Source organism: Centruroides sculpturatus, unplaced genomic scaffold (assembly GCF_000671375.1).
Source record: "Centruroides sculpturatus isolate CEXI.00-Female unplaced genomic scaffold, Cexi_2.0 scaffold54, whole genome shotgun sequence".
Classification (NCBI taxonomy): domain Eukaryota; kingdom Metazoa; phylum Arthropoda; class Arachnida; order Scorpiones; family Buthidae; genus Centruroides; species Centruroides sculpturatus.
Window position 1 is genome coordinate 591,727 of NW_019384340.1, and position 72,089 is coordinate 663,815.

Below are 72,089 nucleotides of genomic sequence, written 5' to 3' on the forward strand. Positions count from 1 at the left end.
ATTTCTTTTAATATCAATATTTAAATAATATAACCACGCTTTCAAAATAAATTCAGTATTCTAATCAATAAAATATTAACTGAAAATGTTGATTCAAGATTCTAAACTGTATAAAATATAAATCTATTTAGATTACATATTTATTTCATTTCTAACATTCAATTAATTACAATGAAATTATATTTTTCTCTTGTTTCTGTTTTAATTGTAAAATAATTTTGTAACATCTCTTGTTTTATTATTTCCCAATCAAATATAATAAAATTGCTGATTTATTTCCTTTGCTAAAAATATATAATAAAAGTTATATTTGAATTTATTTTAAAAGTAATTTTTTTTTTCATTAAAATCGAATACAATTAAATTAAATTTGAGTATTGGAAGAATCACGTTATATCTGTCACGTTAAGTATTTAGAATGTTTCTTTATTAATAAAAAGTAGTGTTAAATATTTTATTTTCTGTTTAAAAAAAATTACATTAATTTTATAGGAACCACCATGCGCCACTTTAGAGAGAGAGAGAGGAGGGAGATGAGGAAAAACTCCCTCCTCTCTACAGTCCTAGTGATGATTCACGCATGTTTAATTAATCATAAACAATCAATTCATCTATAAATATGTGAGAAAACGATTTCCTCATTAAATCCATTGAATAAATAGTTAAGTTAGCGACATCCTGATTTTGATAATAGCCGCGTAAAAACCGTGACGTAGAAGTTGATACCAGAAATATTTAAATAGATGATGAAAAGTGCTGGGGAAATTTTCAAAAGTCCGTTCATATTAGAAACTAATTTATACAAAAAAAAATAAATAAATAAAATAAAATTTTAAATTTAAAATATAATAAAATAAATAAGACCGTCTAGCGAAAAAATTTCATTGTTAAACGAACGCATAAAACGGAAATGACGTCACAAATTAAAATGCGGGGTATTAAGTGCGTGACGCGTTTCCGTCGAAAGAGTAATCGCTTGTTCGGTTTCTGTAGAGAAGGTGAACATGGTCAATCTCGGAGACGAATTTCCTAACTTTTCAGCTCATACGACGATCGGAATCATCGATTTTCATAAATGGATCGAAGATTCGTAAGTAATCCGCTTAGAAATAGCAATTTTTATAACATTGATTCTTTGGAAAATTTATTATTTTTTTAAATTTTTTTAGGAAGAGAAATATAAATATACATAAAAATCAGGATATTTCCCGCGATAATTACTTTATATTATTAATATATTGATTCGAGCTGCGCTATTTTAGGCGTACTCGAATTAGAACACGTGTTCGAACTGAAATGTACATTTTTTTTTATTGCTCTTCTATTTAAATAAGGGAATTCCTTAAAACGTGCTTATTTTTTGAATTTTGTAATCATACAGATTTGTTAGGAAACCTCTAAATTTCCTTTCACGTGTGTTAATAAATTTCCGTATTTCAACAAAAATTTTTAAAATTAGATGAAGATACAAGACTGTTGTAGCCTATATCCTATGACAAAAGTTGCTACAGTATTATAAATTTTGATTAAATTTCAGATGCGTATACTGACATGGCGGCACTTCATACTATAGTTATTGATAGGTGTGTTCAAGAACTATCGTGAATCAATAACTATTGACGTTTGGCACAAGGCGGCCTGCCGGCGGCTTACCTCCGGGAAGAATCAGTCGGGATCTCCGCCATGACAGTATACGCATCTGAAATTTAACCTAAAATTTACAAACGAAGTAATTTAATAATACTAAAACGAAATATTATACTGATGATGATAAAACTTTGTTGCAAAATGTATTTTTCAGTTACTTTTATTTATTGTATGTTTTTAAAAAAGTTGTTTAATATGTTTTTCTATTACCTTTGATGTAAATTTATGCTAATGGAAATCTGCATTACTAAATTAAAGTTGCAATGGCATTTCCAATGCGAGAAGTTACGAAGAATCGTTTAAAAAATAAATGTAATGTGATGGAGAGTTATTAGAATGAACCCGATGTATTTTTTCGGTGATTATTTTTTCCTCGTAATTAAAATGCAGTGGTTTGATTTAAATAAATAATATGTATAATAAATAAATCTTTGCATAAAATTTAAGATTCTCTTTATAATTTTTATTAAGTGGAAAAACATATCAATTAATTGAAGGAATTAATTAAAGGGAATGAATTAAAATTTAACAGAAGTAAAGCAATTTTACATTATCACAACCTACCTGTTTAATCACCTCTTGGCTTCAGGACCAGCTCTCCACTAAGAAAGGGGAAATGAATCTCCCTTTTGTAATCTTATGAGTTAGTCTAGTTCCTGCAGTCTGTTAATATTCCCTACACAAAGCATTTGCAATCTCAGACTATATATTTCATTTATAAATTTGTACTTTATTGTGCATCTTATTTGAAGGATTTGATGACTGAAATATTAATCTGAATGCCTTTTTTTTTATAAATGAACTTTTACATCATTTTTTTATAATTTTTACTGATTGTATTTTTATATTCTGTAATATGTATGAGATGCCAAATTGATAACTTTGTTTTAATTTACATTTCCTTTTAGACCTTTTCTTTATCTAGAATAAATAATGATTAAGCTCCTCATTTAACAACCAATTTGCTTCACAACCTAATCATAGGAATGGAACTTGGTTAAGTGAGGAGTAACTTTATTTAAAAGTTTGTTGTTTTATTAATATAAAGGAAAACTTTTTATATTCTGAAGTAATCTGAGATGAAAGTCAGAGCTGTCAAGTGTCCTTTTGGGTGAATAAGTGAGATTCCTTAGTTAGAAAGAATGAAGATTTTTGTGAAAAAGTGAGACCACTGATTTTATACAAATACAAAATTAAGTTCACAAATCATTTGATTGCACTTGGTCAAAATATAATGTGGTGGATTTTTTAAAAATTAAATTTACTTAAGAATATGTTTTATCACATACATTTTTATCTTGCAAATTAACTATACAATTCAGGATTTAATATCTTCAGTATGTTCCTTATTACAACTACATTGCTTTCTTTGGTCTTTTAATTATGCCAACTGGAGACTCAAATGGCATGATTCAGCTAAAGCTAGTGTTGATACTTCAGAAAAATGATATATATCAGTCTTTTGTGGGGAAAACTAATTAATATTTACTAATTCTTTTAATAAAAAAAATTGACTAAAACATATCTTCATTTAATCATATATTTTATGAATATGCCCATATTATTTTGTAGTTTATTATATCATTTTACCTGTATAAATATTTATTTGCACAGAATGTTTCACGTATCTTAATTGGGTGATGCTTGGTACTCGATGGCCGCTCTGGATGTTTTATAAAGTTTGAGTCGTCATTTTAGTAATGCACAGTGACCTTGTCAAAGATTTGTCAACAATTCATTCCCTTCATTACATAACTAGTTTGTTACTGTGCATTTTTCATAGACTGGCTAGGTTCGTGAAATGAGCTGTATCTAAGTTTTCTAAGATAGTAAAATTAAGTTAGGTTAAAATAAAAGAATAAATTAAAAGATGCTCCACTAAGCTATCTAAATTATTTTGATATATAGACTCAAGCAGTGGAACTTGTTGCGTGAAAGAACTTTGAGATCATAATTCACTCTCTCAATGCAGTTTATGCAGAAGAGGGAAATGGAGTTCTCACAAGAGAAATACACCAGTTACTGTGTCCTTGAAAGTTCAATCTGTTGAACATTTTCTTATATTTTTTATCTCCTCCTGAGTAATTCAGCATGCACAATAGTTTGGAAGCTTTGCTCCTATGCAGTGACAACAATAAAATGGAGACTATGGAGCATGCTAGCAATTGGTCAAATGTGAAGAAAATAACTTAAGCTGCAGGAAAAAAAAGCATGGAAGCCAATATAATGAATAAAAGAAAGGAGATGTTAACAGTAGTTTTGTTTATTTTTCTTTAAATTTATTTTGTTGTAAAATTTATTTTCCTTTTCCTTCCCACTTTTGCATGAATGCAACAAGAGGAAAATAACAAGAGTACTCCTGTAGGCATGTTATCTTGGTTCATTTGGTTTTTCCCCCCTTCTGTTTTTCTCCCTTGCATTTCTCATATCTGCATAAACATAGCATAAGGCTGTTTTATCAAATTTTCCTGCTATTTTTGCCTCTGGGAGAATGGACATCAAGGTGCAGTATCATAGGAAGGACTGGCTACAACAGACTGGGTTCTCAGGAGGATCATTAAATGCCACTAGTGGACATGTGGAAGATGCTGGCACCTGCACATCAAATTGAACCTGCTGAACAGTTTGTCACAACTAGATAAGTAGTTAGCAGCTTTTAAGTACTTTCAACATCTTGTCCCTTTTGTCTAGGGATGGGCAACCTTTTTTTATTATAAAGGCTGCATTTCAAGACTTTTGAACTGACACGGGCTGCATACAAGAAAAAAGAGGGGGAAAAATGTCTGTAAATCACAATTATTTATTCATATGCAATTATAAATTAGCATGGATATACTTAATTTAGCTTCTGGAACTTATGTAAACCTAATATATTGGAAATATTTGGTTAAATGTTAGTCACTGCTAGTTTTAAATTAGTTTTGATGTGTTTGAAGTCATTTTAGAAAGATTGTAGCAGATTTTCTAGTTTGTTATAATTATTTCATTACTTTTCTTAAATCATAAAATTGAGTGATAATTAAATAAGAATGTACTGTATATTTTCAAATGTTTATTAAAAAAATTTCATCAGCCCCTCTATACTTACTAAGATAATTGGTAAAAATTGAATAAATTAAATTATTTATCTAATACACTTGTTTTACCACAACCAAAAGTTTTTATTTTCTTTATCAGAAAGGTTAGGAATTTATTCTGTAATAAAAGATAATCATTCTATTTCAAAAGCATAATCATATTTTCAGAATATCTTTGTAAACATTCTTAAAGATAAACTTATCTCTTCTGTGAATATCAGTAATCGATTTTATTTACTTATTTTTTTGTTAGTATTTTATCTTTTATATTATTATATTTTATTAAATTACCAAAACTATATTCCATAAATAGTAAAATAGTCTTCTTTTGTATTTTCTCAATATTTATGCATTTGAAAGATACATTTATCTTTTAATAACTAGGATTTAAAATTTAATTTTGTTTCAAAAAACAGTAGGATGAGACATCTTGTCATCAGAGATGTGATAGCATCTGGTGAAGAAACATTCTCAGTCAGATGGATTGAGTGAGGGGGGACCAATGGGAGTTAGAAGTGAGGAAGACAGGCTATTGAGCCTGTCTTCCTCACTTCTAACTCCCATGGACTTTTTTGTGAAGTTACATTAAAAACAATGCTGTTTCATCATTGCCAAGAATGATAATGGAACTGAAGATAAGAATCACGGTAGCCTTCATCAATGTCAACAAGGATTTGCTGCATAATATATAGTGAAAAATAAATATTGTTTAGGCAAATGTCAGGCAACAGAAGGTGTCCATGTTGAATTGGACTAAGTATGAAACATGCTTTGGAAAACTTTTAGTTTCTCTATTCTGAGATCTATAAACAACTTATATAACAATGATCCTACATTTAGTTTTTAAGTAATACATCGTCATAATCAGTAAAATCATTTGTAATCACACTACATATATAAATATACTCACTGACAAAAGTTATGCACCAAATTAGGTGATGTTGGAATTGAACAAAATTTTTACTTTGAATGTAATGATGATAAGTTTATTATAATATCATAACAAAGGGACAATATTTTTGGTAATTCAAAAAATTAAATGTAACACAACATAAAACAATGAAAATATGGGTACTTTTCTGTTAATGTGATGCCAGTTGTTGTAATTGTAATCCAATGCACAATGCCGTCATCTTATTAACATAACAGAAGGTAAGAGAATAAGAAAAGTCAAATAGATTAATAAAACAAAATAATTAAAACTTGAAAAAATCACAATGTTTTTGGTAATGTTAAATGAAATCTGCAGCTTTATGCCTCCATGTAATGTGGAGAATACCATTTATAAGTTTTTAATTTGTTAATTTCTGTACTTTTCCATGTTTCTTGAATGCACTTTATACGTAATAAAATAGCCATTTCTTTACATGGTGCTGTTTATATCAACTGGCATCCTGTTAACAGAAAAGTACTGAAAATATTAACAAAAAAACATAAAGTAAATAAAATTGATTACTGATATTCACAGAAGAGATAAACTTATCTTTAGAAATCTTTGTAAACATTCTTAAACAACTTGTGTAGAGAAATTAATATGTTGTTCCAAATGATATGTAATTCAATTATCAAAACAATTACATATCTAATTACTTTCTACAAGGACAGATGAGTTGTACTCATAAAATAATTGAGAAAATTAACATATTAGAATACATAAGAATTTATTTTTATACTTTAGTATGTTTTTATGTATTTTTAATTACAATTTTAAAACTTGCAATTTGATAGTGATTAAAAATATATGAATTCTGTTATAGTTTAAATAAGTTTTTATAAAATAAATTGTATGGTGCATTAATATGAAATTAACAATAGCAATGTATTATGTTAATGTATATACATTAATTTAATAATTATAAAATATAAAAATTAAGTAATTTACAATATTCTTATTATGGTACAAAGAAATTATGAAAATTAAATATGTAATTTGATAATTATGTGAAATTTTTTTTAAATTGTTTGGTTTTTTTTTTAGTTGGGCTATTCTATTTTCTCATCCTGCTGATTTTACTCCTGTATGTACAACAGAACTTGGACGGGTAGCAAAATTAGTTCCTGAATTTAATAAACGTGGTGTGAAATTAATAGCTCTTTCCTGTGATAATGTTGATAGCCACAAGGGATGGATTAAAGTAAGTTTTTTTTAATAATTAAATAAATTTAACTAAAGAAATAAATTATGTATTATATTTTAGGACATATGTTCTTTTTCTGAACTTAATAGTGAAGAATTTCCATATCCTATTATATCAGATGAAGGACGAGATTTGGCAGTTCAACTAGGCATGATTGATCCTAAAGAAAAGGATGAGAAGGGTTTACCACTAACATGTCGTGCTGTATGTAAAAATAAATTTTAAAATAGAATGAAAATTAATATTGAAATTTTTTGAATTTATTTTATAGGTTTTTATAATTGGACCAGACAAGAAATTGAAATTATCAATTTTATATCCTGCAACTACTGGTAGAAATTTTGAGTAAGTACATAATGTTTAACTTTATATATACTTTATTTCATACTTCTAACCCTTTTTATTATATATTATATTACTGTACAGTGGAACCTCTATATTTATCATTAATCTATTACTAAGAACCTAATGAATATGGAATATGACAAATATAGAAACAATTTTTCTCATAATAAATAACTGATATTCAATTAGTCCGTTACCATCCTAAAAAAAGGTACAAGAATAAAAATTACGTTGTTTGTAAAACTTTATTTTTATTGTACTAAAGAAATACAGTATAGTGTTAGAAGCAGAAGAATAGTAAGGTTATTATGATTATGGAGTCTGTTTTGCCAACGATTCAGTGGCACTTGATTTAATAAAGAACTTGTCCAGTATTGTCTGCTTTTTAAAACCTTTCTGAAGTAGGCAATAATAATTTTTTTTCCTACCTCTATTGTTGTTTTACCAGCTTTCCTTTTTTTTGCTGTTTTTCTTCAGTGTGCCTTGTTGGAGCCATTGGAACATGAGTTTTTGAAAATAATCAACGTGAGAAACCAAGAACACACACGACTGATCAAAGCAGATTAACTACAGTTAGCTAACACTGCTAGCTGATTGGTGCAGGCATGTGGTTGTAGTGCCACTGCCAGTGTTGGGAACGACAATGAATACAGAAAGTACTGATGAATATGGAGGGGAAAAAGTTGTAAAAATGTGGTGAATATTATGAATATAGAGGTTGACAAATATAGCTGTTCAACTGTATTTGATTTACTATAACTTTGAAGGTTATTTTATGTAAGGGTTTATCACACCATTGTTATGATAAACCTGTAAGATAACCTTCTTCATAATTATTTATGTAAATAAAATAATATACTTTATATATGTTAATGTACAAAAATTTTGCATAACAGTAACGACTTGAGCAGTTATAATTAATGAATAACAAAATGCAATGGTTTGATGTAAAAACTGATATTAAATTAGTAATTCCAAAAGAACTATGGAAGTATTTTTATAGTTAACATTAATTTCAATGATAGTTTCATACAAATGTGTTCATCAGCATTAAATTCATTTTTCTTATATAGTTTGCTATTTCTTCAAAATGTTTTTAGTAAATACTTAATGTAATAAAAGAGAACTTTAAACATATCCTGTTTGTTGTTTCATTATCTCTTTCCTTAGCAGTTTTGTAAAATTCAAGCTTTTCTCCTGTATAGTCAATGGGGAATATATATATCAAATAAATTTCATAAAAACAGTTTTTTTAAGAAATTGGTATGTAGAGTCCAAATAGCGTTTTTACATTCATATGTTTTTGGATCATGAAGTTTTTTAAATTATATCTTAATTGGTTTGATGTCATATGAAACTGCTCACAATAACATAAGACAATGTTTGAAATATTTTTGGTAACTTATTAAAATATTTTTTAATTAAAAAGCTTTGTAATATTTCTTCAAACTACTGTCTCAAATCAAACATATTTACTCAATTTTTGAATAGTGATCATTTTGATCTCATAAATTCAAATATTGTAACTAAATTGCATTGATATTGTTCAGTTATATATTGTTTCAGTTGAAATTTGTTAATCTGGCATCAAATAATCTTGAATGGCTGGTAATCCAAAATCCTCTGAAAAGTAGTCTATTGTGAGATCCGGAAAGGGGGAAGGCAATTTTAAAGAAAAATTAGTGAGAAAATAATATTTTAAACTTTGACGAAATTAGTCAGAAAAACGGAGGTTAGGAACTTTTGTTTTTAGAAAGGAAGTTGATTTCCTTTCGTACGGCCAATTAACGAGATGAGTCAAAAATGCGGCCTTTGCACATGTTACTTGGCTGTCAGAGAAGGCCGATATAAAAGGGACATTTTTCCGCCATTCGGGTCAGTTCGTCGAAAGAGGTATTGCCACACGACTCCCGGAAAGTCATTGAAAGAATTAGCCATACGATATAGACGGAGAACGCCATTCAGAGTGTCTGTCATACAAGTCCGTCATTTGAGAGTCATACTACAGAGTTCTCCATACGATGTAAAGAGTCCGTTATACGATGAGATTGTCATAAGAAGAGTTATCCATACAAGAAATTGCCACAGAAAATAGAAGAAGAATGTCCATAAGTAAGATGATTCTCATACAATGAAATATTTGAAAGAACTGGGAAGGTAATATAGTAACATTCAGATCGATGTAAACTCTCTCTCACGTGTTAATTTAATAAGATAGGATTATTAGGTTAAATTTAGTTAATAGTGACGTGGGTTTAAGTACAATTTGTTATCCATTCAGTTGTATATTTTTAATATTTTTGGTTTATTAAATGTTTTGGTTTATTTTATAAATATGGCCTATTTAATGATAGATATCCACACTTACGCCTATTCATATTATTGCGTTCCTCATACTCACAATTCCATGATTACACGTGTTAATCCGCATTTAAGAAAACTGATTAACTGGTGTCGGGAATCCTGATAAGGAAAAGGGTGATTACACAATCATCATCTAATTTCACCTTTTTTTACTTCATAACTGTAAGTCCCTTCACACTCGATTTCTTGATAGAAAAACCATCGTTTTAGACAATCAGAGAGGGCTATTCAAAAGAATAGCTGCCAAATAAGTGGTATAAGAGTCTTAACTACTCCGTATCCCCGGCTAGCTCCTCACATTATTATTAGACAAATCCAGATTATTATCTAGCATGATAGTTTTCTTTAAATTGGAATTTGTTTAGACACATGATGCACTAGACATTAGGTAGAAATTGAGGTGAAGGTATGGAGTTGTGCACATTCTACATGTCAGGTTAAACATGGGATTGAATGTAATGTGAATTTCCTTTTGTTACATTTTGTGTTGGATTTGACTTTCAGTAAACAGGTTTCTCATACTTGGAGCAGGATTAGCTTTTGTGAATTGTATATGTACAATAAATGTTGGACCCATTGAGAGCTTGTATAGGATCTGGGAAGTAGAGCCGCTCTTTTATTCTTTTTATTTTTTAAATAAATGAAATATGTACAATGATTGTTCCTTTATTAATAAAAAGCAACATTGAAGATTTTATTTTCTATTAGTTAAAATAATGTTAATTTTATAAGGGTAGGAGTCCATAGTGATTCCTAAGTTTTGTCTGGACCTGGGGAAAATCCCCAGCTCCCTTGCTCACTCATCAGTTCTGAGTACATGTCTGGAAAGTAAATATTACAGTACATACATGTAAATCATTGTGAATGTTAATTTTGCACAATAACATGTCTGTTAATGTTTTGCAGGTTTTCTAATCTTATAATAATAATAATCATGCACTGTATCATCAGATTGATTGATTAAAGTGAATATGTAAGCAAAGTGGGAGAATACAGTAGCATGCACTTGTACAAAATGTACAGTACAGTACAACAAAGTTTGTAATGTTCAGATTGCATATAATTTACTAAATTTTCCAAGAAATAAATGTCTAGTAATTGGACAGATTGTACTTGTACAAGTTTATATATAAAATTGGAAGTGAAATTTTTAATTATTGATTTTATTGTTTTTCAGTGAAATTTTAAGAGTTGTTGATTCATTACAATTGACTGCAAACAAGCAGGTTGCTACTCCAGTTGATTGGAAGGTAATGGTTCAAAAAATATTATTTAAAAATTATCAATTTAATTTTAAACACAGAAAACTTTGAATTCAATTATTTCAATTAATAAAAACTTTTTTGCATTTATCAATAGTTGTAATGTTGATTTTATTAATATATACTAATACACCTTAATTTTCCACCAATGTTTTTTAATGTCTGAAAATATTGTATTTACTATTTTCAGTGCAATCTAAACTTAAATAACTTCATTCTAGAAATCCAAACATTAAATAGAACATTATAAAAGTTCTGAATTGACAGTTACAGAACAAAACAAAAAAGAAACATTCAAATTGAAACAAATATATAAATATTTAGAGATTAAATAAATATAGCACTAAAGAGCATGGACTTTTTCTGGCAGTATCCCATCTATTAAATCACTTTTTGGGGAAAAAATTTTCTTGGAAAATCAAGGTGTGCAGATATGTTATGAAGCAGAATCTAGTTAGACACACTCTTATTCTGTTAACGTGAATATTTTAATATATATTTTAATAGATATAAAGAAAAAGGTAAATTTAACTATTGTATAGTACAGTAGTAATATAATTATGTTACTGCTATAAGCCAGTTAAATTTTAATTTTTAGGAAACTTAGCAAAACAAATACAAATGATACTCTGGAAGTTTTATTTTGATTTAAAAAAAAAAAAAAATATATTGTTATATAAGCACATAGTTGATGAATTTACATTATGCAATATACTGTTTGAATTATATATAATTCAATCAGTAATGTATATAATCAAATAAAGAAAGAGTTCTTTTCAACTATTTTTTTTGTTTTTTTTAAGTTGGCAAAATCTCAAATGAAATAGCTACCAAAGAGAATAAAGAGAGCTCTTCTGCAATCTAGTGATTGAATTTCTTAAATTTTAAGATACTCATTTAATCCAAAATATAAAATTTAAAACAATGAGATTTTTATGTGTCCTAATAGCATGGAAACAGCCATATATTAATTTAACATTATAAATACATTACTGTACATTAACATAAATTTATTTTAAAATCAATACATATATAGCAAGGAGAGTGAATCTTTGAGTCTGTATGCCATACAGTAAGCATTATTATTAAAAATTCAACATGTATAAATCATTTGACTTTGAAAAACTATTTTAAAGAAATAAAGTGAATATATTTTAAATACAATACATAAAAAAAAAAAATGTTTACTAAGAATAGGCTGATACTATAAATTGAACGTAAAACCATAATGAAACCTGTAATACTGGAAATGATAAATTGAATTTTATACAGAAAGAAAAGAAAAATGAAATAAGAAATTATTTGGCATGCAAAATATAAGTTGCCAAAGGTTCGTCATCCTTGCAAGGATGTTTTATGTGCAAAAGTCTGATTTAGTTTAAATCTTTCCCTATCCTTTGATTTTTTAATATGGCTGGATAATAGTTAAATTAAAAACTTTGAAGTAAAAAGCAATCCAGCTAATTAAAAAATTCATAATTTATTTCAGAGAGTTATTTTTTTGCTCTAATTGAAAATAATGAGCATTGACTTGTAAATCCAAAAGGAAATATTTTTTTGAAATGAAGATTATTTACTTGTTTGTATTTTGAAATTTCAACTTCAAATATAAAAAAAAGTTAGCAGAATCATAATTTTTTAAAGTGTAAACATCATTGTATTATGAAACACTTTTATAAGAAATAATAATTACCTGCTAATAAAGCAGTTTTATTACATTTTTTATTTGATAAAAATAATCTTAAATTAAAATTATTTGGCCTATATTTTTTCTATAATAATTTTTTTAATATTACATTTTTAAAGTTTAAAAAGTTAAATTATTTTTGAAATGTTGAATGATAAATTTTAATTTTCTTGTCCATTTTTTTAATATGTAAATATTTTTGATTTCTTTTTTATGTATGTATGTGTACTATAGGCATATTTTCTATGTAAACTAAGAAATTTCACAATATTTTAATTGTCAGTTAATCTCATTCAGTATAAACCACAATTAACTTTGTAATTTGTTAAATTTAAACAGGTATATATATATCTTTTAAGCTGTTATATTGAATATGATTTGAAATAGCAAAAGAAATATTGCTAGGCATATTTTAAAATATTAAAATTATGTAATTACAGCAAGGAGAAGATTGTATGATTTTGCCAACTGTTAAGGATGATGATGTCCCAAAACTATTTCCAAAAGGAGTGAAAGTTCAAGCAGTTCCTTCTGGTAGAGGATATCTTCGCTTTACTCCTCAACCATGAGTGCCTTAATGTAATACAAGCTGCAAGTTAGTAATGCTGTAGATTGATATACAAATATCTCATCTTTATATATTTGTTTTGATAATTAAATTGAAATAAGTTTTGAATATTCTGGAATTGAAAAAATAAAAATTTTTAAATTTCCAAAGTCTTTATAAATTTCTTCAAAATGTATTTTTGAGAAACTGAAAATTCAAATATTAAATTATATATAATGTGACTTTTTGTTTATTTTAAACTTTAATCTCAAATAGATTTAAACATATTAGAAACACACAGATAGTTTTTTAATGAAAAATTCTACATAAACCACTCTCTTTCTCTCTCAGGTATTGATTGGTATGTAAATGATTGGCTGCAATTTGAAAAAAGTTTACACTTATAAATTTCCACTGTTGTCCATCTGTCTTTCCTTAATCTCAAATGGGGTTAGATAAAATCCAAGACCAGATATAGAAAGCTTAGGGGCAGGAGACCCTGATTAACTATATATGAACTAATGCAAACTGGAAGTCATATTTCAATTCAAAAATTTTAACCTGTAAGGAGTTAGATAGCAACAGTCATCATGCAGTCATCTAACAGAAAAAGTTTGATGTACAGGGACACTACTAATTTGAGATGGAGATCATATATTTTAAATTAAATTTTAAAAATGATTATCAAAATGCCAGGCTAAAATTTTTAATGTCAATAAATAATTGCTTGTCACAGTTATGGTTTGATTGCATGCTAGTTGATGCCACTAGAGTGCCTTATAATTTCTACCTCAGTATTCTATAAATATAAAAAGGCCGAAGCTCGGTGTTCAGAATTTTCAGTGTACCTATTGTCTGTGTTATACCTATGTTTGGCTGTGCTGTACAGGTATGACTAAACACAATGCACAGCTGAAGTTTGAGAAAGATTGCATTATTGGGCTGAGAGAAGCAGGATGGCTATTTTGCTGAAATTCCCACCATTTGGGTCATTCTGACCTGACGTGGTGTTGAGGACAGTGGATATACATGTACACAGTGGGCAGGCTCTGGGGATGTCCCAAACAGATCTGGATCAGTAGGAAACATTACTAGGAGATGATCATCTGATCACAAAACAAACATGAACAATTGCAATGACAGACAGATAAGAAGCATTGCTGCATAAAAATGTCTTTTCCCATGAATTAGTAGATGAGTAGCAGAGGTAAATTTTCATGCACTGTAACTGCTATATGTTCTGCTATTAGCACCTTAACATTGCTTTGTTGGTAGTGATGCTGTGACAGAGAAGTATGGCATGCTACAGACTGGCAGTATATCATTTTAATAATAAATCCCTAGTATTAGTATGTGGCACATTGATTTCATATGTTTAGGAAATCCTGTGCTATCATGTTCAAGATAGACATATTCCTAGAAAGCTGAATTTTGTCACTTTGTCACCCTTCCTTGACCTTCCCAGTCAAGGAAATGTCTATATACTTTGCATGTCCTTTGAGTATTTGAGGAACCAGATGGATGCCAACTTTGGTCATCTGTCTAAGTGTGAAGGATCTGGAGTGGCATTTACATCATCTATGGCTGAATAGCAATGTGCCTGTATGGTTCATGTCCGACTATCATTGCATGTATCCAGGCAAGAAGAGCTCCTACAAGATGTACTAAAGGTTGTTTTAAATTAACTGTTCTACAGGAAATTGCCATAATATTGCAATCACTTTTTACCAAAGGGACATTGTCATTATGTTCACACTAATAAATTTAATTCAGTTCCAATGCCTTCTTGTGTGTAATTATTTTGTCAATGAGTGTTTATTACGTTTTATTTCATAATGAACACAAACTTATTTTCCATTTGCATACTGTATACAGACTGACTAGGTGTTATCCGCTACTTCGCCCGCGTGGATTTTGAAAGCAAACCTCATTTATATTCAGTATTTCAACAACCATAGTAATTGTTATATAACACCTACCGCTCAGAATCGAACGAACTGTTTTCAATTTAATCAATTTTCTGGAACGTTTACAATCGTTCTATAATCGAACCAATGTGCAATAACAAATTCGAATTTAAAACGGTTCGAACATTTGGTTAAAAAAATCGAAATATATAAAAAATATAACAATGTCTGAAATGTTATCAATTTAACAACACCTAAGAACCAGTGGCGTGCCGTGACATTTGATGATAGGGAAGCTGTGTTTCGGTAAGAAGCCGACTTCCAGGGGCAATCAGTTAATTCTTTAAATGTACAGTATTTTTAATAGATTATTTATCTGATGTAATTAATAAACAAGTTCAATATAAGTACCTCTGTTATTAGATCCAATATATTCCATATGCCCTCTAAATGCCAATTCTTGCTTTGAATTACCTCTGTTATTAGATCCAATATATTCCATATGCCCTCTAAATGCCAATTCTCGCTTTGATAAAATCATATAACATCTACAGTAGAACGTCGATTATCCGAAATTCAATCATCCGAAAAAATTCCAGTCGGCAAATTTAAATTTTCGCCAGTGCTGTCGCGCTTCAATCTTTGGTTATGTCTTGGGCTACTCAAATATTTTACGTTTTTGATACTAAATTAACATCTGAAGTATAATTTTTTATTGTTTTTATATTTTTCAATATATTTATTTTGTTTGTACAAAATAAAATAATACGAAAGAATCGACGATTTTTCGTGTCTTTTGCCAGCTAAATCGGCAAAGCCATTAATATTCCACATACCAATTTCATTTGAAAATAGTAGGCGAGCCAACAAAACAATTTTTGCGTTTTTATGCATTTACAGAGCTATTTTATCTTGAAAATGTAGAACAATTATTTTTATTGAAGCGTTTATATTTAACTTGGGCATTGGCCTTTTTCTTTTAATAATGTTTTCTTTTTCATTATACGATCTTAGGCCAAAACTTTTTTAAAATAAATTTTCAATATAGCAATTACATTCCGAATCGCTAGCCACGATATAAGGGCTAAAATTAAATATAAAATAATAAAAACTTACTCGGTGATATAAAATGTGTGGTGGATATACATACCTGGTACAAAAGATTCTTCAATTGTATAAATATACTTTTAAGGAAAATTATAATTAAATATNATTCCATAAATAGTAAAATAGTCTTCTTTTGTATTTTCTCAATATTTATGCATTTGAAAGATACATTTATCTTTTAATAACTAGGATTTAAAATTTAATTTTGTTTCAAAAAACAGTAGGATGAGACATCTTGTCATCAGAGATGTGATAGCATCTGGTGAAGAAACATTCTCAGTCAGATGGATTGAGTGAGGGGGGACCAATGGGAGTTAGAAGTGAGGAAGACAGGCTATTGAGCCTGTCTTCCTCACTTCTAACTCCCATGGACTTTTTTGTGAAGTTACATTAAAAACAATGCTGTTTCATCATTGCCAAGAATGATAATGGAACTGAAGATAAGAATCACGGTAGCCTTCATCAATGTCAACAAGGATTTGCTGCATAATATATAGTGAAAAATAAATATTGTTTAGGCAAATGTCAGGCAACAGAAGGTGTCCATGTTGAATTGGACTAAGTATGAAACATGCTTTGGAAAACTTTTAGTTTCTCTATTCTGAGATCTATAAACAACTTATATAACAATGATCCTACATTTAGTTTTTAAGTAATACATCGTCATAATCAGTAAAATCATTTGTAATCACACTACATATATAAATATACTCACTGACAAAAGTTATGCACCAAATTAGGTGATGTTGGAATTGAACAAAATTTTTACTTTGAATGTAATGATGATAAGTTTATTATAATATCATAACAAAGGGACAATATTTTTGGTAATTCAAAAAATTAAATGTAACACAACATAAAACAATGAAAATATGGGTACTTTTCTGTTAATGTGATGCCAGTTGTTGTAATTGTAATCCAATGCACAATGCCGTCATCTTATTAACATAACAGAAGGTAAGAGAATAAGAAAAGTCAAATAGATTAATAAAACAAAATAATTAAAACTTGAAAAAATCACAATGTTTTTGGTAATGTTAAATGAAATCTGCAGCTTTATGCCTCCATGTAATGTGGAGAATACCATTTATAAGTTTTTAATTTGTTAATTTCTGTACTTTTCCATGTTTCTTGAATGCACTTTATACGTAATAAAATAGCCATTTCTTTACATGGTGCTGTTTATATCAACTGGCATCCTGTTAACAGAAAAGTACTGAAAATATTAACAAAAAAACATAAAGTAAATAAAATTGATTACTGATATTCACAGAAGAGATAAACTTATCTTTAGAAATCTTTGTAAACATTCTTAAACAACTTGTGTAGAGAAATTAATATGTTGTTCCAAATGATATGTAATTCAATTATCAAAACAATTACATATCTAATTACTTTCTACAAGGACAGATGAGTTGTACTCATAAACTAATTGAGAAAATTAACATATTAGAATACATAAGAATTTATTTTTATACTTTAGTATGTTTTTATGTATTTTTAATTACAATTTTAAAACTTGCAATTTGATAGTGATTAAAAATATATGAATTCTGTTAGTTTAAATAAGTTTTTATAAAATAAATTGTATGGTGCATTAATATGAAATTAACAATAGCAATGTATTATGTTAATGTATATACATTAATTTAATAATTATAAAATATAAAAATTAAGTAATTTACAATATTCTTATTATGGTACAAAGAAATTATGAAAATTAAATATGTAATTTGATAATTATGTGAAATTTTTTTTAAATTGTTTGGTTTTTTTTTTAGTTGGGCTATTCTATTTTCTCATCCTGCTGATTTTACTCCTGTATGTACAACAGAACTTGGACGGGTAGCAAAATTAGTTCCTGAATTTAATAAACGTGGTGTGAAATTAATAGCTCTTTCCTGTGATAATGTTGATAGCCACAAGGGATGGATTAAAGTAAGTTTTTTTTAATAATTAAATAAATTTAACTAAAGAAATAAATTATGTATTATATTTTAGGACATATGTTCTTTTTCTGAACTTAATAGTGAAGAATTTCCATATCCTATTATATCAGATGAAGGACGAGATTTGGCAGTTCAACTAGGCATGATTGATCCTAAAGAAAAGGATGAGAAGGGTTTACCACTAACATGTCGTGCTGTATGTAAAAATAAATTTTAAAATAGAATGAAAATTAATATTGAAATTTTTTGAATTTATTTTATAGGTTTTTATAATTGGACCAGACAAGAAATTGAAATTATCAATTTTATATCCTGCAACTACTGGTAGAAATTTTGAGTAAGTACATAATGTTTAACTTTATATATACTTTATTTCATACTTCTAACCCTTTTTATTATATATTATATTACTGTACAGTGGAACCTCTATATTTATCATTAATCTATTACTAAGAACCTAATGAATATGGAATATGACAAATATAGAAACAATTTTTCTCATAATAAATAACTGATATTCAATTAGTCCGTTACCATCCTAAAAAAAGGTACAAGAATAAAAATTACGTTGTTTGTAAAACTTTATTTTTATTGTACTAAAGAAATACAGTATAGTGTTAGAAGCAGAAGAATAGTAAGGTTATTATGATTATGGAGTCTGTTTTGCCAACGATTCAGTGGCACTTGATTTAATAAAGAACTTGTCCAGTATTGTCTGCTTTTTAAAACCTTTCTGAAGTAGGCAATAATAATTTTTTTTCCTACCTCTATTGTTGTTTTACCAGCTTTCCTTTTTTTTGCTGTTTTTCTTCAGTGTGCCTTGTTGGAGCCATTGGAACATGAGTTTTTGAAAATAATCAACGTGAGAAACCAAGAACACACACGACTGATCAAAGCAGATTAACTACAGTTAGCTAACACTGCTAGCTGATTGGTGCAGGCATGTGGTTGTAGTGCCACTGCCAGTGTTGGGAACGACAATGAATACAGAAAGTACTGATGAATATGGAGGGGAAAAAGTTGTAAAAATGTGGTGAATATTATGAATATAGAGGTTGACAAATATAGCTGTTCAACTGTATTTGATTTACTATAACTTTGAAGGTTATTTTATGTAAGGGTTTATCACACCATTGTTATGATAAACCTGTAAGATAACCTTCTTCATAATTATTTATGTAAATAAAATAATATACTTTATATATGTTAATGTACAAAAATTTTGCATAACAGTAACGACTTGAGCAGTTATAATTAATGAATAACAAAATGCAATGGTTTGATGTAAAAACTGATATTAAATTAGTAATTCCAAAAGAACTATGGAAGTATTTTTATAGTTAACATTAATTTCAATGATAGTTTCATACAAATGTGTTCATCAGCATTAAATTCATTTTTCTTATATAGTTTGCTATTTCTTCAAAATGTTTTTAGTAAATACTTAATGTAATAAAAGAGAACTTTAAACATATCCTGTTTGTTGTTTCATTATCTCTTTCCTTAGCAGTTTTGTAAAATTCAAGCTTTTCTCCTGTATAGTCAATGGGGAATATATATATCAAATAAATTTCATAAAAACAGTTTTTTTAAGAAATTGGTATGTAGAGTCCAAATAGCATTTTTACATTCATATGTTTTTGGATCATGAAGTTTTTTAAATTATATCTTAATTGGTTTGATGTCATATGAAACTGCTCACAATAACATAAGACAATGTTTGAAATATTTTTGGTAACTTATTAAAATATTTTTTAATTAAAAAGCTTTGTAATATTTCTTCAAACTACTGTCTCAAATCAAACATATTTACTCAATTTTTGAATAGTGATCATTTTGATCTCATAAATTCAAATATTGTAACTAAATTGCATTGATATTGTTCAGTTATATATTGTTTCAGTTGAAATTTGTTAATCTGGCATCAAATAATCTTGAATGGCTGGTAATCCAAAATCCTCTGAAAAGTAGTCTATTGTGAGATCCGGAAAGGGGGAAGGCAATTTTAAAGAAAAATTAGTGAGAAAATAATATTTTAAACTTTGACGAAATTAGTCAGAAAAACGGAGGTTAGGAACTTTTGTTTTTAGAAAGGAAGTTGATTTCCTTTCGTACGGCCAATTAACGAGATGAGTCAAAAATGCGGCCTTTGCACATGTTACTTGGCTGTCAGAGAAGGCCGATATAAAAGGGACATTTTTCCGCCATTCGGGTCAGTTCGTCGAAAGAGGTATTGCCACACGACTCCCGGAAAGTCATTGAAAGAATTAGCCATACGATATAGACGGAGAACGCCATTCAGAGTGTCTGTCATACAAGTCCGTCATTTGAGAGTCATACTACAGAGTTCTCCATACGATGTAAAGAGTCCGTTATACGATGAGATTGTCATAAGAAGAGTTATCCATACAAGAAATTGCCACAGAAAATAGAAGAAGAATGTCCATAAGTAAGATGATTCTCATACAATGAAATATTTGAAAGAACTGGGAAGGTAATATAGTAACATTCAGATCGATGTAAACTCTCTCTCACGTGTTAATTTAATAAGATAGGATTATTAGGTTAAATTTAGTTAATAGTGACGTGGGTTTAAGTACAATTTGTTATCCATTCAGTTGTATATTTTTAATATTTTTGGTTTATTAAATGTTTTGGTTTATTTTATAAATATGGCCTATTTAATGATAGATATCCACACTTACGCCTATTCATATTATTGCGTTCCTCATACTCACAATTCCATGATTACACGTGTTAATCCGCATTTAAGAAAACTGATTAACTGGTGTCGGGAATCCTGATAAGGAAAAGGGTGATTACACAATCATCATCTAATTTCACCTTTTTTTACTTCATAACTGTAAGTCCCTTCACACTCGATTTCTTGATAGAAAAACCATCGTTTTAGACAATCAGAGAGGGCTATTCAAAAGAATAGCTGCCAAATAAGTGGTATAAGAGTCTTAACTACTCCGTATCCCCGGCTAGCTCCTCACATTATTATTAGACAAATCCAGATTATTATCTAGCATGATAGTTTTCTTTAAATTGGAATTTGTTTAGACACATGATGCACTAGACATTAGGTAGAAATTGAGGTGAAGGTATGGAGTTGTGCACATTCTACATGTCAGGTTAAACATGGGATTGAATGTAATGTGAATTTCCTTTTGTTACATTTTGTGTTGGATTTGACTTTCAGTAAACAGGTTTCTCATACTTGGAGCAGGATTAGCTTTTGTGAATTGTATATGTACAATAAATGTTGGACCCATTGAGAGCTTGTATAGGATCTGGGAAGTAGAGCCGCTCTTTTATTCTTTTTATTTTTTAAATAAATGAAATATGTACAATGATTGTTCCTTTATTAATAAAAAGCAACATTGAAGATTTTATTTTCTATTAGTTAAAATAATGTTAATTTTATAAGGGTAGGAGTCCATAGTGATTCCTAAGTTTTGTCTGGACCTGGGGAAAATCCCCAGCTCCCTTGCTCACTCATCAGTTCTGAGTACATGTCTGGAAAGTAAATATTACAGTACATACATGTAAATCATTGTGAATGTTAATTTTGCACAATAACATGTCTGTTAATGTTTTGCAGGTTTTCTAATCTTATAATAATAATAATCATGCACTGTATCATCAGATTGATTGATTAAAGTGAATATGTAAGCAAAGTGGGAGAATACAGTAGCATGCACTTGTACAAAATGTACAGTACAGTACAACAAAGTTTGTAATGTTCAGATTGCATATAATTTACTAAATTTTCCAAGAAATAAATGTCTAGTAATTGGACAGATTGTACTTGTACAAGTTTATATATAAAATTGGAAGTGAAATTTTTAATTATTGATTTTATTGTTTTTCAGTGAAATTTTAAGAGTTGTTGATTCATTACAATTGACTGCAAACAAGCAGGTTGCTACTCCAGTTGATTGGAAGGTAATGGTTCAAAAAATATTATTTAAAAATTATCAATTTAATTTTAAACACAGAAAACTTTGAATTCAATTATTTCAATTAATAAAAACTTTTTTGCATTTATCAATAGTTGTAATGTTGATTTTATTAATATATACTAATACACCTTAATTTTCCACCAATGTTTTTTAATGTCTGAAAATATTGTATTTACTATTTTCAGTGCAATCTAAACTTAAATAACTTCATTCTAGAAATCCAAACATTAAATAGAACATTATAAAAGTTCTGAATTGACAGTTACAGAACAAAACAAAAAAGAAACATTCAAATTGAAACAAATATATAAATATTTAGAGATTAAATAAATATAGCACTAAAGAGCATGGACTTTTTCTGGCAGTATCCCATCTATTAAATCACTTTTTGGGGAAAAAATTTTCTTGGAAANGTCAATCATCCGAAAGAATTCCAGTCGGCAAATTTAAATTTTCGCCAGTGCTGTGGCGCTTCAATCTTTGGTTATGTCTTGGGCTACTCAAATATTTTACGTTTTTGATACTAAATTAACATCTGAAGTATAATTTTTTATTGTTTTTATATTTTTCAATATATTTATTTTGTTTGTACAAAATAAAATAATACGAAAGAATCGACGATTTTTCGTGTCTTTTGCCAGCTAAATCGGCAAAGCCATTAATATTCCACATACCAATTTCATTTGAAAATAGTAGGCGAGCCAACAAAACAATTTTTGCGTTTTTATGCATTTACAGAGCTATTTTATCTTGAAAATGTAGAACAATTATTTTTATTGAAGCGTTTATATTTAACTTGGGCATTGGCCTTTTTCTTTTAATAATGTTTTCTTTTTCATTATACGATCTTAGGCCAAAACTTTTTTAAAATAAATTTTCAATATAGCAATTACATTCCGAATCGCTAGCCACGATATAAGGGCTAAAATTAAATATAAAATAATAAAAACTTACTCGGTGATATAAAATGTGTGGTGGATATACATACCTGGTACAAAAGATTCTTCAATTGTATAAATATACTTTTAAGGAAAATTATAATTAAATATAACTTTGTAAAGAAATTTACATAAAAATAACATAAAATCTTTTTTACTTTTTAAATCTTAACCATTTACAAGTTAATCAAATATCTCCCTACCAGTGGAATCAGAGACGGTCATGCTAGGTGTGCGGTGGGTGCATGCACGCGGGCTGCCAAATCACGAGGGTGTCGATACCGGTCAATGTCAAATGCCTCTTTTGTCGTATCACTAGTATATCTCAAAAAACGCGACAGGGTTGTTGTAAATTTTAAACGTTTCTGACCGTAGCTGTAAAAATCTAAATTTGTTAAACTTAATAGTCATTTGTTTTCTAACTAATTCGTTTTAGGACCAGGTGTTGTCCAGGGAAATTTCCAACTTTTCGGTCACTCTCGTCGAACTGGAGAAATGTCTGTCTTTATTACATCTAATACAGTATTTCGAACAAATCAGTCCCCACTGTACTGGGCTATAGATTGGTTGGGTTAAGCTTTTGTTTAAGTAATATTCCGGCTCTTTCGTCAGGGTTTTGTTTACGTCCCCAATTCCCTAATAGCTTAATTATTTAACTACTTCTTAAGTAGAAATAAGTCGAAACCTTTTTACTTTACTTTACTTTAGTTACTTTGTACTCGAATATTTGTAGTCTCGGGAAAAAAGTGGAAAGACAAATTTTTGTGACAAACGGATACATAAATCGTAAATGTAAGGAAAACAAATTCTACAGCTTTTTCTGTACCTGGTGCATCTCTCTCGTTCATTAAATTTAGTCGTAAATGACGCTGTCGAAGTAACGGTTAATTTTTTAACATTATACAAGAATTGTAAACGTTTTTTTCTACATCCCCTTAAACACGGGATGTACGAAATCGTAATATCTCTGGTTTAACATTGAAATCCGTGAGTAATATAAGATGGGAGAGCGGAATAAAAATATCAAATATTTTAATGGATTTCTGTCAACTATACCGAACTATCATAAAAACGTACCAGTAAATTCTTATCGGTTGGGTTAAGTTATAAATCTACTCGCGATTCGCGTAATCGGGCGAGGGCGGCCAAATATCTAGCAGGCGGGCGACTAACAGCCCAGAACCGGTCCTGGATAGAATTGGAAGCGTTATATGTGTAGCAGTTATATGTCCACCCAAGGTCCTCTAGGCTTTCGCCAGCTAAACACGTGCGACTAAATATCCAGATGGCACAACGCGCTTATTGGTCGGCTGAATGACGTCAACCTACTGTAAATGTTGATTAATTAGCCTACACTTTGTAAGAGTTTTGAGAGCGGGCAGACGTTATAATTATAGACATTTCATCTAAAACTCGATAAAAGGCACTTATTTATAATTTCACTAGCTCTCGTGTGTATTGACATAAATGTTAAAATTATTGAAAAATTTTCAGTTAAACTAAATTACGTGANGGCGAGGGCGGCCAAATATCTAGCAGGCGGGCGACTAACAGCCCAGAACCGGTCCTGGATAGAATTGGAAGCGTTATATGTGTAGCAGTTATATGTCAACCCAAGGTCCTCTAGGCTTTCGCCAGCTAAACGGGGTGAGGTTGGTGCTCTGTAAAGCGCATGCGCGAATCTGGATGTTTGGAGGCTGACAATATGACGCTTCCACTCCGCTACTAATATTCGAATATACAATAGCGATCTTATTTCTTTTTTCACGTGTAGTATAGAAATTTGTAATAAGATACATAATGCGGTTATAATAAAATATTGTGCGATTATTTTCATATAATTAAAATTAATATGTATTTATTTTTTAGAAAATACAAGGGAAGCGGCGCTTCCACCAATTCCAATGACGGCACGNCTTTGTAAGAGTTTTGAGAGCGGGCAGACGTTATAATTATAGACATTTCATCTAAAACTCGATAAAAGGCACTTATTTATAATTTCACTAGCTCTCGTGTGTATTGACATAAATGTTAAAATTATTGAAAAATTTTCAGTTAAACTAAATTACGTGACATCAAAGATTTTAATGTTGAGAGAGTTTTAAATAACAAGAAGTAACTTTCACCTGTTTTTCATTTCAATAAAGCTTTTTTGTATATTTACTATAATATCATAAAGTACTCAGCAAATCACTATACATATACATATACTTAACACCTTATTCTTGCCGAGAAATATAATTTATTTGAAACAAACAAACGTTTTCAGCCTGATTCACAGGCCATCTTCAGGTTTAGAATACATTTGAATTAAAATTCCATCAATGGAATACAAAATTCAAATTCAAAATTAAATAAGGTACAATTAAAACAAAATATTAAATAACCAACATAAAACAAAAATAAAAATATAAAAAACAAAAATATATAAAAATGCAACAAATGAATATATAAGTATTAATAAATGCAATTACTAAGACATTCAATAAAACTACTATATTGATTGGTTAGAGCCCTTATTAAACTTCTTAACCATAAACTTCCATGCAGAGGGAAGACTTTCTGCGTCCCTCGCATTTAGACAGCCTTCTNTACTGTATAACAATTATCTTTTCTATATGAAACAACACATGTATACTTAATCTTTAGTATCTTAATTTGTAAACTTATAACATATATAACATATATGAAACAACACATGTATACTTAATCTTTAGTATCTTAATTTGTAAACTTATAACATATATACCTACCTCTCATTGTAATACATTATGCTATAATGCATATTACTCTTACACTTTGTAAAAATTTCAATCAAAATGCATTATGTAAAATGTCTTGCAAAATGTTCTTACATTGCAAGACATAAAAGGAAAAGAAGTGACAATTTCCTTAAAGTAATTGAACTTTGCAAGGAGCCAAAAAAATTCTAGTACTGTAGTGTTGAAAAAGATTACATAGAAATTTATTTAATACGAATAAATTTTAATCCTACAATAAGATTCGTTTTTATAGTCTAAAATTTAGCTTCGACTGACCTGTCTGCCAAACATTTTTCACTCTCATTGCTATAATCCAGAGGACCATCAAACAAAAACCGAATTCGTGGGAGGGTTTATAACAACGATGTAATATATGCGAATTGCCGAGCGAAGTGAGGAAGAAACAGCCAACAAGGCAGCATTTTAAATTGACTTTGTTCTCGCATTTAATGCACATCCTAATTTTGAAGATTAAAAAAGTTCAAAAAAGATGCGCTTTAGAATCGAGAAAATAAATACTACTTATTTTATTAGAAATTATTTTTATTCTGTGTCATCTAGGTGATTTTATTACGTTTATGTCAATACATTTTCTATTTAGCAAAATTTTAAATTTAACAAATAAAGTAGAGCGTCGATTATCCGAAAGTCAATTATCCGAAAGAATTCCAGTCGGTAAATTTAAATTTTCGCCAGTGCTGTGGAGCTGCAATCTTTGGCTATGTCTTGAACTACTCAAATATTTTACGTTTTTGATACTAAATTAACATCTGAAGTATAATTTTTTATTGTTTTTTATTTTTCAATATATTTATTTTGTTCGTACAAAATAAAAAAAATAATTTTTAACGATACAACAGTCTTCGTTAGGCTTAACATCGACGAAAATTCAACGCGAAGCGACACGAAACAAAGAAAAATTTCAACACAACATAAATTAATATATTTTTTCGTACATAATCGATTATCCGAAAAATAAGTTATCCGAACAACCCCAGTCCCCAATTGATTCGGATAAATGACGCTCTACTGTATTTTGCCAAATCCGACATAAAAGAATTTGTTAAAAAGAATCTTTTCTATAAAAAATGCAATTAAAATACTTGAATTATTACATCTATGACGTAAAACTCGTGACGTAACGCGTGACGCATTACAACGACAAATTCGAATTCGTTCCATTTCGTATTGTTGCCGACGCCATCTTGGAATAGAATGTTTTCCGAGAAATTGCGAGTTCTTTTTCCCTCCATTTTAACATTTTTCGTACAAATTTTAATAACGAAAACAGGCGTAACGTAGGTAATTTAATATTTTTCGATTTATATCAAAATTATATAATTTAAATTAGATACGCTTTAAACCTAGATTTGCGGCCCGTAACCTGTAAGGATACGGAATGCGTTTTTATAATTTTATTTATTATTACAAATATTTTAACGATATTTTACAAAAAAGGGGACTATTTTAGCATTTTAAAGAAAACATTTGCAATTAGTTAATATTCTGACGTAGAACTTATGACGTAACGTGTGACGCATTTATCGCACGTTCTACCGATTCGAATTCGTTCCATTTCGCCATCTTGAAATAGAAATTTTTTTGAAAATTGCGAGTTATTTTTCCCTCCATTTTGAGCTTTTTTGTAAATGTTTAATTACATAAACCCGAATAACGCGTGTAATGTAACGTTTTTTATTTATAAGCGATCAAAATTGAATAATTGTCGCTTGTATATTGTCTTATATTCTTTTGAATGAAACAATAAATGTCCTGTATTAGAAAATGATTTTAATATTAATTAAATTAATTAATTAATGAATTATCTCGATCTTTTCTATTCTTANGGACTATTTTAGCATTTTAAAGAAAACATTTGCAATTAGTTAATATTCTGACGTAGAACTTATGACGTAACGTGTGACGCATTTATCGCACGTTCTACCGATTCGAATTCGTTCCATTTCGCCATCTTGAAATAGAAATTTTTTTGAAAATTGCGAGTTATTTTTCCCTCCATTTTGAGCTTTTTTGTAAATGTTTAATTACATAAACCCGAATAACGCGTGTAATGTAACGTTTTTTATTTATAAGCGATCAAAATTGAATAATTGTCGCTTGTATATTGTCTTATATTCTTTTGAATGAAACAATAAATGTCCTGTATTAGAAAATGATTTTAATATTAATTAAATTAATTAATTAATGAATTATCTCGATCTTTTCTATTCTTAATAATTAAATTCTTAAATTATTCTAGGAAGAAGTATCATTCTCAAGTTTTATAATTCACTTTCCAAAGAGACATGGAATCATTTTAAAAAGTTCTTGTGCTCAAAAATTTAACAAGAAGCAAAACAAAAGCAAGGTAAGACGTTTTTATTTTCATTCTAAATTGTTATGTATTCTAAACATTGTTTCAGTAGAAAATGGCATATAAAAGTTTAGAATCCTCATTGATGAATCTAAGAATTTATTGTAGTAGAATGATGCTTGAAAAGTAATGTTATTCATTCANCAATACAGTATTTTTAAACTTACAAAAACTTGTATTTAATGTTTTATATATATATTACAACAGAATATGCTAAGTGGAAATGCAGATTAGTTAACAATTTAATATAATTTTTACCTAAACATAATCATAGTTTTTAATGCATAATTGTTAAAACATTTTAAATAATAAGTTATTTTTCTACAAATTCTCTATTTCATTGGTTTGCTTTCAAATCAAATCCTATGGAAACTTAAATATAGACACCGAATATCAATTTGTTTTATATTTTCTTACACAACAGAAACAAAAATAGCTTACTATGAAAACATCACATTACTAATGCAACATTACTTTTTCCTGGCACTTACAGTACAGTACTGTATTTTCACTTTATACTCACTCCATATTACAACTAAAAAAAAATAATAATAATTTATTTCTGTGTGACTTCGTTCTGACGACCACAAAATATAATCGACCAGTATTTCCTATTTCGGTGGATTGACGTCATCCAGCCGACCAATCAGCGCGTTGTGCCATCTGAATATTTAGTTGCACGTAGCTAAACGGGGTGAGGTTGGTGCTCTGTAAACCGCATGCGCGAATCTGGATGTTTGGAGGCTGACAATACGGCGCTTCCACTCCGCCACTAATATTCGAATATACAATAGCGATTTTTTTTTTCACGTGTAGTATAGAAATTTGTAATAAGATACATAATGCGGTTATAATAAAATATTGTGTGATTATTTTCATATAATTAAAAATAATATGTATTTATTTTTTAGAAAATACAAGGGAAGCGGCGCTTCCACCAATTCCAATGACGGCACGCTACTGGTAAATTACACAATCAATCCGCAAGAAGGAAGTGCAACTACCCATTCTTTCACACTTAAGAAAATATTGTGGCAATATAAATTAAAACTTTCAGTTGTATGAAATATGTTGTAAATTCCCGATCGGACAATGGTAAACGTAATTGTTTCTAATCAAACCCCAACCACTTGTAATGTAATCTGAGAAAATTTTCTTTTTAGCGAAGTTTTACATATAACAAATATTCTGCCAAATCAGAGGGAAAAGAATTTGTTAAAAATAAACTTTCCTTTAAAAAATGTAATTAAAATACTCGAAATATTACATCTATGACGTAAAACTCGTGACGTAACGCGTGACGCATTGCAACGACAATTTCGAATTCGTTCCATTTCGTATTGTTGCCGACGCCATCTTGGAAATTTATGCTATCCGGAAATTGCGAGTTCTTTTTCCCTCCATTTTAACATTTTTCGTACAAATTTTAATAATGAAAACTCGCGTAACGTAGGTAACATAATATTTTTCGATTTATATAAAAATTAAATAGATTAAATTAGATACGCTTTAAACCTATATTTGCGGCCTGTAACCTGTAAGGTTACGGAATGCATTTTTATAATTTTATTTATTATTACAAATATCTTAGCGATATTTTACAAAAAAGAGGACTATTTTAGCATTTTAAAGATAACATTTGCAATTAGTTAATATTCTGACGTAGAACTTATGACGTAACGTGTGACTCATTTATCGCACGTTCCACCGATTCGAATTCGTTCGATTTCGTATTGCCGACGCCATCTTGAAATAGAAAGTTTTATGGAAATTGCGAGTTATTTTTCAATCCATTTCGAGATTTTTCGTAAATGTTTAATTACAAAAACCCGAATAACGCAGGCAATGTAACGTTTTTTTATTTATAAGCGATCAAAATTGAATAATTGTCGATAGAATATTAAGTAAAAGTCTTAAATTTTACTTAAAATATTTAAGGTTGTTTCCACTTAGCATCGAATTAAATTATCAGATTATAAATGATATTCGCTTGTATATCGTCTTATATTCTTTTGAATGAAACAATAAATGTTTTATATTAGAAAATGGTTTTATTATTAAATTAATTAGTTAATCAATCATCTCGATTTTTTCTATTCTTAATATTTAAATTCTTAAATTATTCTAGAAAGAAGTATCATTCTCAAATTTTATAATCCACTTTCCAAAGAAACATGGAATCATTTTAAAAACTTCTTTGCTCAAAAAATTAACAAAGGAAAGGTAAGACTTTTTTATTTTCATTCTAATTCTGTACATTGATGCAGTAGAAAATGGCATATAAAAGTTTAGAATCCTCATTGATGAATCTAAGAATTTATTGTAGTAGAATGATGCTTGAAAAGTAATGTTATTCATTCACCAATTCAAAGTAATACGAATTGCAATTTTAATTAAAAATAATAAATTAGTCCTTCAAATTATATTTATTTCATATCAAGATAAATTATAAACATTTAAGAAAGACATTAGAAGAAAGTTTAAATCATAATAGAGAGGTTGCGGCCGACGTTTTAAACGCGAAAACTACGGACGTTCGGCGCCATACTGATTTTATATATCTTTTCATTCCTTCTATAATATTAATTTTAATATATTTTATTGAGAATTCTGATTACATATATAATATAATATGTAATAACAATATGTATGATGTATTATTTATAATTTTTTGTGTGATTGTATAGTAAATATATTTGAATTTTATCTTTTATTATTGTGATGAAGAACAATTTCTTCCCCAATTTAACAACTAATTGTTTTATATATATATACAAATAAAACTTTAACTTATCAAGATTTCACTTGACTTTTGTAATACTGTATTTCCTTATTAAGAATTATTTTCAATTGGGGCAATTTAACACCATTGCTCATTCATAAAGTACATAACTTAACAACACCCAATACTCAAATTTACAGCTTTACACAAATCAAATCACACTACTACACTTAATTTATTTGCATTAATATCTAGAATGCCATTTATATAACCAGAAGTTCTATCTAAGCTATAATTAACATACTGTACTTATTTTTGCTGAACCCAATGTTAAATTTTAAAAAAATGTGAAAATTTTAAATAAACCATTTCTTTTAAAAGAAGTTGTTTTATTTCTCTTAGCATATGGTTTAATTTTTATTAATACATATGAAATTGATGCTTAACTAGAATTTTAATGTTTGTTTGCTTATTTTTATATTAAAAATAGCTGTTCTTTGAACTCTTGAATACATTGATGATTCTGACATTTTATTTTTTACATGTTTAATAGATTTAACTGATTGTGAGCACTTAAAGCCAGGAGTTGTGTGACATCATTTAGGCTTCTGACATACCAATAGAGCAGCTATGTGACATCTATGTATGAAAATTACTTTGTATGAATGAAAATCAACTCAATGGTAAGTGGCTGGAAGTGATTACATTTATTTTAAATCATTACTATATTTCTTCATATTTTAGAATCAATTTTAAATAATGTTATTTTTTAATTGTTCAGGTTATCTGCTGTACACACCTTTCTTTAGAAAATGTTGATATTGAACTTTGTCACTGCAATCTTTTAACAAACATTTCCACTATGACAAAGAGCATGCAACATTTTCTTCTATAAATGGTCAGTGAACTACTTTACTTTACTTTTATATTCTTGGGACCATTTTAATTTTAAATTTTGTAAAAATTGGCATTCGGAGTTTGATTTGGTTTGAAGTTCATTTTGGATTAATTAGCCCTATGTTAATTAAACACAATAAAATTAGGTTCAAATTTTCTTTATCATATTTAATGTAATAGAGATAACTGTAAGAACAGATTATAAAGTATGAATTATTGTAAAATTTATATTTTAAATAAATAAAGATTCATTCTGTTTAAATTTTCATTCTATATTTTACTATATATGTAAGGAATTAATACTTGTAATTAATAATATTTGTAATTTAATATGTTTGTGATTGCTATGACAACAAAGTATTTAAATTTATTTTTTGGATTTGTTGTACTTTTAAAATCAAACAATATAGTTTTAAAGAACATTAAAAAGTGTATTTGAGAGAGAGTGCTTATTTTTTTACTGTTAAACATACAGATAATCCCTCATTATAGCAAACAATTTGAAGTCCAATTTGGCTACCTGTAAAACTTAGCTGAAGAACTGTCAATATAAATTTCAGAATATCAAAGGTTTTTTCACTATGCTGAACATTCCCAATATATCAAAATACTGGGATGGGTTAGATGAAAATGATTATGAAGTTCCATAGATGACTGGACAAAAGGGGCATGTCTAGAAGATGCCTTAGATCAAGGCTGGTGTGGTGGGTGGACTGGATTATTTGTTACTTATATTAGAATATTCTGGAAGTACCCAGTGAAAACCCATAAAAGAGTGGATGACACCAGTGACAGGATCTTTCAGACCATAGACCATCTTTTTTTAATGCCACCACCAAATAAGATGTGTATGGAGATGATACTAGGAAGTTACAAGAAGAAGAAAGTAAATAAGTGTTTTATATTAAACGAATCCTTACACTACTTTAGTATCAAATGGGTAATATACTTTACTACGCTGTAGTTATGATCCATCAGTCACTGAAAGTAATCTTGTCAGACTTCATAATGAAATATGCCAAAGGGGAAAAATGCAACCAATTTTTATTGTTCAAAAAGCTTCTTTCTACAAGAAGTTGATTCTAAGTAAAAATTAGATGTTTCAAGGGAGTTTGGCATCACCCTTTCCATTCTGTCAATGATTTTAAATGAGCATCAACATTGAAAAAGTTAAAAAGATCCAATGTTGAGTCCAGCAGGAATAAAACGCATAGCACACAATTTGAGGATATGCGGAAAGTTATTTTCATCTGGTTTCAAGATGTTCAAGCGTGCCACTGTCCCATAGGCAGTTCCTTGTTATTACAGGGAATTTTTGAAAAGTATGAAATTATCTCAAAATCTTTATGCAGAGAAACATTGATGTTTCATTGCACATAGCATGTGCATGGACTACAGACAAGATACAATATTTACGTACAGCACAGATGACATTTTCAATCCTGATGATACAGGCAGTTTCTTCCAACTACTGCAGCATTTGGACCATTGATCATTTTGGATGACTGCTGCAGAGGAAGAAAAAATTCTAAATAGCGATTAACTGCCATGTTTTATTGCAGTACCTCAGGTAAGAAATGATTTCATACTACACTACACTGCATTCTTTCATCACTTTTATCCAAAGAAGGATCATGTACTGATATCTACTGTACATGACATAGATATGGAGAATATTAGATGAGGCTACAACCAACAGACTGCCGAAAATCTATCGGGCTAGTTTTATGCTACTAAGTAGCATAAAACTAGCCCGATAGATTTTCGGCAGTCTGTTGGTTGTAGCTATAATTATATATCGGGTTGGAGATGTTTGTATATATTAGATGAGGCTTTTAATCATTGCAAAAACATCAAGAACATATTTTATTATATGAACAATGTGTGCTCTACACACTGCAAACTCAAGATTGAATGATGCAAAGTATTTTTAATAAATAGTTGAATTGGAAACTATATTAAAAGATGAAACAAAAGTAAAGAATCTACCTGTCAGATGACAACTGCTTGGTTTGAGTCCCAACTGGAAAATGTGCAAGTTGAGTGCTTTGTACTGCTGTTCTACAGCTGATCTTGGAATAATCCATACTGTACAGGCTGAATATTGATTATTTTTTGCAACATTGATAACTATGTCTAGAGAAAGATAAAGCAAGCTGTTGACAAGACTGCTGCAACATGGGCACATGTCATGAATTTTATCACACTATATTTTGTCTGGTAGCATTAGAAACCACAAAATGTCACAGGTTCTCTAACAATGGTGTAGGAAAACAAAGTTAATAACTACCGTTAATCTTTTTCTAGTTCAAAGTATACACATTATAATAAATAATATTAGTTAATGATGATGTCCCTTTCATTAACTGTCAGAATTATTACTGTTTGAACGAAATATAATTTTTAAAACTACCAGCAAAATTATTTATTAAACAAAACGTTATTTCCAGGATTTTGATGGATATAATTCATGAAAATTATTAGAAAAAAAGAAACTGCAATCTTAAAATGAAGTATATAGTGAAAGTTAACAATTGATATGGTGTATAACTTTTTCTGAGGAAAAATTGACGATTGGTTAACACGATTAAAGACGATTTCACAGCTAGTGATGCTAACGTGAGTCTATCATAATATATTATTTACCAAATGGTTTTCTTTAAAAACAAGCAATTACATATTGTGACATTGTCACAATGTTGGGCTGCAATTTTTAATTTTTTTTAACTTAAAATATATCCTCTCAACCTCAAATTAGTAGTGACTTGACCCTGCACATCACACTTTTCCTTTAACAATACAGTTGTGCCTGTCATATCTCTAACACTTTCCAGGGGAAGATTTAATTGTAATAACTCAACTTCCGGTTTGCATCAGAAGTTTTCATATAGATAATTGGGGCCTTTGGCCCTTGAGGTTTCCTTATCGGGTTCCGTTCTCGATATTAAGTAAAGACAGATCGAATTTGTAGGTATAGAAATTGCAGTCCAAAAATCTAATTACTTTTCAAAGTAAAAAAAGTTGAAATAAGTTAATGACAGTGGCATGTTATAGCTTTACGGAGTCTATTTGAATTTGAATTAGGGAGGCCCACCCAGGAAATTGTATTTTTTGTCCATAGGATAACACGCTACTGGTTAACAAAATTATTTTTGTATACAGTAGACTCCCCTATAACACTGTTGATAATTCAGTGTTATATGAATTCCATGCTGTACGAGTCACTTAAATTTTACAAATACGCCGGGCTGTGAACGGCTCACGTATTTGTAAAATCTAAGTGACTCGTACAACATGAAATTCATATAACACTGAATTATCAACAGTGTTATAAGGGTCTACTGTATTTTTATTGTTAGATATACTGTTTTGTGTATAACATTGCTATTGTAAATTTAATTTTGTTCATTAATAAGTTTATAAGCGTAAGTTTATAATAAGTTTACATGTGTAAGGACTTTAAGTGATACATTAATACAAAAGAGAGAAAATACATTCAAAATTAATTTAATTATAATGAAAATTTTAATTGCAAAGTTACTTTGATGCTACTCTAAATACGTATTCAACAATTTATTTTTATTACAACAGCCACATAAACAAATACGGAACACTAAATATAGAATAATGGCACTCGTATTCGATGGTTTAAAGCTGTTATAAACTTTGATATTTTTTATTACAATAAGCAGTAGCACAAAAAGCAAAATTTATATACAATGGTAGTCGACAAGAGGAAGCCCAATCTACGACAGCAAAATAGTTTCATATAATAGTTTATAAGTATTTTTTGCCTATTGTAAAGAAAACATTGATTTTATATACCACTTTAAGATAATATTTCTAGTTTTTCCAATCATTTAGCATTACATAAAGCAAGTTTTAAAAAGTCTAAATATACGTCTAGGAGTAATTCCTTGTAATGTTTATAAAACATTTCTTTTTAATTGTTTTTCTTCAAATACCAACAGATTGTAACTGAACTGGAATAAGGTAAAATGTTACCTGAAAGAAAGAAACAATGATTTTCCCTAAAATTAATCCATTCAGTAGCACAGTATCTCCAAATACTTATTAAAAGTTATCTCTTAGAGTGCTCGTTTTCTGGCCTATCATTTTAGAAATATTATGGCAGTTAAACGCCTAAATAATCAAATAAAAGTTTTATAATATAATACAGCATCAATTCACAAATTACATGCAAATAAAATGTTAAAAATTTAATTAACATTAAACGTAACAATAAACTTTATCTCAGGTACAGTACATTCTAATTCAATTTTACATTTTAACATACAACAATAATAGATAATAATATACGATAATTAATTGTTATCTTACTTTTGATAATATAATTATAATTGCATTATTTATAATAAATTATATAATTATATTTTGATATTTTATAACGTAAACATTGCATATTTTTGGTAAACAGCAACTAAGTCAGTTGTTGCATATCAAAAATACCACTTTGGCATTAGGGCCACAAATGAAAGACAAATTAAAAAATACAAAAACAATTAAATATAAAGCATAATTAGAATGAACTAACTGATCGATAAAATATACAAATACAAAAATCATTGTAATTATAGAAATTTTCACCGAACATTGAATCTCTGTCGTTGTGGCCGAAAAATAACCGGCCAGGAATAAGACACAGGTTTCATTCGGACGACACCTTTTCCCTACAACACTGAGGGTTAGACTTTTCGAACTAAACAAATATTGACGAAACATTTAAAATCTCAGAGTGTCGCTAAGGCCGAGAACGGCCGGCGACGGGTAAGAGGCGGGTTTAAATAAGACATGAAGTCCTCCTCACAACATCGAGGGGTAGACACACACATTTTAGACCAAAGTGACCGGACATTTGAAATCTCAGAGTGTCGCTAAGGCCGAGAACGGCCGGACCAAAGTGACCGGACATTTGAAATCTCAGAGTGTCGCTAAGGCCGAGAACGGCCGGCGACGGGTAAGAGGCGGGTTTAAATAAGACATGACGTCCTCCTAAATAAGACATGACGTCCTCCTCACGACATCGAGGGGTAGACACACACATTTTAGACCAAAGTGACCGGACATTTGAAATCTCAGAGTGTCGCTAAGGGTGAGAACGGCCGGCGACGGGTAAGAGGCGGGTTTAAATAAGACATGACGTCCTCCTCACAACATCGAGGGGTAGACACACACATTTTAGACCAAAGTGACCGGACATTTGAAATCTCAGAGTGTCGCTAAGGCCGAGAACGGCCGGCGACGGGTAAGAGGAGAGGCGGGTTTAAATAAGACATGACGTCCTCGACGTCCTCCTCACAACATCGAGGGGTAGACACACACATTTTAGACCAAAGTGGCCGGACATTTGAAATCTCAGAGTGTCGCTAAGGCCGAGAACGGCCGGCGACGGGTAAGAGGCGGGTTTAAATAAGACATGACGTCCTCCTCACAACATCGAGGGGTAGACACGCACATTTTAGACCAAAGTGACCGGACATTTGAAATCTCAGAGTGTCGCTAGAGAACGGCCGGCGACGGGTAAGAGGCGGGTTTAAATAAGATATGACGTTATCCTCACAACATCGAGGGGTAGACACACACCGTATACTATTATGAAAACGTACTAGTAAATTAGAATCGGTTTGGTGAATTTATAAAGCTACTCGCGATTCGCGTTATTGGGAGAGGGCGGGCCAAATATTTAGCGTGCGAGCGGCAAACAGCCCAGAACCGGTTCTGTATAGAGTGGGAAGTGTTATATGTGTATTATTAACCGAAGGTTGTAGGCTTTTACTGGGTGATTTGTGTGAGTATTCTTTTTGTAAATTTCATACGCAAATCTGTTTATTTGGAATGTGACAACACGGCGTTATCACTTCGCCACTAATGTTTGAATATACAATAGCGATTTTGTTATTACTATATACGTGTACTGTAGAAATATTTAATAAGATACATAATGCGGTTATAATAAAATATTGTGCGATAATTTATATATAATTAAAATTTATATGTATTTATTATTTATAAAATACAAGGGAAGCGGCGCTTTTATTGATTTTAATTACAGCTTGCAACTGCTAAGAACTCAATGAAGATTAGTCGTAGTTGAAAACAAAAAATCGTATTGAAATAAGTTGAAACCGTTTTTCAGGTTAAGCTTTAATCTGTTACCTCTCTTACCCGGAAAGGGGAAAATTTCGAAAAATTTTTGCTTAGTGTGAGTTTTCATGACGTACCCTAACTCTGTACAATGATGAATGTATTTTTCATTTAGGACAAGTAATTTTATATACAGAATTTAGATGAACATCTGTATTATTTTGGAGATGATTATAAAATACTAGATAAGATGCCTTCGGTCTTATTTAAAGAATTAATATACAGGTACGGATTTAATAGTGATAAACTATTGAAAATGTAGGTTTCGGTTCACGTGTGGACATGCTCAATCGTTAATTTTCCGATTACGGAAAGCAAAGAATACAAATTTACACTGCAAAAGTCTTCGGCTCGTTACTTTCAGCGTCGTATTTATTTTTATAGGAATAAGAAGAACCTTTTTCCTGTTTACCATAGAAATAGAGTAAAGGAATCAACCATCGGTTTTTTAAAGTCGAAAATACTGATAATTAGATGATTCCCTTAACCTTAAAAAAAGTTTGAACATAATATCCGTGCTTTTCGATGAAAATATTTTAAAAATATTTTCATCCCTATAAGTTTTAGCATTGTGTAAATATCCCTTATATCTCTCTTGACAAAGTTGCGCAGAGATTAAGAATGTGTATATTTAGTGTACAGTACCAAAGCCTCGCGGCCGGATGGCCGAGCGGTCAAGGTGGCAGCCCACCGCTCTGGGGGACCCGGGCTCGAATGCGAACGGGTCGAAAATTCTCCACGAATTTTTCGGGGATGGTCCGTTCGGATATGTCGGGCCTTGTTTCTTATTACTCGGCAGTATCATTGTGGGCGTAGCCGAACTTGTAATGGGCTTGCAAAAGGAAGCTCTCTTAGTGCCCACAGGGCGGAAAGAGTTAAAAAAAAGTACCAGAGCTTCTTTAGTTGCCACTCGAAAACATCGAGTGACGTTTACACTTACCAGGATGAGGACCTAGAGGTTGGATTTTGGGAAGCGGTGTTGGTGTTATGTTAACTTTAATACATGAAAGTTTTTATGTTTTTAACAAATTTGAAATGAGTACAAATTACATTTAATCAGTAGTGGATAAAAGTTTTACTACTAGAAGCAGATGAAATTTGATGACGTAAATTCCAATTAAAAAAAATAAATTATGCAATTGATTAATCGTACAAATAACATCTTTAAATATTTATTTTATTTATCAATTAAATTATTTATTAAAAATCTGACGATTTACTGAGAATTTGACTACTGCCATAAAAAAGAATTTTTTTTTAATAATATATATTAACTCTAAAAATCTCCTTTAGGGGGCGCTTGAAAGTGTAAACAATCAAGATGGCGAGCGAAAGACATATTCTGTAGAATTAAATATTAAAATAGGATAATAATAATAGCGAATTAAAGTAAAAACTAAGTAATTCGTTGGATTTATTTAAGTTTTAGACAATTTTGTAATGTTTAAAAAGAAATCGATCTTACCCGAAAGGCCGTCTCCTCCTTCGATTGAAGAAATGTTAGAAGATTTAAGTTTCGCTAAACCCGACGACGTCTTATTAATCAGTCCAGGTATTAAAGGGTTAGATTTACCTTAGGTAGCCAAAATGGCGGCTCATCTCTGATTCCAGCAAACAAAAGAAAGGAAACAGTGGGAATGCACGTTCTAATTTAACCTAACCTATTCTAATAATTTGGTTGGTAATAATTATGGTAATTTATTTGAATAGGTTAGGTTAGGTTAGGTTAGAACGTGCGTCCCCACTGTTTCTTTTGTTTGCTGGAATCAGAAACGAGCCGCCATTTTGGCTACCCAAGGTAAATTTAACCGAAATTATTTGTATCTTCATTTGAGGAAATGAGGAAAACTTGAAATTTTCTGCCGAAATTTGAAGTTTTGAAGAAAATTTCCTCAAATTTTCCTCATCTATTTATCATGTGTACTGAATATTTTGGCATCCATCAGACTTCATAAAAAGGTATATGATAATCTGGTAGAAGCGCACGTAGGTAGTTGTAATGGTGGTACTTCCGAGACTATGGCGTTTAATTATTTAATTCACTTGATTGTTCGTGGAGTACTCGATGCTATACGGTTTGAAGGTGGTGTGGGGACTCGCTCCCAACTGGATGTCGAGGCACCGGCTGTACATCTACGTGTGAAGCGTGTAGAATAGGAAGTAGACTGATACAGTTAAAATCTGACCTTTGCGCCATAAGGAGTACCTATATGCACTTTTACCAATAATCTTTATAAAGTTACCTGCGCACTACTGTTGAGTCTAATGTGAAAGGACAATTATTTTTCAATGTTGCTATCCATTGAAAAAGATTTATTAGATGAATTGGATATGTAAGCAATTATCGAAGATAAAATCACCTAGTGAATTTAAATGATTGCTATTAATAGTTGATTGCGTGAAATATGCTTTCGATATACCTGTTAATGTGTAAAACGTTCGGTACAAGCAAACTATTTCAAAATACCTACCATTTGTATAAAATTAAAAAATATTAAATTTTAATAATCTGTATTTACATTCAGTATCTATTGTATATTGCTAGTAAGGTGTATTGTTCAATATATGCACGCTGTAATTACTAAAAAGTATAAGTTTATTTAGCAAAAATTTTAATTGCATCTTTCTTCCATATATGTGTTGTTTGAAAATTTTATTTATTTTGTGTAAAATTAAATAATAGCCTTACGTGGGCCTGTTTTGTCTGCTGGCAACCGAATTTTTATACCCGGTCCGTCACTGCTTACGGTGTGAAAATGGAGAGAGACTGAAGTTTAAATCTCGGCATACGATGTGCTGCTGTCTTTTTTCTTCAAAAATGATGGAAAGTTAAAATATTATTCAGAGATCCCTTGGTATTTAGTTTCTTTCAATTGTTTGGATTATTTGTGTTCTGTTTGGAAGTATGTACTTATATTCATTTTTTATATTAATTTAGATTTCATTAATAGAAACAAAAAATGTTTTATTAAAAATTGTCTATTTAATTTAAAAATTTCTTGGATTTTAGAAAAAATAATTTATAATAAAAACATGTTTTTATTTGTTTTAATTAACTAGAGACTTTATATTTGATTTCATTTAATTAGACATTGTTGAAGCTATCGTGTCAATGTTGTCGTGATAAAATATTTTTTTTGCACTCTCATGAATTTGCCTTCAAGTATTCTTTTTTACTTTCATAAATAACAGTCTTATTCATTGATTGTTATATTTCAAATTTATTAATTAATTTTTCTAAATATGTAATTTTTAAATATATTTTTTTTTGGATACGAGTATTTTACTAATCTGGCTTTTAAATTGTTTGCAGATTCAAGTTCTAAAGTTGGAAAACATGTAGATAATTTATCATCAAAGGTTTTAGATGATTATAATCTTTCATATTTAAAGGTATTTCAGATCTATTAATTATAATTTAAAATAAATTTATTGTAAAAGGGAGCAGAGACCAAATATACTATTTTATTTTAATGTTATTGAATTAAAGATTTGCATACTTTAAGTATTAGTTTCATAAGAAGCACTTTTTTGAACTTATAAGTACTGTACATATCTCTATCTATATACATTTATACTATACATATATATCTATAGTAAATAGATTAAAAGTTAAACATGGCCATAAGGCAAGAGTTAGTTATAATAATCAGTCTCCATTTGAGCCAATATAGTTACAAATTTCCAGAGCTGATTAGTTGTGATTTCTAGTAGTTGGATGCTTCTTTATGAAACCAAGAATTTTAGTGTATAAATAATAAACTATATGTTTTTATACACAGAATATGCTTAAATTGAGAATTGGTATTACTCAAATATCAGGAACAGAATACATTAGTGTTTAGATATTATGAAGGAAAGTTAATAAGTTATATACTAATGATTGTATATATGAAAAGTGAACAAATGAGATATAATTGTACACAAAACATTTAGTTTTGTACTTAATCTCCTCTACTATTAATGCACTTATTGCTTTTTATCAGTGCCTTGAAACACACAGCATAGAATTGTTTCATCTTTTGTTTATGTATAAATGACTGAAATAAGAGAAGGAATAACTTTAAACAGTTATATTTATCTATTGAAAAGTTTTATTAAAAATAATCTTCAATTTATGTTCATTAAAAATGTTTTCAAAGAATAAATGTTGGTAAAAGTATTCATAGTTAGTTTTGAAAAATAATTTTGGTTTGTTGTAATAATGTTATGAATGAAAATAAATTTTGTATTGTTGAAGCAAAAATTGAAATTATGGTTTTTTTCAGATAATAAAATTATCAAAACAATATTTTCAGTATAGGCTTATAAACAAAGAATTTAAAAATGTAGTATTGTTTATATATTGTACAGAATAGCAGTACAGTAGACTCTTCTTGTAATTATGGGTATTATCATCAGTTGTTTAATGTTAACAAAATCTGTATGTCCCAAAACATGTAAGATAATAATTATAACAACATAATCATTAAGCAGGGTAATTAACTTTGTTATTTTAAAAGTATTAATCAGTTATCATCATCAGTATAGATGAGTTTCCAAGTGATACAATAAACAGAGATGATTATTTTTGGAAACAGAAAAACAAATCATTTAAAAAGATGAAAATATTAGCAGTAGTAGATTTTAATAATTATATGTTGATAAGAACTTTGATAAATTTCTATTATCAATGTTAGTATCTGATGATGATTAATCATTTATTGTTATACTAACTTTCATGTATTAATTAAATTACTTTTGATCTAAAATTTGGCTAATTATAATAACTAGACTAATTCTAGTAATTTTTATTACTCCACAAATCTGTGGAGTAATAAAAATTTACTAACAAACATTTTCTAAAAATGTACATTTTATTAAAATTATTTCTAAATCAAACAATTTTATGAAATATATAATTTGTTCACAGCACAATATTCATAATAATCTATATATATAAAAATCAAATCTTGTTGGTACAAACCAACAACAACATACCTTTATACAAATATTTATTTTTAAACTGATCTGAACCAAAATTTGTATGAGTATTACTTAGACCCTAGAATCAACACTAAGCTATATACTACCTCAAAATATTGGGGTAGTATACAGCTTTTACATGTAGCACTATCTGTTTGTAAAAATGATTCTTGTTAGTTTTTTGTTTGTTGAATAAATAATTTAGTAGTACTGTACAAATAAACGAATTTTAACCGATTTTGAAAATGTCATCAAAAAAGCCCAAAAGAGTGCAGATGTGACAAAAAGTTTATTAAGAATTAATGAAAGTATTGAAGATTATGCAGTCTGTCTTGAACAAAACTGCTTGAGAATGTCAAACTGAATTTGCATATCCAAGCAACTTCCAGGAACTTACATAATGTACTGTACAAAGTCAATTGATTCTGTTTTCAAGGAAGATCAGGCAGTAATCTGTCCAGTGGAGTTTTTAAACTATGCATCACTGCATTGATGGTATCCAAAAAATAAAAGCACTGGAAAATATTTGCATTTAATCATACCAATTTTTTATGGCCTTTAGCATTTATCCATTATTTATACTGTATTTACCAATTCTATTTGATTTTATTTCATTATATAGTTTTTACTCCTTAAGCTTTTAAAAATTTTACATAAATTAATTAGTGAAAATATTTGATTAATTAATATAATTAATGTAGTTATACATTCTCTTATTGAGAAAATGAATTTATAAAATTTTATTACCTGAATTTTATATATATTAATATGTATTAAAATATTTTTTTCTTTAGGTCAAAACTTTTGTAGAATCCTGTAATACATTAGAGAAAATTCTTCCCAATTTGCAACGAGAGAATGAACAATTGAAAATGTTAAAGAATGAACTTAATGAAGAATTACACAACTTAAAACAGAAAGCTGCAGATGATGTAAATTTAATAAAGCCATGATAAATAATTTATTTATTATACATAAATGTTTTATTTTTTTCAATATTATGGATATTTGAAACAGAAAATTAATTTTAATAACATAACACATAAGATGCATTATTTATAAGATCAGAAGTTATTTATAACTGAATTATTTGTATTTGTTCACTCTTATTCTTTGTATTTATTTCCACAAATTTTTTTGCTGCTTCCTTTATGGATGCGCGACACTCTTCAAGATTTTCATCGTTATCACTCAATGAAGGATTCTTAACTGTAGGTTTTTAACATAAGTAATTTAGTTTTAATTTTAAAAAAATAAGATTAAATATTAATTTAAATACCTGATAATTCTTTTCTAAGTTTAATGTCTGAAACTATTACTGGTTTTAATTGTTCCTGAAACTGAAAAACAAATTTTATTTATTCATCTGTCAAATATAATAAACAAATAAGAGAGAGAATTGATTAAACTTACTCCTTCTAGTTCTATTTTCTTCTTCAGTTCATGTAAATTATGGTCTTTAATATTTTTAAGAAGAATTTTAACACCATCATTACATAGTTTTAATAGTTCTTCAGTTGAAAGATTCTTAGTTGGAATTTCATAATTTTCCTATAAAAATTAGATATTCCAATTTTTATATTTTTACGTTCCTTATACAGCTAATTCTAAACAGTTTTATACCTGGATTAAAATATTTTGGAGACTTATGAAAATATGTTGTAAGGATAATTTTATAGTTCCCAATAGTTTATTAATTTGTTTCATTTCGTTTTCATTTTGCTGTTGTTTTGCTAACAGAGCTAATTCTTTTTGATTTAAATCTTTTGCAACATCCCTACAAATAAAGATTATAATTTATTTTTAATATTACTGAAATGTAGATATATTAGAAAGCATACATTTTGTTATAATTATTAGTATCTCTTAATTTCTCTAAGGTAATTTCTACTTCTGTTTCTTCATTTTTCAATTCTTTTAATCTTTGTTGCAATTCATCACGAAGTGTTTCTAATTCCTTACGGGTTGTTTGCTGTTGGAAATATTTTTCCTCAAATTCCTAGAATCATTTTCTCATTATTAGTTGCAAAAATTAATAATATATATTTAAGTAAAACATTTCAACTCAACTTCAATAGAAGATACACCTGTAATATCTTTAATTGTTTGTAGTGTTTCTTCATAAAAATTTTCTTCTGCTTTATCATTTTTGTATATTGAATCTTCTTTTTTAATTGTTGGCTAATTTTGTTAATATTCAAAGAAGTTTAATCATATATAATATATTCTATTTAATAATAGAATATAATCTTACCTTTCTTACTGTTTGTTTATATTGTTTTGTTTTAAGTTTTGACAGCTGATTTTGATATTTAACAATTCTTGTCTTCTGTTTCTGACTAGTCTTTTCAAGTCTATTTTTTGATTTATTGAATTTGTTTGACTGTAGATCTCTTGCTAATTTAGCCTTTTCTTTTAATAATTCAATACTTTCTTTTTTACTTTTAGAATCTTTCAATTCTTCTATTAAAATATCAAGTTGTTTTTCAAAATATTTTTGCTCCTAAAAAAGAGAAACAAAACTTTAACTTCAATTGGTATTATCACATATGTATTGAAACACTAGTAACTAATACATATAGCAATATAATTTTATTTTCACCACACACACACATACAATGAAACCTGCTAACCTGACCACTTTGAGCTGGTCTCTTCAGTGGTCATGTTAACATGTTTCACTGTATATAAGAAAGTCAAATGGTTTCTTCCTAGAGTCAACAATTCTTTATTAATAAAGACTTTTTGGATGATTAACCATCTGAAGACCTTTCAGGTAATTAAGCACATTCAAACTGCAAATATATCCTTCAAGTGTTGTTATATTTCAAAAATAGTTTTTCTACAGTCAGAATTTACTGATTGTTTTATCGTACAAGTACTTGTATTTTTGACTAATTCTTGATTTAATATGTAATTAATATTAATTTTATTTCAAGTGATAAGTCATCATAATATCTAAACAAGTAAGATTAAGAACATGTTACAGTATATTTCTGCTAAAAAGAGAATTGTTTTAAAAGTTTGAAAATACGGGAAGTTCTCATTTAAGTTATTGGCTGGAAGCTGCGACATTAAGCGAAACAACATAATACAACCAATTTTACCGTAGGCTAAATAATACAGGGTATCCCAAAAGTCTCCATACAGTGACACAAATCAAGCTCACCAGTGGTCAAATAAATAAAAACCATTGAACACTTAGTTGGTTGTGCCTGTTCAATGGGCTGGCCACCATGCAGTGTTCTGGATTTTCTTCATGTGTCTAACACCTAAACAGAATCCAGTTTCCACATAGAAAGTCCTGCTAGAAGTTTATCCTATTGGCAGATCACTCATGTGTTCCGTTGCCTTACTCCCTCAATTCACTGACACAAATCTTTAATGCTAACATTTTAATGTTTTGTGAAGTTACATTTCACTTTTGTATGTATGGAAACTTTTGGGATACCCTGTACAATTTGGTTAATAATAATTTATCTGGAAGTCACGTTAAAAAAGAAAGAATACTGGTGATTCCCCGAAGAAAAATATTTGAATTCAACACTGTACATGGAGGACCCTTAATTCGAATTTGCCTGTGCCCCATAAAGCTACAATGTGCCAAATATGATGATGTTTTTTTTTTACAAAAAACACTTACCTGAAGTAAAATATCTTTAATTTCTTTATACTTTTGGTTAATAAACTGAGCTTCTTCTAATCTCATTTTCTTCGTTAACCATTTATTCTCTAGTTTTATAATTTTCTATATAATAAAGATAAAACATTTATTTTATTGTAAAAATATTTCCCAAAAACCTTATTATAGGCCATCTTCAGGGTAAGATTCAAGCTTCGAAGCTTGAATTGTGCCCAAGGCTAAGTATAACAACTACAAGCTTTAAGGGTTTTTACATGCTTTCTTTCTATCATATACTTTCATGCTGTTGGAAGCGTATTAGCATCCCTTGAAAATCCAAAATGGTTAGAAGAGATGAACTGCAGGGTGGTAAAACTAACGGACCGAGTAAAAAATACCGTTATGTCGATGATGTGTTTATAATTTGGAAAGATAATCGACGAATTGAAGACTTTTTACTCGCAATCAATAACAATGGTCATGGGTTAAAACTAAAATGATAACAAAAAAACTATACTCGTCTCCATTTTTTTAGACATTGATATAAAATTTAAACAAGGAAGCAAGTACAAACAGCGGCGTATTTAAAACCCACGCATTCTCCCCTATACTGTACTTATAAAAACGCAAGAATGGTATAACTTAATTCTTATAAAAACTTACTTTATTATTCCATATATTAGCGCTTCTTTTCTTTTTAATTCTCCCAACTGTTTTTGCTAGTTCGCTGCATTGAATCTTTTTATTTTTCAATCGTTGTTCTTTCTTACTACTGTAGTAACGAAGTAAATCCAACTGTTTAGTCTGATCAAATAATTTTTGCTTCAGTTTGTCCACACTTTCCTAGAATACAGCAAAAGTTTGTAATATTGTCAGTGTTAACACTGTAAACATGAAGATGCCAACACGAGATGCACAAGAAATCGAAAATAATGCTACACGAAAACAATAGGTTTTAATTAAGTTTTGTGTTGGGGAAACCAGGAATAATTATGGGGATTTTTCTACCCGTCCGGATTCGATCCCCGGACCGCTCAACCATCTGGCTGGGGTATTATATATATGTTTATATAGCTCACTTGCCATTACAAATCTAAATTGATATACGCTTGTTTATCAGGCCATAAGTGAGGTACTGCAGACAGCAGAAACTGTTAAAAACACGCGGTAACAACTGCCCCGTTTCCCCTATTTAAAATTTATTAATCCAAGCAAGTTAATCGTTTAAATTGTTACATAAAAAAACATTAAAAATTACTTGCACGTTTAGTGAATTAACTCTTCCTTCCGAAATTGCAGAATGATCGATTTTAACATTCTTCTCTTGATCTAGCTAAAATAACAATAGAAATTACTAAAAATGCTTCCGAAGACGGGTTTTTAAGTTGAATATATTTACCGAAATTATCAGTTTCTTTCTCTGGTGCAATTCTTCAACCTCTTCTTTCAATTTTTTTATAATTTTTTCGTTGTTTCGTAGTTGTTCTTCGTAGTCTTCTTTTTGGGCCTTCCTCTCCTTTTCTACAGATATAGAAGAATTATATTAGAATATGATTTTATTACGCATATAAAAATGTACTTACCGATTAGTTGTAAGCGACGAGTCAATATTTCTATATCTTTTTTGTAAGAGTCTTTTGTTTTCGAAGAAGACTTCATATTTCATTTTTAACAGTTTTATCCAAGTGTTTGTACTAAAACTGCTTAAGCGTTGCTATGGTAAACATTTCAGATGTTATCGATCATCATTTTGAACAACAGTTGCATTATTTTACAAATACAATAGACTCGACAACTGCTAGTGGGAGGACAAAGATTTTCTAGTTTCTACTGTGACCTTGTATTGTGCCCGTGGCTAAGTATAACAACTACAAGCTTTAAGGGTTTTTAATCCCCATGCTTTTTTCATAGTTTCTACTGTGACCTTGTCACCCAACTCTACCCATTCCTGCAGCTACAAAGAAAGCGGAGGTCAATCGTTGAAACTTGAGATAATTGACATTGTAATAAAGCGCTTATCGGTTTGTTTATGTTAAAAATAAATGTTATTCACATTGTTCTGTCGAATACATCAGAGAATACGCCACTCAAGTAGAAGCGTACACGAATTTGAAAGTATCGAAATTACGTTATGACAATGATGGAGAATATGTCGGTGATAAGACAAGACATTGGTGTAAATAAAAAGGAATTATACTAGACTACTCAATACCATACACTCCTTCCTACACAATACGTCTCCCAGTCTCCTTTCTTCCATTTACTCTCATTTGGTTTCAGGAGCGCCCGTACATTGGGTCACGCGTCCCCTTTTTCTAATCCCAAGGGTGCTCCAAATTTCATTATCGACAAACAATAGAAAATTCATGACTTCTGGTTATCCCATGCAACTGTTTTTATATACATAGACCAAAACTACATCCATTGTTTTCGAGGCCAAGTTAACCTCCCCAGTGCAATCAGAGCCACGCCGAACCGACATTGAATCATAGAGTTTGAAGCTTCTTGAATAATATACGACAGTGCCGTAACTAGCCATTCCTGTGCCCTGTGCAGGAATTTGCATTTAGGCCCCTTGATTAATTAGGTTTGGGAAAGTAATAAAACAAATACATGCATTTTGGGCCCATCTTTCAAGTGGGTCCTGTGCGGGTGCACCTGTTGCACCTGCCTAGTTACGGCACTGATATACGATGCCGTTTTTTCGTAGCATGTGCCCCCTTTCTACAGTCTGTGAACGCCGCTGGCTGTTTCATTTTTTTTGTGAAGAACGACATGAAAACACTGAAAAATACGAGAAATTCTTTCCGAGTTTGTAAACTGAGAGAAAACACAGGGAACTATGTCTTTCTGTTTACTTTTTTGTGTAGATTTGAACGAAAACTAAGAGAATGCGGTAATATATGCCATATACCATCGTTTTCTTTCTAGAATCATTGCTTTTATTTGTAGAATTAACACGTAGCCTCTACTTACTGTTTAAAAACGTACAGTACATTTTATATATTGCGTAAAGTCATTATAATTTTATTTTTTAAATAACCATTCTTATTTACACAGAAAAATGTCAGTTTTTTCCTAGGACGAAGAAGAGGATTTCAAAGAAGCACGAATTTCGTTATTTGGACGATTTCATTACAATACATCCTTATAAACACCCCTCACGATAACATTCACAATTGAACCATTAAGTAGTTTGTTCGTTGCATCCAATCATTTACATATCACGGTTCGTTACAGTATACGACACCGTCACATAACACCGCTTCCCAAAATCCAACCCGTAGGTCCTCGTCCTGGGAAGTGAAAACATCACTCGATGTTTTCGAGTGGCGGCTTGTTGTACAGTTGTCTGTGCAACTTTGTTAACAAAGATGTAAGGATATTTGCAAAATGCTAAAACTTTCTAAAGATATTTTCATTGAGAGCACGGATGCTGTGTTTAAACTGTTTCATAAGTATAAAGGAATATGTAATTTATAGGCCTATATATGAGGATGTTTGTTTGTTTGTATCGCTATACACTCCTAGGCCGTTCGACTAATTGCTACGAAACTCGGTAGTTCCGTTTAAGTTTAAATACTTTTAACGTAGATCATGTAGTACAGTACATCCCACCCCAAAATATCTATTGATTTTCTGTAAATCAATTAATTTCTATCTACATTCAATTTTCTGATTTATCTTCACTTTTATAACACCTAAATAGGGTTCAGCTTCCCATAAAAAAGTCTTCCCTAAATGCATCCCCTCAGTAGATCACTCACGTGTTGCGTTGATCACGTGAGCGACAGTCTCACCCTATTCATCTCGTTATAATAAAAAAAACTAACACTTACTTTAGGCAATTGTTCATTAAAATAATAGAATGAATACTTACACGCATTTAACTTTCCAAGTCATCATATTAATGTCGTGTTTAATTTCTATCGATATACCTTGTATTTTTAATACAGTATTATTTAACAATGAAGTAATAATTCTCATCTAACAAGTATCGATCACTTTAACATATTTTCCTATGAAACTTGTGTTTTTCCGGTGCAAACTGGTCAAATTATTTCAATTTAAAACGTTTCTTCCGGAAACAGCTAATAGATGACTCGCACGAATCCATTGCTAACGGAAAAATATAATGTACAGTACAGTGGTAAGATACTACAGTACTAATTTAAGGTGGACGTTACCTTAAAACCTGGACACTTCATCCTTCCCTTAATTTCACCCCGTGATTTGTTTTTAATTATTATACAATGCTTTCTTGTATATACTTCATTACTCAATACGATTTCATCCCCTTGATATTCATCTATATAACTGCTTTCAAGGGAAAAGTTTTGAATTGAAATAAACAAAAACAGTTTTTATTTGTTNAAAAACGATTCCAGAAATGCATTACTGATAATGGACCTTACCCAGATGAATTCCGGAAATTACAATATTTCTCGCCCCAGTTACCATTCTTTCATACAAGCCCCAACCCCCCGCGATTCTGTGGGGGCCTTCCTCCTCCAGCTCTTTAGGGACCGTTGCCGCATCGTTCCGGTGACCTAAGGCTCCAACCCGTTGGATTTCTCCCTTCGTTTCCTTCACCGATGTAGTGACCAATGATTCCCTTATGACCGAAATCCCTGCTCCAAAGTCGACTGTCGCCGAAAGTTGATTTCCGGCGCCTACCAGCTTAATTCTGTTCGGCGACTCCCTCAACTTTTGGTCGATCGTCGTGAACCGCGCCCACTCGTTTTGCCGCGACCTCACTAGCCTCTCTGTTGCCCGACTACCCGCGAGTTCCCTTTTTCTTCTATTATCAGCACGAGGACTTTTGTTACCCCGATAATAGATTTCTGTCCCCGATTCGGTTACAGACGAAGGCCTCTTTTCTCCACACGTTACCTCGACCCTATCCTTCGCTTGCACGCTTCCCGGTGGCCCCGAGAGTTTGAATGCCCTCGCCTCCGCCACCACGCGGTCCGCTACCTTGGGTCGCACGTGTTTGGCTTCGCCGCCTTCCCGCCTATTAGGGCAATCTCTTTTCTGCTGGTGTTTTCCTTGGCCTGTGAAGTTCAGCCCGTGGCTTGTTACCTGACGAGCTTATCCTATCCCAGAAGGTGCGGTTCCCTTTAAGTTTTTCGGGCCGTGACAATTTTAGCATAATTTATAATCATAAATTTGTGCAAATATAATTTAAATGAATGTAAACTGAAAGAAATAACCTTTGTAGTTGCTAAGTGTAGTTGTAAACGAAAGAACAGCAAGAGAAAAGAATTTGATGAAATTTCAACTCAAAATTCAATAGCATAAACAAGTATTTATTTAATATACCAATATGTACAAAATGATATGATGAAAATTTTATGGTCTACAAGCATCGTGATACACATCTAAATTTCGAACGTCTCTCCACGTAGGTGGCATATTATTGTGAAGACGATTGCCACATCGGCGACAAGGAGCAGTGAAAAGAGAAGAATAACTATGCAACCAAGTAACAAATGATTTCACTGCTAGATCCGGTAACAGTGGTGAATAAAAATGCAACATAGCTGCGTTGGCATGATCTGTCACCTACCACAAAGAAAATACTGTATTAACTGTGCCAAGCAATTTTGAATATATTAATAATAAATATAAATTTCTCCAAATAAATATGTTCAAGCAATGTTTTGCATGCAACAATTTTATACAATGTATTGGTTCAATTTTACAGATTGTCATAAACATTTCTTTGAATACAAAATATCCCAATTTTTAAGGAAGTTTGTATATAATTGACAAAACTAAAGGAATATCTATTTAAAAGTCGATTGTTTATCTACTTTATTATTATTATTATTTTTTTCACAAGACTACATTTTATACCTTTTGAATTGCTACAAAGTTTCTCAGTTTACCTTGCACGGAATATATTGAAATAGTTTGAAAACTATTTCAGTATATTCAAACTATTTCAGTATATTTCCAAACAAGTATCCCAGATGAAAAATGTAATACAGTCAAACCTTGGGTTATGAACAATTCGGTTTTTAAGAACAAATTTTGAATGCCTTATTTGCTCTGGTTGCCATACAATAACTTGTTTCCGAGCAAGCTACTCGGCAGAGCAGCCACTGATGGTCAACTTCCTATGTTAAAGAAAGTCAATGGTCCGACCAATCAATGACAGGACTACTGATTTAGAAGTTAGTGAAGCAGAAATCGTCTTGTGTCATTACACATTGCAACACAAACCATTGATGATGTAGTTATTCAAATTATATTTCAACGTGCATGCGAGTAAGCTACTACTTTCATTTTTCGGTACTTAAATAAAAAAAAAAAAAATTAATTAATTTATTATATTGCATGCAACAGGGTTGAGTCTCTATTTATAGCACTGATGGATTATTGATGGTTTCAGTCTCAGTTGGCGATGACAAATCATTTTGCTTTTTATATACAGAGTGGGGCAGAAAGGACGGATGTTTTTTAAATGGCTAGAACTCACCACAGGTGAAGTGACGGATGTTTGGCAGGTGGCATGAAGGTAGTGAGGTCTTAGCATTGTGTTTTTAGTTGAAGGCATAGAGCCATAGACAATCGAATGCTATGTGTTTGCATATGACTATTTCCTCAAGAATAACGAGTCTATTGTGTCAGTTCAGCGCGAGTTTCGTCGTTATTTCAATATCCACAGAAACAAAGCCGTTTTTGTTCATAACACCATCCTACGTTGGGTTAAAGCATTCATATGCGAGGTACACTCGTGGACAAAAGACTGCCGTGAGCACCACGAATGTCATGTACCCCTGAAAATGTGGAGACCATCAGACTAGCCTTGCTGCACAGTCTTCGTTGATCTGCTCGGAAGCATTCTTCTGAACTTGGCATCAGTTATCATTCAGTACAGTGTATTCTGCATTTAGACCATTTCCATCCCTACAAATTGGCCATTGTGCAACAGGAGAAGCCTGGGGATTACACACAGAGTGATGTTAGAAAGAGTGGATGCTGACTTCAAAAAACGATTCCAGAAATGCATTACTGATAATGGACAACATATGGGAGATGATGTTTTCCACACTTGCTTCTGTAAAATGCTATTTCAACACAAACTCACATCTTCCAACAAATCTTTTGTAGTAACAATTACAGAAGTTGTGATTTTTTAAAAAATGTCTGTCCTTTCTGCCCCACCCTGTATATAAAATGGATGTAGATAATACAATATTATATATACATAATACTATCTATTATATATTGCATTTGTAGGCAATCTTATGAATGAAATACAGCTAAAAAGGTAAAAAAAAAAGGGGTTTTATTTGGGGGGTCAAAACAGAGTAATCCATTTTACATTGTTTCTTACGGGAAAATTTGTTTCAGTTTGAAAACAACTTTTAGGAATGAATTATGTTCATAAATCAAGTTTTGACTGTATATCAATTAAGAAAAAAATTGATACTTTGCTTAGTTTTACCTAAATCTACACTCTCGACATGTTACTATTTCTGCAAAGCCATCATATTTCGTAAACAAATATGAGATCTGTTGTATTTTAGTAAATTCTAATTTAATGATCTAAATGCCATTTCCTTTTTGATCATAATACATTCTTTATACTTCATATTTTTTAAATGGACATATTTCTTTTTGCATCTAGACTCTAACTAATTACTCCTCCTTAGTCAAAACATTCTACAACATGACTGTAGAATGCTATCTGACTTAGATAATTTAAAATTCTCACACAGCAGTATTTAGATTTTTTAAACTTGATATTTATATTGCATTAAAATTATTAAATTATCTNATTAATATGTATTAAAATATTTTTTTCTTTAGGTCAAAACTTTTGTAGAATCCTGTAATACATTAGAGAAAATTCTTCCCAATTTGCAACGAGAGAATGAACAATTGAAAATGTTAAAGAATGAACTTAATGAAGAATTACACAACTTAAAACAGAAAGCTGCAGATGATGTAAATTTAATAAAGCCATGATAAATAATTTATTTATTATACATAAATGTTTTATTTTTTTCAATATTATGGATATTTGAAACAGAAAATTAATTTTAATAACATAACACATAAGATGCATTATTTATAAGATCAGAAGTTATTTATAACTGAATTATTTGTATTTGTTCACTCTTATTCTTTGTATTTATTTCCACAAATTTTTTTGCTGCTTCCTTTATGGATGCGCGACACTCTTCAAGATTTTCATCGTTATCACTCAATGAAGGATTCTTAACTGTAGGTTTTTAACATAAGTAATTTAGTTTTAATTTTAAAAAAATAAGATTAAATATTAATTTAAATACCTGATAATTCTTTTCTAAGTTTAATGTCTGAAACTATTACTGGTTTTAATTGTTCCTGAAACTGAAAAACAAATTTTATTTATTCATCTGTCAAATATAATAAACAAATAAGAGAGAGAATTGATTAAACTTACTCCTTCTAGTTCTATTTTCTTCTTCAGTTCATGTAAATTATGGTCTTTAATATTTTTAAGAAGAATTTTAACACCATCATTACATAGTTTTAATAGTTCTTCAGTTGAAAGATTCTTAGTTGGAATTTCATAATTTTCCTATAAAAATTAGATATTCCAATTTTTATATTTTTACGTTCCTTATACAGCTAATTCTAAACAGTTTTATACCTGGATTAAAATATTTTGGAGACTTATGAAAATATGTTGTAAGGATAATTTTATAGTTCCCAATAGTTTATTAATTTGTTTCATTTCGTTTTCATTTTGCTGTTGTTTTGCTAACAGAGCTAATTCTTTTTGATTTAAATCTTTTGCAACATCCCTACAAATAAAGATTATAATTTATTTTTAATATTACTGAAATGTAGATATATTAGAAAGCATACATTTTGTTATAATTATTAGTATCTCTTAATTTCTCTAAGGTAATTTCTACTTCTGTTTCTTCATTTTTCAATTCTTTTAATCTTTGTTGCAATTCATCACGAAGTGTTTCTAATTCCTTACGGGTTGTTTGCTGTTGGAAATATTTTTCCTCAAATTCCTAGAATCATTTTCTCATTATTAGTTGCAAAAATTAATAATATATATTTAAGTAAAACATTTCAACTCAACTTCAATAGAAGATACACCTGTAATATCTTTAATTGTTTGTAGTGTTTCTTCATAAAAATTTTCTTCTGCTTTATCATTTTTGTATATTGAATCTTCTTTTTTAATTGTTGGCTAATTTTGTTAATATTCAAAGAAGTTTAATCATATATAATATATTCTATTTAATAATAGAATATAATCTTACCTTTCTTACTGTTTGTTTATATTGTTTTGTTTTAAGTTTTGACAGCTGATTTTGATATTTAACAATTCTTGTCTTCTGTTTCTGACTAGTCTTTTCAAGTCTATTTTTTGATTTATTGAATTTGTTTGACTGTAGATCTCTTGCTAATTTAGCCTTTTCTTTTAATAATTCAATACTTTCTTTTTTACTTTTAGAATCTTTCAATTCTTCTATTAAAATATCAAGTTGTTTTTCAAAATATTTTTGCTCCTAAAAAAGAGAAACAAAACTTTAACTTCAATTGGTATTATCACATATGTATTGAAACACTAGTAACTAATACATATAGCAATATAATTTTATTTTCACCACACACACACATACAATGAAACCTGCTAACCTGACCACTTTGAGCTGGTCTCTTCAGTGGTCATGTTAACATGTTTCACTGTATATAAGAAAGTCAAATGGTTTCTTCCTAGAGTCAACAATTCTTTATTAATAAAGACTTTTTGGATGATTAACCATCTGAAGACCTTTCAGGTAATTAAGCACATTCAAACTGCAAATATATCCTTGAAGTGTTGTTATATTTCAAAAATAGTTTTTCTACAGTCAGAATTTACTGATTGTTTTATCGTACAAGTACTTGTATTTTTGACTAATTCTTGATTTAATATGTAATTAATATTAATTTTATTTCAAGTGATAAGTCATCATAATATCTAAACAAGTAAGATTAAGAACATGTTACAGTATATTTCTGCTAAAAAGAGAATTGTTTTAAAAGTTTGAAAATACGGGAAGTTCTCATTTAAGTTATTGGCTGGAAGCTGCGACATTAAGCGAAACAACATAATACAACCAATTTTACCGTAGGCTAAATAATACAGGGTATCCCAAAAGTCTCCATACAGTGACACAAATCAAGCTCACCAGTGGTCAAATAAATAAAAACCATTGAACACTTAGTTGGTTGTGCCTGTTCAATGGGCTGGCCACCATGCAGTGTTCTGGATTTTCTTCATGTGTCTAACACCTAAACAGAATCCAGTTTCCACATAGAAAGTCCTGCTAGAAGTTTATCCTATTGGCAGATCACTCATGTGTTCCGTTGCCTTACTCCCTCAATTCACTGACACAAATCTTTAATGCTAACATTTTAATGTTTTGTGAAGTTACATTTCACTTTTGTATGTATGGAAACTTTTGGGATACCCTGTACAATTTGGTTAATAATAATTTATCTGGAAGTCACGTTAAAAAAGAAAGAATACTGGTGATTCCCCGAAGAAAAATATTTGAATTCAACACTGTACATGGAGGACCCTTAATTCGAATTTGCCTGTGCCCCATAAAGCTACAATGTGCCAAATATGATGATGTTTTTTTTTTACAAAAAACACTTACCTGAAGTAAAATATCTTTAATTTCTTTATACTTTTGGTTAATAAACTGAGCTTCTTCTAATCTCATTTTCTTCGTTAACCATTTATTCTCTAGTTTTATAATTTTCTATATAATAAAGATAAAACATTTATTTTATTGTAAAAATATTTCCCAAAAACCTTATTATAGGCCATCTTCAGGGTAAGATTCAAGCTTCGAAGCTTGAATTGTGCCCAAGGCTAAGTATAACAACTACAAGCTTTAAGGGTTTTTAATCCCCATGCTTTTTTCATAGTTTCTACTGTGACCTTGTCACCCAACTCTACCCATTCCTGCAGCTACAAAGAAAGCGGAGGTCAATCGTTGAAACTTGAGATAATTGACATTGTAATAAAGCGCTTATCGGTTTGTTTATGTTAAAAATAAATGTTATTCACATTGTTCTGTCGAATACATCAGAGAATACGCCACTCAAGTAGAAGCGTACACGAATTTGAAAGTATCGAAATTACGTTATGACAATGATGGAGAATATGTCGGTGATAAGACAAGACATTGGTGTAAATAAAAAGGAATTATACTAGACTACTCAATACCATACACTCCTTCCTACACAATACGTCTCCCAGTCTCCTTTCTTCCATTTACTCTCATTTGGTTTCAGGAGCGCCCGTACATTGGGTCACGCGTCCCCTTTTTCTAATCCCAAGGGTGCTCCAAATTTCATTATCGACAAACAATAGAAAATTCATGACTTCTGGTTATCCCATGCAACTGTTTTTATATACATAGACCAAAACTACATCCATTGTTTTCGAGGCCAAGTTAACCTCCCCAGTGCAATCAGAGCCACGCCGAACCGACATTGAATCATAGAGTTTGAAGCTTCTTGAATAATATACGACAGTGCCGTAACTAGCCATTCCTGTGCCCTGTGCAGGAATTTGCATTTAGGCCCCTTGATTAATTAGGTTTGGGAAAGTAATAAAACAAATACATGCATTTTGGGCCCATCTTTCAAGTGGGTCCTGTGCGGGTGCACCTGTTGCACCTGCCTAGTTACGGCACTGATATACGATGCCGTTTTTTCGTAGCATGTGCCCCCTTTCTACAGTCTGTGAACGCCGCTGGCTGTTTCATTTTTTTTGTGAAGAACGACATGAAAACACTGAAAAATACGAGAAATTCTTTCCGAGTTTGTAAACTGAGAGAAAACACAGGGAACTATGTCTTTCTGTTTACTTTTTTGTGTAGATTTGAACGAAAACTAAGAGAATGCGGTAATATATGCCATATACCATTGTTGCTTTTATTTGTAGAATTAACACGTAGCCTCTACTTACTGTTTAAAAACGTACAGTACATTTTATATATTGCGTAAAGTCATTATAATTTTTTTTAAATAACCATTCTTATTTACACGGAAAAATGTCAGTTTTTTCCTAGGACGAAGAAGAGGATTTCGAAGAAGCACGAATTTCGTTATTTGGACGACTTCATTACAATACATCCTTACAAACACCCCTCACGATAACATTCACAGTTGAACCATTATCTAGTTTGTTCGTCGCATCCAATCATTTACATATCCACGCTTCGTTACAGTATACGACACCGTCACATAACACCGACACCCTATTCATCTCGTTATAATAAAAAAAAAAACTAACATTTACTTTAGGCAATTGTTCATTAAAATAATAGAATGAATACTTACACGCATTTAACTTTCCAAGTCATCATATTAATGTCGTGTTTAATTTCTATCGATATACCTTGTATTTTTAATACAGTATTATTTAACAATGAAGTAATAATTCTCATCTAACAAGTATCGATCACTTTAACATATTTTCCTATGAAATTGTGTGTTTTTCCGGTGAGAAGTGGTCAAGTTATGTCAATTTAAAACGTTTCCTCTGGAAACAGCTAATAGATGACTCGCACGAATCCATTGCTAACGGAAAAATATAATGTACAGTACAGTGGTAAGATACTACAGTACTAATTTAAGGTGGACGTTACCTTAAAACCTGGACACTTCATCCTTCCCTTAATTTCACCCCGTGATTTGTTTTTAATTATTATACAATGCTTTCTTGTATATACTTCATTACTCAATACGATTTCATCCCCTTGATATTCATCTATATAACTGCTTTCAAGGGAAAAGTTTTGAATTGAAATAAACAAAAACAGTTTTTATTTGTTTGTTCCTATGAAATATTACCATTTAAATGAATAAATCATTAGTAATAATTAAAAAAAAAGTGCCGTGACCAGGATTCGAACCTGGGTTATTGCGGCCACAACGCAATGTCCTAACCACTAGACGATCACGGCAACTCCGACACGTCTCTAAGTTCTTCTTATTCCCTATAAATATCCGAAGTTACTAAAGTGTAACGAGTTAAATATAAAAATACAAAAACTATTTCGTTCAGTTAGTGTATATTATATGTAATGTAGCCTATATTCTTCTTGCATAATATATAACCAATTTATGATACAAATATTTTAATTACAGTAGGTTAATTGAATTTAATTATATATATATTTTTATCTACAAGAACAATTACTTTCATTAATTACTCCTTTATTATAATAAAACATTTATAATTATTATATTAATTCAATTTATTTTTTATTTAATTTAAAATTCTTTTCGGCCATAGTATAGCCGAAAAAACGAAAAAGAAAACAGGAATGGGGATTACAAGTATTTTGAGGATATCTTCATTATAATCTGCAGAAATCTAGTCCGTAATCTACACCATTTCAAAACACCTATCCGGAGTACTATGTCCGATCATTGGAGGCATACCATTTAATGGGTATGCATTTATGGGCGCAATAGCCGCAATTTTCTTACTTCTAATTGAAAAATTCATTCATCGACGGTGGTCCCGAAAAAGAAAACTATACGCCTATTGATCCTATTGGCCCTCGCCTCCACCACCACGCGGTCCGCTACCTTGGGTCGCACGTGTTTGGCTTCGCCGCCTTCCCGCCTATTAGGGCAATCTCTTTTCTGCCGGTGTTTTCCTTGGCCTGTGAAGTTCAGCCCGTGGCTTGTTACCTGTATATGTCTAAACCGAGAATATGAACCCGGTTTAGACAGTTATTATCTAGGAATAATCACATCCACAAATTCCAAAATATACTAGACAATCAGCAACTTTATTCTTACCCAGATGAATTCCGGAAATTACAATATTTCTCGCCCCAGTTACCATTCTTTCATACAAGCCCCAACCCACCGCGATTCTGTGGGGGCCTTCCTCCTCCAGCTCTTTAGGGACCGTTGCCGCATCGTTCCGGTGACCTAAGGCTCCAACCCGTTGGATTTCTCCCTTCGTTTCCGTCACCGATGTAGTGACCAATGATTCCCTTATGACCGAAATCCCTGCTCCAAAGTCGACTGTCGCCGAAAGTTGATTTCCGGCGCCTACCAGCTTAATTCTGTTCGGCGACTCCCTCAACTTTTGGTCGATCGTCGTGAACCGCGCCCACTCGTTTTGCCGCGACCTCACTAGCCTCTCTGTTGCCCGACTACCCGCGAGTTCCCTTTTTCTTCTATTATCAGCACGAGGACTTTTGTTACCCCGATAATAGATTTCTGTCCCCGATTCGGTTACAGACGAAGGCCTCTTTTCTCCACACGTTACCTCGACCCTATCCTTCGCTTGCACGCTTCCCGGTGGCCCCGAGAGTTTGAATGCCCTCGCCTCCGCCACCACGCGGTCCGCTACCTTGGGTCACACGTGTTTGGCTTCGCCGCCTTCCCGCCTATTAGGGCAATCTCTTTTCTGCTGGTGTTTTCCTTGGCCTGTGAAGTTCAGCCCGTGGCTTGTTACCTGACGAGCTTATCCTATCCCAGAAGGTGCGGTTCCCTTTAAGTTTTTCGGGCCGTGACAATTTTAGCATAATTTATAATCATAAATTTGTGCAAATATAATTTAAATGAATGTAAACTGAAAGAAATAACCTTTGTAGTTGCTAAGTGTAGTTGTAAACGAAAGAACAGCAAGAGAAAAGAATTTGATGAAATTTCAACTCAAAATTCAATAGCATAAACAAGTATTTATTTAATATACCAATATGTACAAAATGATATGATGAAAATTTTATGGTCTACAAGCATCGTGATACACATCTAAATTTCGAACGTCTCTCCACGTAGGTGGCATATTATTGTGAAGACGATTGCCACATCGGCGACAAGGAGCAGTGAAAAGAGAAGAATAACTATGCAACCAAGTAACAAATGATTTCACTGCTAGATCCGGTAACAGTGGTGAATAAAAATGCAACATAGCTGCGTTGGCATGATCTGTCACCTACCACAAAGAAAATACTGTATTAACTGTGCCAAGCAATTTTGAATATATTAATAATAAATATAAATTTCTCCAAATAAATATGTTCAAGCAATGTTTTGCATGCAACAATTTTATACAATGTATTGGTTCAATTTTACAGATTGTCATAAACATTTCTTTGAATACAAAATATCCCAATTTTTAAGGAAGTTTGTATATAATTGACAAAACTAAAGGAATATCTATTTAAAAGTCGATTGTTTATCTACTTTATTATTATTATTATTTTTTTCACAAGACTACATTTTATACCTTTTGAATTGCTACAAAGTTTCTCAGTTTACCTTGCACGGAATATATTGAAATAGTTTGAAAACTATTTCAGTATATTCAAACTATTTCAGTATATTTCCAAACAAGTATCCCAGATGAAAAATGTAATACAGTCAAACCTTGGGTTATGAACAATTCGGTTTTTAAGAACAAATTTTGAATGCCTTATTTGCTCTGGTTGCCATACAATAACTTGTTTCCGAGCAAGCTACTCGGCAGAGCAGCCACTGATGGTCAACTTCCTATGTTAAAGAAAGTCAATGGTCCGACCAATCAATGACAGGACTACTGATTTAGAAGTTAGTGAAGCAGAAATCGTCTTGTGTCATTACACATTGCAACACAAACCATTGATGATGTAGTTATTCAAATTATATTTCAACGTGCATGCGAGTAAGCTACTACTTTCATTTTTCGGTACTTAAATAAATAAAAAAAAAATTAATTTATTTATTATATTGCATGCAACAGGGTTGAGTCTCTATTTATAGCACTGATGGATTATTGATGGTTTCAGTCTCAGTTGGCGATGACAAATCATTTTGCTTTTTATATACAGAGTGGGGCAGAAAGGACGGATGTTTTTTAAATGGCTAGAACTCACCACAGGTGAAGTGACGGATGTTTGGCAGGTGGCATGAAGGTAGTGAGGTCTTAGCATTGTGTTTTTAGTTGAAGGCATAGAGCCATAGACAATCGAATGCTATGTGTTTGCATATGACTATTTCCTCAAGAATAACGAGTCTATTGTGTCAGTTCAGCGCGAGTTTCGTCGTTATTTCAATATCCACAGAAACAAAGCCGTTTTTGTTCATAACACCATCCTACGTTGGGTTAAAGCATTCATATGCGAGGTACACTCGTGGACAAAAGACTGCCGTGAGCACCACGAATGTCATGTACCCCTGAAAATGTGGAGACCATCAGACTAGCCTTGCTGCACAGTCTTCGTTGATCTGCTCGGAAGCATTCTTCTGAACTTGGCATCAGTTATCATTCAGTACAGTGTATTCTGCATTTAGACCATTTCCATCCCTACAAATTGGCCATTGTGCAACAGGAGAAGCCTGGGGATTACACACAGAGTGATGTTAGAAAGAGTGGATGCTGACTTCAAAAAACGATTCCAGAAATGCATTACTGATAATGGACAACATATGGGAGATGATGTTTTCCACACTTGCTTCTGTAAAATGCTATTTCAACACAAACTCACATCTTCCAAGAAATCTTTTGTAGTAACAATTACAGAAGTTGTGATTTTTTAAAAAATGTCTGTCCTTTCTGCCCCACCCTGTATATAAAATGGATGTAGATAATACAATATTATATATACATAATACTATCTATTATATATTGCATTTGTAGGCAATCTTATGAATGAAATACAGCTAAAAAGGTAAAAAAAAAAGGGGTTTTATTTGGGGGGTCAAAACAGAGTAATCCATTTTACATTGTTTCTTACGGGAAAATTTGTTTCAGTTTGAAAACAACTTTTAGGAATGAATTATGTTCATAAATCAAGTTTTGACTGTATATCAATTAAGAAAAAAATTGATACTTTGCTTAGTTTTACCTAAATCTACACTCTCGACATGTTACTATTTCTGCAAAGCCATCATATTTCGTAAACAAATATGAGATCTGTTGTATTTTAGTAAATTCTAATTTAATGATCTAAATGCCATTTCCTTTTTGATCATAATACGTTCTTTATACTTCATATTTTTTAAATGGACATATTTCTTTTTGCATCTAGACTCTAACTAATTACTCCTCCTTAGTCAAAACATTCTACAACATGACTGTAGAATGCTATCTGACTTAGATAATTTAAAATTCTCACACAGCAGTATTTAGATTTTTTAAACTTGATATTTATATTACATTAAAATTATTAAATTATCTGTTGATTTTTAAAATAAAAATATATCATTTAATCTTACCTTCTGAAAAACTTTATATCTAGAATCAGACCAAACATCCAACTGGAAAATAAACAATTTTTAATTAGTGCACAAGAAATAAAATAAAGTATGCATTATTTTTTGAGTTTATTAAATGAAATTCTTACTTTATCATCATCAGTATAGAAATCCTCATTATATCCTTTTATGACTACCCATTCAATTATCAAACCTCGTAATATTACAAGAGCTTTTAAAGTTCTGGCCAATGTAATCTTTAATAATAAAATACAATTTATGTATAAAAGAAGTAAAAGAATTATAAAGATTTAAAATAATTTTAGAGCAAATACATACTTTCAGCATAGCTGAACTTCCACATGGTCTCATAACTTCAATAGACATGTCTGGAAATAGTCTATGTAGACCTGATGTAAAAGCATCCACATTTCTGTGATGAAAAAGAATGTTTTGATTAAACTGAGTAATATTTTTATAAATTTTAAAATTACCATAATACTCACTGGGGAGAAACGTTGTGACCATTGTGCTGAGGTCTTCGGAATCTCTTAGTTGCTAAAAGGGGGTTTATATTCGATCGTTTCAGTGAATTTTGATTGAGAATTGCTGAGGCATGACTGGCGTGTTCATGAACCTATCAATAAAATGTTAGAAATATAAAATAAGAATAATTAATAATTTAAAATTATTATTTACTATGGTATATTTCTAACANCCACGCATTCTCCCCTATACTGTACTTATAAAAACGCAAGAATGGTATAACTTAATTCTTATAAAAACTTACTTTATTATTCCATATATTAGCGCTTCTTTTCTTTTTAATTCTCCCAACTGTTTTTGCTAGTTCGCTGCATTGAATCTTTTTATTTTTCAATCGTTGTTCTTTCTTACTACTGTAGTAACGAAGTAAATCCAACTGTTTAGTCTGATCAAATAATTTTTGCTTCAGTTTGTCCACATTTTCCTAGAATACAGCAAAAGTTTGTAATATTGTCAGTGTTAACACTGTAAACATGAAGATGCCAACACGAGATGCACAAGAAATCGAAAATAATGCTACACGAAAACAATAGGTTTTAATTAAGTTTTGTGTTGGGGAAACCAGGAATAATTATGGGGATTTTTCTACCCGTCCGGATTCGATCCCCGGACCGCTCAACCATCTGGCCGGGGTATTATATATATGTTTATATAGCTCACTTGCCATTACAAATCTAAATTGATATACGCTTGTTTATCAGGCCATAAGTGAGGTACTGCAGACAGCAGAAACTGTTAAAAACACATGGTAACAACTGCCCCGTTACCCCTACTTTAAAATTTATTAATCCAAGCAAGTTAATCGTTTAAATTGTTACATAAAAAACATTAAAAATTACTTGCACGTTTAGTGAATTAACTCTTCCTTCCGAAATTGCAGAATGATCGATTTTAACATTCTTCTCTTGATCTAGCTAAAATAACAATAGAAATTACTAAAAATGCTTCCGAAGACGGGTTTTTAAGTTGAATATATTTACCGAAATTAGCAATTTCTTTCTTTGGTGCAATTCTTCAACCTCTTCTTTCAATTTTTTTATAATTTTTTCGTTGTTTCGTAGTTGTTCTTCGTAGTCTTCTTTTTGGGCCTTCCTCTCCTTTTCTACAGATATAGAAGAATTATATTAGAATATGATTTTATTACGCATATAAAAATGTACTTACCGATTAGTTGTAAGCGACGAGTCAATATTTCTATATCTTTTTTGTAAGAGTCTTTTGTTTTCGAAGAAGACTTCATATTTCATTTTTAACAGTTTTATCCAAGTGTTTGTACTAAAACTGCTTAAGCGTTGCTATGGTAAACATTTCAGATGTTATCGATCACCATTTTGAACAACAGTTGCATTATTTTACAAATACAATAGACTCGACAATTGCTAGTGGGAGGACAAAGATTTTCTAGTTTCTACTGTGACCTTGTATTGTGCCCATGGCTAAGTATAACAACTACAAGCTTTAAGGGTTTTTAATCCCCATGCTTTTTTCACAGTTTATACTGTGACCTTGTCACCCAACTCTACCCATTCCTGCAGCTACAAAGAAAGCGGAGGTCAATCGTTGAAACTTGAGATAATTGACATTGTAATAAAGCGCTTATCGGTTTGTTTATGTTAAAAATGAATGTTATTCACATTCTTCTGTCGAATACATCAGAGAATACGCCACTCAAGTAGAAGCGTACACGAATTTGAAAGTATCGAAATTACGTTATGACAATGATGGAGAATATGTCGGTGATAAGACAAGACATTGGTGTAAATAAAAAGGAATTATACTAGTACACTCCTTCCTACACAATACGTCTCCCAGTCTCCTTTCTTCCATTTACTCTCATTTGGTTTCAGGAGCGCCCGTACATTGGGTCACGCGCCCCCTTTTTCTAATCCCAAGGGTGCTCCAAATTTCATTATCGACAAACAATAGAAAATTCATGACTTCTGGTTATCCCATGCAACTGTTTTTATATACATAGACCAAAACTACATCCATTGTTTTCGAGGCCAAGTTAACCTCCCCAGTGCAATCAGAGCCACGCCGAACCGACATTGAATCATAGAGTTTGAAGCTTCTTGAATAATATACGACAGTGCCGTAACTAGCCATTCCTGTGCCCTGTGCAGGAATTTGCATTTAGGCCCCTTGATTAATTAGGTTTGGGAAAGTAATAAAACAAATACATGCATTTTGGGCCCATCTTTCAAGTGGGTCCTGTGCGGGTGCACCTGTTGCACCTGCCTAGTTACGGCACTGATATACGATGCCGTTTTTTCGTAGCATGTGCCCCCTTTCTACAGTCTGTGAACGCCGCTGGCTGTTTCATTTTTTTTGTGAAGAACGGCATGAAAACACTGAAAAATACGAGAAATTCTTTCCGAGTTTGTAAACTGAGAGAAAACACAGGGAACTATGTCTTTCTGTTTACTTTTTTGTGTAGATTTGAACGAAAACTAAGAGAATGCGGTAATATATGCCATATACCATCGTTTTCTTTCTAGAATCATTGCTTTTATTTGTAGAATTAACACGTAGCCTCTACTTACTGTTTAAAAACGTACAGTACATTTTATATATTGCGTAAAGTCATTATAATTTTTTTTAAATAACCATTCTTATTTACACGGAAAAATGTCAGTTTTTTCCTAGGACGAAGAAGAGGATTTCGAAGAAGCACGAATTTCGTTATTTGGACGACTTCATTACAATACATCCTTACAAACACCCCTCACGATAACATTCACAGTTGAACCATTATCTAGTTTGTTCGTCGCATCCAATCATTTACATATCCACGCTTCGTTACAGTATACGACACCGTCACATAACACCGACACCCTATTCATCTCGTTATAATAAAAAAAAAAACTAACATTTACTTTAGGCAATTGTTCATTAAAATAATAGAATGAATACTTACACGCATTTAACTTTCCAAGTCATCATATTAATGTCGTGTTTAATTTCTATCGATATACCTTGTATTTTTAATACAGTATTATTTAACAATGAAGTAATAATTCTCATCTAACAAGTATCGATCACTTTAACATATTTTCCTATGAAATTGTGTGTTTTTCCGGTGAGAAGTGGTCAAGTTATGTCAATTTAAAACGTTTCCTCTGGAAACAGCTAATAGATGACTCGCACGAATCCATTGCTAACGGAAAAATATAATGTACAGTACAGTGGTAAGATACTACAGTACTAATTTAAGGTGGACGTTACCTTAAAACCTGGACACTTCATCCTTCCCTTAATTTCACCCCGTGATTTGTTTTTAATTATTATACAATGCTTTCTTGTATATACTTCATTACTCAATACGATTTCATCCCCTTGATATTCATCTATATAACTGCTTTCAAGGGAAAAGTTTTGAATTGAAATAAACAAAAACAGTTTTTATTTGTTTGTTCCTATGAAATATTACCATTTAAATGAATAAATCATTAGTAATAATTAAAAAAAAAGTGCCGTGACCAGGATTCGAACCTGGGTTATTGCGGCCACAACGCAATGTCCTAACCACTAGACGATCACGGCAACTCCGACACGTCTCTAAGTTCTTCTTATTCCCTATAAATATCCGAAGTTACTAAAGTGTAACGAGTTAAATATAAAAATACAAAAACTATTTCGTTCAGTTAGTGTATATTATATGTAATGTAGCCTATATTCTTCTTGCATAATATATAACCAATTTATGATACAAATATTTTAATTACAGTAGGTTAATTGAATTTAATTATATATATATTTTTATCTAAAAGAACAATTACTTTCATTAAAATTACAATCCCTTGTTTTCATTTTAAACTTTAATTACTCCTTTATTTAAAAATCTTTTCGGCCATAGTATAGTCGAAAAAACGAAAAAACAGTCACTATATATTCACTTTCACTGTTCCAGAATACAGTATAATTTTTGACGACTGATTTTTTTTTGAAGGTTACCAGCAGTACACTATAAATGCATCTATAATATTGTAATGCTTGTTTCTTGTTGTTTACAATTACAGATGTTTCTAAAATGAAACCAAAAGTAGCGGAGATACCAACGATAAATTTTGTAATATAAAATGGGAGTACTTAATATTGATTCGAAACATAAAGAACACATACGGTAACAGATAATGTTACAGTCATTGTAAGGAAGTTCATTAATCTTCATATCTAGAATTGAGATCTTTCAATTTTTTATCACTTAATTCTGTAGGAAGATAACAAATGAAAAGATTAAAATCTCTATAATTGGTCCCATTCAGCTAAGTATGCAGATAAAAAAGATTACAGTGTGAATTATAAAAACGGATTGGAAGATAAATTAACAAAATCGATATTTAATAAAATATCAATAATTTTTTTGAAAAGGATGATTGTGCGATTGGAAAATTGATAAAGATTATGCAGCAAGAAAAAATCTATATTCATTGATTGAATAGTTAAACTAAACTACAGACAAAAAGGCATGGGTATACTAATACTTTGATCCGATTGTTAGTCAAATTTAAGTGTCGTAGACTGGAATGTGAATGTGAAAAGCTTCGAAGATCTCTAATAAAATTGTTTTGAAATTTATAAATGTAAGACTCAACGCCCATAGATGTTTATAAAACGATTATTATTTGTTTGATGTGTTTAAAGCTTCTTGTCCTATTCAATTGCTGTACTTCTTAAATCTCACAACTCGACAAATGTAGGACTTATCATACAAGATATGTGTTTAGAAGAGCGTGACGAAATTAATTATTCCGAATTGTCGTTTTTGTACGCATTTCGGGTCTAAATTCCTCTTCAGCTCTTGACAATTCTTTAAAAACTGGTTTTGGGAAGAAGTCGCAATTATAGATATTATATATCAAAAAATGTAATCTAAAAACTATGTAGAATATTAACCCGGTAAATAAAATCACTTAAAATTATTCTAATTTGCACAACTTATTCGATTTAATAGAAATAGATAAAATTAAATAATAAAATAAAAAGATTGTAGAAATAAAACCAATTGTAAAAATTATAGAAATGGTGCGTGAACCGCTGACTTTTTCTACACTTTTGACAAAGTGTAGAAAGTGTATTGACATTTACTAAAAAACAGAGCAAATAATACGTAATTCGTGACGCTGTTTCCCGTTTAGCAAATCGTTTCGCCAGTCAAGCTGAAAATTTNTTCATAAGTGCTTAGCACCATATAAGGAAATTTATAAAGACCTTTTAACTAGAAGCAAGCAATCTAAAATTACATACATTTTGCAAAAGGTAAAGCATGGATCTGAAGATAATGCAGAAAAATGCTCAGAGGATAAGGATAACTTGCCAAAAAGAAAACGCTCTCGGTTAATTAATAGTGTTTTTAGTGATGACGAAGAAAACATTGTTTAATTTATATTAATATGTATCACTTAAAAATATTTTAATGAAGATATTTATCTTAATTGTGAAAATATACTAGCATGTTTTTTAATTTTTGGAACCTAACCCTCCTTTTCGTATTAGTCCTTTGTTTAGTATAACACAGATTCGCATAACATGGCAATTTTTTGGAACGTAACTACCATGTTTTACGGGGGTTACCTGTAATTAATAATAAAAATTATATATATAATTTTTGTTGTTAATTAAAGTACAACAGTATTAGCTCCATAATTTAACTAATTATTAATATCAGAAATTATTTGAAGTTTGTTCTCCAGTGAAGAATAAAGTAATAATATCCATCTAAATAACATCTAACTTTTGATTAAATTACATAAATAACTTAATTATTTTACTTTATAAAGAAAATTTGTTTGCATATAGTTTTACATTTGGACCATTGTTTTATGGACAATAATAACTTATATTTTTGAACTTTTTAAATAAGTGATGTGTCATGATGTGCACATTAAAAACAATACTTTTATAACTACAGATGGCACAATTTGTTTCCAGTACACAATACAATCACTTTTGGCACCACATTTAAAAAAGAAAAGCATTACTTCTTAGGAAACAGCGTTCCATCAATAGGCTGCTTCCTGAGAACCGGTATTGCATTTAAAACTTTTACAGTTATCGTCACAGAATATTTTAAACATAATGTATGTTCTCTTAATGAAGGTAAACAGAAATATTAGCATCAATGCACATTGTAAATAGTCACGTTTTCCATTTCAAATATGGTGTTGTAGTGGTATAGTACACACTTAAAATACATCATCCTTACTTATAATAATTTTTGAATAGCTGTTATTTGAGTGGCCAGAAATACCCATAAACAAAGTAAAAATTTCCCCATTATGCTACAAAGTAGACTATAAGACCGAGAGGACACGTCTGCACGATACGAACAAATCAAGTTTCCCATCCTAACCGGGTCCATCTGTATTAAGGCAGGTATCAGTCTACAGAAACTTATATTCTATTTTTTAACGCAACCGGGAAATTTGGGTACGATCACACCTCAAACGAGATGGTTGGGATCTCGTCAGAGCCATACACCGCATTCATAAGAGCAAAAAAGTCAAAAGGAACCACATCTCTACATGCCACCCTTTAGGAGATACAGCCCCGACACCGGCCTACTTCCGGGTGGTGCCTGATCTGGAGTGACGTTGCTCACCAAGACTATTGCCTTTAAGTATTTAGCCCATGCAACCGCGACGGCTTCGAGTAGCCCACCCGACCGTTCGAGAGTACTCGACGTTATATAGTTTTAGGAGTGCGAGGGCTCACCCAGTGGGTGTCAACAGCCTCGACCGACGTAGAGCACGAGGAACAGACACCGGTACCGGTTCAACGTAAAAACCGACCTTTAGAAACCGGTTCCATTGACATTTTTGCCCATACAAGTTGGTAATGTAAATTATAGCGGTCCTCTTGAAAAAGTGTACACGGGCCAGAATTTCTCACCTTATCGCACCATCGATAAACTTTGATCATATCGGTATATAAAGGAGATTTATCGTAAGTAGGATCTTGACTCAATAATCCAGAATTACCAAGAGTTAATGGTGTCGTCGGATTTCCCAACAACGTGCAGGCAGTTTCCAGATCCCTAAAATATATCAAAAACGATTGTTTACCATATGAAAAAATTCCGCGAAAAGATGCGTGATGTCAGCCATACCTGAGACGAGAAATGACGTTAGCCAACGAGGTTTGTAATTGAGAAAGAAATTGTTTTTCCTTCCCTTCGTCGCCCTGGCAAGCCTTCATGCCATCGGCTAATAATTTGAATACTTCTCTAGTCGTATTCCTCAGAGCTTTCACCGCTTTTAATCCAGAATTAAGCGCTTCCATATTCGGGACCTCGGCCATTTTACTCTGCCAAAACGCCATCTCGCGGCGAAAAACGTTTATTACATAAATCTGAAGGCTGTTAATAGTGAAGTTTACGACCGTTAGAAGCTTATTTCAAATTTGTAAGTACGTACTGTACGTCTAATTTAATAACGTGTTATAAATGTATGAAATTTAATATTTAGTTTCGAATACAACGTTTCTGTAGATATAAGAAATATGGAAAAGGAAGGAGAGAAGAAGGAATCGGCGGTACCTTGGAAATGCTGGCCACGTGGTTGCAGACGTCCGGAAATTCACGAATTATCGTTTTATAAGTTTTTTCAATGTGGATATCAATTATTTCCTCCTCCAAAGCTCAAATCAGAAAAATAATTATCTTTTCAAAGATAATTGCCTGTAATAGGAATTATAGAAGTGACAAATATCTCCCGACGTGAAATTTAAATGATGTAATATTGAGCATTTGCATTATTATCCGTTTATGTTAACAATTTTTGATAAATAATATTAAAATGTTAATTATTTTTTTGTAATTAAAACGAGTAGTTTTAAACTTTTATAAATATGCATTAAAAGAAATTTTCTTT

At 30.7% G+C, this 72,089-nt stretch overlaps 4 protein-coding genes, 4 long non-coding RNA genes and 2 other non-coding genes across 12 annotated transcripts; 5 read left to right on the forward strand and 5 right to left on the reverse strand.

The window, feature by feature from the left end:
• Positions 1 to 931: 931 nt before the first annotated feature.
• Positions 932 to 13,235, forward strand: LOC111633820 (peroxiredoxin-6-like). Its single transcript, XM_023378459.1, has 6 exons — positions 932 to 1,090; positions 6,703 to 6,859; positions 6,923 to 7,066; positions 7,134 to 7,207; positions 10,749 to 10,821; positions 12,961 to 13,235. The coding sequence occupies exons 1-6, from the start codon at positions 1,005 to 1,007 to the stop codon at positions 13,087 to 13,089; spliced, it is 663 nt and encodes a 220-aa protein (XP_023234227.1). The 5' UTR covers positions 932 to 1,004; the 3' UTR covers positions 13,090 to 13,235.
• A 3,071-nt stretch (positions 13,236 to 16,306) lies between these two features.
• On the forward strand, positions 16,307 to 22,059 carry LOC111634130 (peroxiredoxin-6-like). Its single transcript, XM_023378833.1, has 5 exons — positions 16,307 to 16,374; positions 17,863 to 18,019; positions 18,083 to 18,226; positions 18,294 to 18,367; positions 21,909 to 22,059. The coding sequence occupies exons 1-5, from the start codon at positions 16,307 to 16,309 to the stop codon at positions 22,042 to 22,044; spliced, it is 579 nt and encodes a 192-aa protein (XP_023234601.1). The 3' UTR covers positions 22,045 to 22,059.
• A 4,891-nt stretch (positions 22,060 to 26,950) lies between these two features.
• Positions 26,951 to 31,932, forward strand: LOC111634050. Of its 3 annotated transcripts, XR_002758137.1 has the most exons (4): positions 26,951 to 27,000; positions 27,959 to 28,066; positions 31,348 to 31,477; positions 31,576 to 31,932. It is a non-coding gene; the product is annotated as an uncharacterized LOC111634050 (long non-coding RNA). The 3 variants fall into 3 exon arrangements; XR_002758138.1 differs by lacking the exons at positions 26,951 to 27,000; positions 27,959 to 28,066 and adding an exon at positions 29,334 to 29,521; XR_002758139.1 differs by lacking the exons at positions 26,951 to 27,000; positions 27,959 to 28,066 and adding an exon at positions 30,267 to 30,295.
• Positions 31,933 to 39,146: 7,214 nt separating this feature from the next.
• On the forward strand, positions 39,147 to 43,800 carry LOC111633995 (UPF0449 protein C19orf25 homolog). The gene is made up of 3 exons (XM_023378666.1): positions 39,147 to 39,408; positions 41,170 to 41,249; positions 43,616 to 43,800. Exons 1-3 carry the CDS (start codon positions 39,297 to 39,299, stop codon positions 43,772 to 43,774), a joined length of 351 nt encoding a protein of 116 aa, XP_023234434.1. The 5' UTR covers positions 39,147 to 39,296; the 3' UTR covers positions 43,775 to 43,800.
• Positions 43,801 to 43,919: 119 nt separating this feature from the next.
• Positions 43,920 to 44,347, reverse strand: LOC111634076. Its single transcript, XR_002758144.1, has 3 exons — positions 44,235 to 44,347; positions 44,101 to 44,161; positions 43,920 to 44,030 (listed from the first exon to the last, which is right to left on the reverse strand). It is a non-coding gene; the product is annotated as an uncharacterized LOC111634076 (long non-coding RNA).
• A 9,997-nt stretch (positions 44,348 to 54,344) lies between these two features.
• Positions 54,345 to 54,996, reverse strand: LOC111634083. Its single transcript, XR_002758148.1, has 3 exons — positions 54,884 to 54,996; positions 54,750 to 54,810; positions 54,345 to 54,679 (listed from the first exon to the last, which is right to left on the reverse strand). It is a non-coding gene; the product is annotated as an uncharacterized LOC111634083 (long non-coding RNA).
• Positions 54,997 to 59,363: 4,367 nt separating this feature from the next.
• Positions 59,364 to 59,435, reverse strand: Trnah-gug. Its single transcript has one exon. It is a non-coding gene; the product is annotated as a tRNA-His (tRNA).
• A 1,732-nt stretch (positions 59,436 to 61,167) lies between these two features.
• On the reverse strand, positions 61,168 to 71,922 carry LOC111633916 (mediator of RNA polymerase II transcription subunit 27-B-like). The gene is made up of 8 exons (XM_023378573.1): positions 71,756 to 71,922; positions 71,327 to 71,575; positions 71,110 to 71,254; positions 64,179 to 64,309; positions 64,012 to 64,105; positions 63,822 to 63,929; positions 63,694 to 63,735; positions 61,168 to 61,432 (listed from the first exon to the last, which is right to left on the reverse strand). Exons 2-8 carry the CDS (start codon positions 71,536 to 71,538, stop codon positions 61,220 to 61,222), a joined length of 945 nt encoding a protein of 314 aa, XP_023234341.1. The 5' UTR covers positions 71,539 to 71,575; positions 71,756 to 71,922; the 3' UTR covers positions 61,168 to 61,219.
• Positions 67,690 to 67,761, reverse strand: Trnah-gug. The gene has a single exon. It is a non-coding gene; the product is annotated as a tRNA-His (tRNA).
• Positions 71,541 to 72,035, forward strand: LOC111634068. Its single transcript, XR_002758142.1, has 2 exons — positions 71,541 to 71,621; positions 71,708 to 72,035. It is a non-coding gene; the product is annotated as an uncharacterized LOC111634068 (long non-coding RNA).
• The last annotated feature ends 54 nt before the right edge of the window (positions 72,036 to 72,089 follow it).

Bases quoted from the DNA above. Each gene is read 5' to 3' on its own strand.
- LOC111633916 (XM_023378573.1), bottom strand. From the start codon at position 71,538: ATGGCGTTTTGGCAGAGTAAAATGGCCGAGGTCCCGAATATGGAAGCG. The intron at 64,310-71,109 runs GTGAGAAATTCT...TTTTATTGATAG, and splicing joins TTTATCGATGGTGCGATAAG to GTTCATGAACACGCCAGTCA. The intron at 63,930-64,011 runs GTATGTATTTGC...TTATTATTAAAG, and splicing joins GAAGTTCAGCTATGCTGAAA to ATTACATTGGCCAGAACTTT.
- LOC111634130 (XM_023378833.1), top strand. From the start codon at position 16,307: ATGAGACATCTTGTCATCAGAGATGTGATAGCATCTGGTGAAGAAACA. The intron at 18,020-18,082 runs GTAAGTTTTTTT...ATTATATTTTAG, and splicing joins GCCACAAGGGATGGATTAAA to GACATATGTTCTTTTTCTGA. The intron at 18,227-18,293 runs GTATGTAAAAAT...TTTATTTTATAG, and splicing joins TACCACTAACATGTCGTGCT to GTTTTTATAATTGGACCAGA.
- LOC111633820 (XM_023378459.1), top strand. From the start codon at position 1,005: ATGGTCAATCTCGGAGACGAATTTCCTAACTTTTCAGCTCATACGACG. The intron at 1,091-6,702 runs GTAAGTAATCCG...TTTTTTTTTTAG, and splicing joins CATAAATGGATCGAAGATTC to TTGGGCTATTCTATTTTCTC. The intron at 10,822-12,960 runs GTAATGGTTCAA...ATGTAATTACAG, and splicing joins CTACTCCAGTTGATTGGAAG to CAAGGAGAAGATTGTATGAT.
- LOC111633995 (XM_023378666.1), top strand. From the start codon at position 39,297: ATGTTTAAAAAGAAATCGATCTTACCCGAAAGGCCGTCTCCTCCTTCG. The intron at 39,409-41,169 runs GTATTAAAGGGT...AATTGTTTGCAG, and splicing joins CGTCTTATTAATCAGTCCAG to ATTCAAGTTCTAAAGTTGGA. The intron at 41,250-43,615 runs GTATTTCAGATC...TTTTTTCTTTAG, and splicing joins ATAATCTTTCATATTTAAAG to GTCAAAACTTTTGTAGAATC.